Source organism: Triticum urartu, chromosome 7 (genome assembly GCF_003073215.2).
Source record: "Triticum urartu cultivar G1812 chromosome 7, Tu2.1, whole genome shotgun sequence".
Taxonomy (NCBI): domain Eukaryota; kingdom Viridiplantae; phylum Streptophyta; class Magnoliopsida; order Poales; family Poaceae; genus Triticum; species Triticum urartu.
This window is the reverse complement of record NC_053028.1, coordinates 321369752-321441840: the sequence shown is the minus strand read 5'-3', so window position 1 is coordinate 321441840 and position 72089 is coordinate 321369752. Positions and strand designations below refer to the sequence as shown.

Here is a 72089-nt window from a genome sequence, read left to right as displayed (position 1 = left end):
GGGTTTCTGGCAACGGTTTAGGAGAACACTGGTGGTAAGATCCATATTCCTTGAGGTACACGACTATTTCATATATAAAAGTTTAGTATATATTTGTATTTTTGCTATGAGGAAATCCTTCTCTTTATGGAAAATTCTGCAGACTGTTCGTCTTTGGAATGTCTGCAAAACATGATTACTTCATTAGCAAATTGTAGTGTCTACCTCCAACCATCATATTCAATTGTTAGACAGACAAAAGAGATCACCATTATACAGACTTGAAATCAGAGAAACGCCCCAATTTTACAGATTACTAGTGTTGTTGGAAAATATCGTGTTGTTTCATATCCTACGGTCAGGTCGGCTTATCATGTGCTCACTGATGACGCTGACCAGGAAAGAAACCTGAGAGTGGCTTGTGCTGCTTGCTCAACTGACACCAAAGTGGTAAATTACCTGAATGGAAGAAGGTGTGGAAGTTAAAAAGTGCACAGAAAGTTTGCAATTTCTGGTGGAGAGCTCTGCATAATTTCAAGGAGGGGATGGAAGGCTGCTGACGAGCAGGAGATGGAGCAGAGAAGTTCTTCTAGGCAGACTGGCACGCCTTTGGCTCACATTTGAAAAGGGCATGGCAACTCTTTCTCATTTCTACATTGGACTACAGTGCCCAATTCTCTTCACTTACCACGGCTCAGTTTCTCGTGTAGGAACGGCTCGTGCTCAACTCAACCAGCTGATGGTACCATTGGATCTGGTAAGGGTAGCACGCAGAGATCAGGCAGCAATTTGAGATGGTTGTTCCATGGCTGGTACAGATCATCCTCTTTCCTTATCTTCTCTTTGATATTCTCATCTTCACGTTTCTGTTTGTTTGCTGGTTTATTTTATTTTGAAAAAATCCGGTGGTCCACGGCAGGTTTGGGCTCAATCATGAAGAGTTGAATACCAATCCTTCAAGTGCGGATTTATTTTTCTGCTGAAGATTACGGCCATGTTGATGGATCATATAGAAGGTTCAGTGTGCAGTTTTTAAATTTGTTCAGCACAAGGGTGCATCCATGCACACACATACATACTCCCTCTGTACCAAGCTTAATGCTCACGGATCTTACATTTTGGTACAGAGGGACTGTTGCTCATATGAATTACATTTCTAGTTTTTATGGTTGCTCCGTCAGAATACTAATTCCCGTTTTTCATCTAAAATCAGGTGACTGAAGGTCAGAGGTCAGTAAGCGAAGCTCTGGGCTCTGGCTCAATGAAGATGGAACATCGATATCTCTCGCTCGCTCAATGTTGAGGGTGCGTATATTGTTGAGAGTACCTTCATCACTGGGAGATCCTCAACATTGCAGGTGCAGATCATGCCCAAGGCTGACGATCCCTTCTCCTGGAGGTGGACTGAGTCCGGGAGTGTTACACGACCAGAACGCTGTACAACGCCCTCTTCTCCAGTATGGTTCAGGCACCCCCACCCCACCCCTCTGGCAGCAAAAGCTACACTGCTATCTGCGGCCAACAGGTGCTGCTCGCTGGACTGCAGATTGCTTGGCTCGCTCGACATGGCCTACAGCACCCTGACCCTGGTGCTTCCTCCTTGTCCGAACAGTCTGACGAGTCTATTGTTCACCTGCCGTACATCATCATCCAAGGGATCAAGGTGTGGTTCAAGGTGCTAATCGTGTTTGGGGTTTAGTCAATCATGCTGCAAGCGCGTGTGGGGTCACGCAGGGCAGGCAGGAAGGTCCCTCAGAACTCAGAATATGTTGTTTGCATATGACAGAAGGAGTCCTTTTCTTGAATTCAGAGACTGGTCTTCACTGACCCAGGCATTGTTCTTCATTCCTACCTTGTCATTCAATCCCTCGGATCTGTCAATCCATCTACTCCCTCTGTCCCATAATGTAACAAGGTTTTGGTTACCGAACAAAATTTTGAGATTTCCCGTGGTTACCGTGTATTTCAGTGCCCCTCGGTAAATCCCCGTACCGAGCAAAAAATACCAAGTTAGTTGATTTTTTTTAATTTAAGCGCTCGATGTATAGGAAAGCACGTAGGATCTAAGAAACAATATGACAGTTGGTTATGGCTTATTGGTAGTCATGCGTAGACAACGTTCCATTTGGCTGGTAGCACTTTTATGCCAAATACAAGTTCTTGTTCTATCTATACTATTCTTAAAGAATTTGAATTCAAAATTCAACTATAAATTTCATTTGAAATATTTTTGGTATTTCTCGGTAACCGTGGTAACTATGTTTACCGCCCCCCCCCCCCCACCCCCCACCCCCTCGGTAAAAATGCCCCATTCGGTAATCAAAACCTTGTAATGTAAGAAGTTTTTTGACAGCTACCCAATTGTTTTCTATTGATCAACCTGCGAGCATGTTCGTATGCTAATCGTAAAAACCCAGTAACTCATTCCCAAGAAGCAAGTAGGATTTGAGCACTGAGGTTCAATAATGAACTATTATTTTCTAGCCAACCTGTCAAGATAGACTCACATGGAGCGTAGGTATCTTCCCCTTAGCTTTCTCCATGCGCTAAATTCCAATCAGTTATCGCCTTGCACAAGAACTAGCAAGAAATGAAATGGTAAGAAAACCCAAGGAACCTTGCGACGTCTACTTTCATTTGAATAGGGGCATAGGCATCCCCAAGGGGCGAAACGCCGAAACCCTATCCCCCATCTTTCACTTCACCCTTTAGATGAGAAGCCAAAGGGCGCTATCAAATATGGCACCTCGAAGAGCGTAATAACAATGAGCCCGAAGCCTGAAACCTTTAGCCATAGATTGAATACTCAAAGTGGATCCACCTAGTCAATAGATTGAGACACAACCTGGTTACTCGCCTAGGGCCAGTCCAGCTCCACCTACTACTGTTACTTATCCTTCTCACCCATTGTTTAGGCCGGTGACTTTCATTTTTGCTCATTGCAGCCGCCTCCAGGGTTCTTCACGCCTAGGTAGTACCAGGAACCTTGTGCTCCAGACTACACTACCCGACCTATGCCTCAAAACTCAATGAGCCTTGCCATGAGATGTGGACATCCGTCATGTTGCGGCTCCCTTCAGTCTATTCCTGGGTTGGGTTAGGGGAAGATCTGAGCGATTGTCTTCGTGGATCTGAACATGCTCACAAGACGCACAATAAGAATAAGACCAATAGAGACTTCATAAGGGGCCATTTGAGCTGCAGATCGTAGTGCTCCTAGAAAGGCATATTTCGAATAGAGAGGACGATCCCAAAAACCCATGAGAATATCATACACAATTATGAACCGTATGAGCACATCCTTTGTCACCCCCACTGCGCTTACAACTCTATACCCGAACCCAACTTGCTCTGGCCTTGGGTCTTCCTGCAAAAAAAGATCGTGTTGGGTTGAGTGCATTTTTTTGCATGTTGTATACGGGGCTGATTCTAACTCATTGATGAAAATCCATATTTATTCGCTGTTTGCACATTATTGTTATGGATTGGTTTGATAGAAAGATGTGTAGGACCGTACTGTACATGTACCATATATGTTACACATGACAGACCAATATGTTGGTACGTACTCCCTCCGTTCCAAATTACTCGTCGTGGTTTTAGTTCACATGTTAGCATGTTACGTAAAAATCATTTAAATCTCAACCATTATTATTCTAATCAAATGGTGGAAATAATATTAGCATATGTGGACTAATTGGTGGCTTGCTATCTTTTCTAGTATTGTTTTAATCGTATAATCGATCAAAATAAGCTTTTTCAGAGGAAATCTACAAATTTGATTTCAACTATTTCATTATTTGAAAAGGTGATTTAAACTATGTTATAATTCTAAATAGCATCGCCATCCACCAATCCACCCACTACATGCACCAAGTGTCGAAAATTCATCGAGTCTTTGTGGTCGGATGATGATGATCCCAACAAATGAATTGATGGTGATCACCGAGGCACTTGAAGCCATGGAGTTGGAAGAGGAGCGTGTTGGGGTTCTACACCAGGGCATCGAGTTCACAATCAGCGTAGCGTGTTATGCTCCACAAGGACTACTTCGAAGTTGAGCCGAACTTTTATGCTGGCTACTTTCACCGCCGCTAATGGATGCACATGCATTTGTGCTTGCGAGTTGTGGAGGATGTGAAGGCCTCTGATTGTTACTTCAAGCTTAAGAGGGATTGCACTCAACTACTTGGGTACTCTTTTCTCTAGAAATGCACTGGTACTATGAGGATGATTGCATATGGTTTATTCGTGGACGCCATTGTGCATACAACCGAATGAGGAGAGCACATGCCTTGAATAAACACCCATTCTGTTTCAAACTATAATATTTTTTAGAAAGGACACAAGGTGACCCTGCTTTTTCAGGGCAAGACGGGTAGAGAAAATGCCTCGAGCCGAGGTCCGAGTACCAAGCGTTGCAGCGCTGAAGTATGAGCCATGTGGACTAGCGATTGCTTCTCCACGAGGCTCATACCATAAAGTTTATAGAAAATGAAAAACATTTTGTCGAAAAATGTTTCATTAAGATTCCAATCCTATATTTTATTTTTCTGTTTTGACGTTTTGGAAAAACCCATGAATCAAACAGGGTATAAAATGATAAGTTTCCTCCTAATGGAAATCTTCATCCTCACTTTGCAACTACCAATAACATGAAAAATTGTAACTAAACATCATGGATTAAGAAAACTTAATAAACAAACATGTTTAGATAACAATTCTCCATTGTCTTTTTTGTTGAATACGTTGTTTGTGCTTTGAGAACACAACCATTTGACATCTATCTAGAAACATAAATAAAGGAGGAAGAAGAAGCATAAGAGGGGACATGTTTTTATGTGTTTGGGTGGTGAAGAATGTACAATCGATGAGGCAACGAGGTGATGCCAAAAAAAGATCCCAACAAGCCAACCCCACCAGAGGTGAGAGGTCCCTTTCAAATCCATTTTCTTGCTGTGAGATACACCATGGATCTCACTCCTCCATCATGTGTCTGTGTTCCCATGGTTTAGTGAGTACGTCTCTTGGCCATAGTGAGATCAAGATACAAAATAAGGCCAAGTCTCATAAGTCTCACATGCAACTACCCAAAACAACCCCAAAATTAGTTGGGCTAATTCTTTCCCAAATGGCATCAAGACGTTAAAAGGGATTAAAGTGTACCCAGCTAAGCATTCGTAGAATAACTTTCGCCACCCTATAGAAGGACATTGGTCAACACTGGGTCGTCGATAACTGGTGTAGCTGCTCTACATGAGGTAAACCACCTGTGCTAATGATTCAATGACAAACTCCTCGCAAACACCTTATATACTCTATAATTTTTTTATTTACTTATCTAATAATATACTAGAAAAGCCTATCAAGATATTTTTGTTGAACGATATGTTTTATAGACCATAAATGAGATATTTTAGGATATCAACACACACCAAGATATATATTCAATATAGTATTGCAAATTAACACATAAAAGCATGACAAGTATTTTTGCTCACATTTAAATGGCTTCATTAAATGGGATACAACTAACACAATTTTGCTATAAAATATAGTTTTAGCACAACTATATTTTCAATTCTCAGTAATTAACACTAGAAAAATACAATATAAACAACATACCTTAGCATTTTGTAGCACTGTAACTTGGATAAATATGCTAAGTAAGAAAAGAAAAAAATATTACTAAGTCATAAGATGATAATACATTTAAAAATATAAAAGTTTCATATAAATAATACTTGTTTTATCTCATTCCATGGCTAATATAAAAATATAAAAATTATATGAGAGTCTTATCTCGATCATCATAGAAAGTGTATAAGTGTCTGCCTTAAATTATAAAAATATTGTCAAACAAGCTTACTGATTGGATTAGTCAATCAAAGTCTACCAAATGAAGCAGCGTTCAATCTGCAGGAGTAGAGTCGGCAACATCAATAGTAAGTTGTCGCAAATGTTGGAAAAAATGTGATAATTAATTTTATCTGCCTACACATATCGAAGAATCTAACATCAATAATAGCCGAAGCACATAAATAGTAATGTGTAACAAAAGAAGTATCATATATTTAGATTTCACGCTTCCATGTTCAATTTTTTCATTAATTCCTATCTTTCGGCAAATAAGAAAATCTCAATATTGAGGGTTTCAGAGTAAACCAACTATTGTCTTTCTCTAGACACCCACGCATCTCAATTTTGTAATATTGCAAATGCATGTTTCGGTTTCTGCAGTGTCATGAGTGGACATGTTATCATGCATTTCTCCCTTTCTCCCTCTCTCTCCCCTCTCTTTCTCCCTCCCTCTCCCCTCTCTTTCTCTCATAATAACTATCATGTCAAAATTAACGGCTCTACAAACTGAAACACTTATTTCTCTTCAGTGTTAATGTCTCTTTTGGACGCATAGGTATAAAAATGTGGAATGAAAATAATACATGATTAGCATGACACATACATCAATATATGAGTATTTTTTTTCTTTGGAGTCGATATGCTCTATTTTATCGACAAGTTTTCCGGTGTGTACTATCTCTTACTTCTGCACTCACAACATATTTTGATCGGCTTGCACAAAAATTAAATTTCCATCGATGTGCAGATTCTATTGCCAATGACTTACATGCCGTATATTTAGTCTTTGAAAGATTCACATAAACGGCTTCATTCATTATTATACTTGTTGGGGAACGTAGTAATTTCAGAAAAATTCTTACGCACACGCAAGATCATGGTGATGCACAGCAACGAGAGGGGAGAGTGTTGTCTACGTACCCATGCAGACCGACTGCAGAAGCGTTGACACAACGTAGAGGAAGTAGTCGTACGTCTTCCCGATCCGACCGATCCAAGCACCATTACTCCGGCACCTCCGAGTTCTTAGCACACGTACAGCTCGATGACGATCCCCGGGCTCCGATCCAGCAAAGCGTCGGGGAGGAGTTCCGTCAGCACGACAGCGTGGTGACGATCTTGATGTTCTACCGTCGCAGGGCTTCGCCTAAGCACTGCTACAATATGATCGAGATGGAATATGGTGGCAGGGGGCACCGCCCACGGCTAAGGAACGATCTCAATGATCAACTTGTGTGTGCTAGGGTGCCCCCTTGCCTCCGTATATAAAGGAGCCAAGGGGAGGGGTGCGGCCGGCCAAGGAGGGCGCGCCAAGGGAGTCCTACTCCCTCTGGGAGTAGGATTCCCCCCCCCCCCAATCCTAGTTGGAATAGGATTCCTTGAGGGGGGGGGAAGAGAGAGAGGGGGTCGGCCACCTCTCCTTGTCCTAATAGGAATAGGGGAGGGGGGAGGTGTTGGGTTTCGTAGTAATTTCAAAATTTTCCTACGCACACGCAAGATCAAGTGATGCATAGCAACGAGAGGGGAGAGTGCTGTCTCCGTACCCACGCAGACCGACTGCGGAAGCGTTGACGCAATGTAGAGGAAGTAGTCGTACGTCTTCACGATCCAACCGATCAAGTACCGAAACTACGGCACCTCCAAGTTCGAGCACACATTCAGCTCGATGACGATCCCCGGACTTCGATCCAGCAAAGTGTCGGGGAAGAGTTCCGTCAGCACGACGGCGTGGTGACGATCTTGATGCACTACAGCAGCAGGGCTTCGCCTAAACTCCGCTACAGTATTATCGAGGAATATGGTGGCTGGGGGCACCGCACACGGCTAAGGAATAGATCACGTGGATCAACTTGTGTGTTTCTGGGGTGCCTCTGCCTCGGTATATAAAGGACTAGAGGGGGAGGCTGGCCGGCCATAGGAGGCGCGCCAGGAGAGTCCTACTCCCTCTGGGAGTAGGATCCCCCCCCCAATCCTAGTTGGAATAGGATTCGCGGAGGGGCGGAAGAGAGAGAGGGGGCCGGCCACCTCTCCTAGTCCTAATAGGACTAGGGGAAGGGGGGAGGCGCACAGCCACCTTGGGCTGCCCCTTTCTCCTTTCCACTAAAGCCCACTAAGGCCCATATAGCTCCCGGGGGGTTCCGGTAACCTCCCAGTACTCCGGTAAAATCCCGATTTCACCTGGAACACTTCCGATATCCAAACATAGGCTTCCAATATATCAATCTTTATGTCTCGACCATTTCGAGACTCCTCGTCATGTCTGTGATCATATCCGGGACTCCGAACAACCTTCGGTACATCAAAATGCATAAACTCATAATATAACTGTCATCGTAACCTTAAGCGTGCGGACCCTACGGGTTTGAGAACAATGTAGACATGACCGAGACACGTCTCCGGTCAATAACCAATAGCGGGACCTGGATGCCCATATTGGCTCCTACATATTCTACGAACATCTTTATCGGTCAGACCGCATAACAACATACGTTGTTCCCTTTGTCATCGGTATGTTACTTGCCCGAGATTCGATCGTCGGTATTCCAATACCTAGTTCAATCTCGTTACCGGCAAGTCTCTTTACTCGTTCTGTAATACGTCATCCCGCAACTAACTCATTTAGTTGCAATGCTTGCAAGGCTTAAGTGATGTGCATTACCGAGAGGGCCCAGAGATACCTCTCCGACAATCGGAGTGACAAATCCTAATCTCGAAATACACCAACCCAACATCTACCTTTGGAGACACCTGTAATGCTCCTTTATAATCACCCAGTTACGTTGTGACGTTTGGTAGCACCCAAGGTGTTCCTCCGGTAAACGGGAGTTGCATAATCTCATAGTCATAGGAACATGTATAAGTCATGAAGAAAGCAATAGCAACATACTAAACGATCGGGTGCTAAGCAAATGGAATGGGTCATGTCAATCAGATCATTCTCTTAATGATGTGATCCCGTTAATCAAATAACAACTTATTGTTCATGGTTAGGAAACATAACCATCTTTGATTTAACGAGCTAGTCAAGTAGAGGCATACTAGTGACACTTTGTTTGTCTATGTATTCACACATGTATTATGTTTCCGGTTAATACAATTCTAGCATGAATAATAAACATTTATCATGATTATAAGGAAATAAATAATAACTTTATTATTGCCTCTAGGGCATATTTCCTTCAGTCTCCCACTTGCACTAGAATCAATAATCTAGTTCACATCGCCATGTGATTTAACAGCAATAGTTCACATCGATATGTGATCAACACCCAAAGGGTTTTACTAGAGTCAGTAATCTAGTTCACATCGCTATGTGATTAACACCCAAAGAGTACTAAGGTGTGATCATGTTTTGCCTGTGAGATAATTTTAGTCAATGGGTCTGTCACATTCAGATCCGTAAGTATTTTGCAAATATTTATGTCAACAATGCTCTGCATAGAGCTACTCTAGCTAATTGCTCCCACTTTGAATATGTATCTAGATCGAGACTAAGAGTCATCCAGATCTGTGTCAAAACTTGCATCGACGTAACCTTTTACGACGAACCTTTTTGTTCACCTCCATAATTGAGAAATATTTCCTTATTCCACTAAGGATAATTTTGACCGCTGTCCAGTGATCTACTCTTAGATCACTATTGTACTCCCTTGCTTAAAACAGTGTAGGGTATACAATAGATCTGGTACACAGCATGGCATACTTTATAGAACCTATGGCTGAGGCATAGGGAATGACTTTCATTCTCTTTCTATCTTCTGCCGTGGTCGGGCTTTGAGTCTTACTCAACTTCACACCTTGTAATACAGGCAAGAACTCTTTCTCTGACTGCTCCATTTTTGAACTACTTCAAAATCTTGTCAAGGTATGTACTTATTGAAAAAACTTATCAAGCGTCTTGATCTATCTCTATAGATCTTGATGCTCAATATGTAAGCAGCTTCACCGAAGTCTTTCTTTGAAAAACTCCTTTCAAACATTCCTTTATGCTTTACAGAATAATTCTACATTATTTCTGATCAACAATATGTCATACACATATACTTATCAGAAATGCTGTAGTGCTCCCACTCACTTTCTTGTAAATACAGGCTTCACCGCAAGTCTGTATAAAACTATATGCTTTGATCAACTTATCAAAACGTATATTCCAACTCCGAGATGCTTGCACCAGTCCATAGATGGATCGCTGGAGCTTGCATATTTTGTTAGCACCTTTGGGATTGACAAAACCTTCTGGTTGTATCATATACAACTCTTCTTTAATAAATCCATTAAGGAATGCAGTTTTGTTTATCCATTTGCCAGATTTCATAAAATGCGGCAATTGCTAACATGATTCGGACAGACTTAAGCATAGATACGAGTGAGAAAATCTCATCGTAGTCAATACCTTGAACTTGTCGAAAGACCTTTTGCGACAATTCTAGCTTTGTAGATAGTAACACTACTATCAGCGTCCGTCTTCCTCTTGAAGATCCATTTATTTTCTATGGCTTGCCGATCATTGGGCAAATCCATCAAAGTCCATACTTTGTTCTCATACATGGATCATATCTCAGATTTCATGGCCTCAAGCCATTTTGCGGAATCTGGGCTCATCATCGCTTCCTCATAGTTCGCAAGTTCGTCATGGTCTAGTAACATGACTTCCAGAACAGGATTACCGTACCACTCTGGTGCGGATCTCACTCTGGTTTACCTGCGAGATTCGGTAGTAACTTGATCTGAAGTTACATGATCATCATCATTAGCTTCCTCACTAATTGGTGTAGTAGTCACAGGAACAGATTTCTGTGATGAACTACTTTCCAATAAGGGAGAAGGTACAATTACCTTATCAAGTTTTTACTTTCCTCCCACTCACTTCTTTCGAGAGAAACTCCTTCTCTAGAAAGTTTCCGAATTTAGCAACAAAAGTCTTGCCTTCGGATCTGTGATAGAAGGTGTATTCAATAGTTTCCTTTGGATATCCTATGAAGATTTACTTCTCCGATTTGGGTTCGAGCTTATCATGTTGAAACTTTTTCACATAAGCATCGCAGTCCCAAACTTTAAGAAACGACAACTTTGGTTTCTTGCCAAACCACAGTTCAGATTGTGTCGTCCCAACGGACTTAGATGGTGCCCTACTTAATGTGAATGCAGCTGTCTCTAATGCATAACCCCAAAACGATAGTGGTAGATCGGTAAGAGACATCATAAATCGCACCATATCTAATAAAGTACGGTTATGACGTTCGGACACACCATTACATTGTGGTGTTCCAGGTGGTGTGAGTAGTGAAACTATTTCACATTGTTATTAACTGAAGGCCAAACTCGTAACTCAAATACTCTTCTCTACGATCAGATCGTAGAAATTTTATTTTCTTGTTACGATGATTTTTCACTTCACTCTGAATTTTTTTGAACTTTTCAAATGTTTCAGACTTATGTTTCATCAAGTAGATATACTCATATCTGCTCAAATCATCTGTGAAGATCAGAAAATAATGATACTTGTCGCGAGCCTCAATATTCATCGGACCACATACATCAGTATGTATGATTTCCAACAAATCTGTTGCTCGCTCCATTGTTCCGTAGAACAGAGTCTTAGTCATCTTGCCCATGAGGCATGGTTCGCACGCATCAACTGATTCATAATCAAGTGATTCCAAAAGCCCATCAGCATGGAGTTTCTTCATGCGCTTTACACCAATATGACCTAAACGGCAGTGCTACAAATAAGTTGCACTATCATTATTAACTTTGCATCTTTTTGGTTTCAATATTATGATTATGTGTATCACTACGATCGAGATCCAACGAACTATTTTCATTGGGTGTGAACCATATAAGGTTTTATTCATATAAACAGAACAACAATTTATTCTCTTACACAAATGAATAACCGTATTACAATAAACATGATCAAATCATATTCATGCTCAACGCAAACACCAAATAACACTTATTTAGGTTCAACACTAATCTCGAAATTATAGGGAGTGTGCGATGATGATCATATCAATCTTGGAACCACTTCCAACACACATCGTCACTTCACCCTTAACTAGTCTCTGTTTATTCTGCAACTCCCGTTTCGAGTTACTAATCATAGCAACTGAACTAGTATCAAATACTGAGGGTTTGCTATAAACACTAGTAAAGTACACATCAATAACATGTATATCAAATATACTTATGTTCACTTTGCCATCCTTCTTATCCGCCAATCACTTGGGGTAGTTCCGCTTCCAGTGACCAGTCCCTTTGCAGTAGAAGCACTTAGTCTCACGCTTAGGACTAGACTTGGGCTTCTTCACTTGAGTAGCAACTTGCTTGCTGTTTTTCTTGAAGCTCCCCTTCTTCCCTCTTCCCTTTTCTTGAAACTGGTGATCTTGTCAACCATCAACACTTGATGTTTTTCTTGATTTCTACCTTCGTTGATTTCAGCATCACGAAGAGCTTGGGAGTTGTTTCCGTTATCCCTTGCATATTATAGTTCATCACGAAGTTCTACTAACTTGGTGATGGTGACTAGAGAATTCTGTCAATCACTATCTTATCTGGAAGATAAACTCCCACTTGATTCAAGCGATTGTAGTACCCAGACAATCTGAGCACATGCTCACTAGTTGAGCGATTCTCCTCCATCTTTTAGGTATAGAACTTGTTGGAGACTTCATATCTCTCAACTCGGGTATTTGCTTGAAATATTAACTTCAACTCCTGGAACATCTCATATGGTCCATGACGTTCAAAACGTCTTTGAAGTCCCGATTCTAAGCCATTAAGCATGGTGCACTTAAAATATCAAGTAGTCATCATATTGAGCTAGCCAAACGTTCATAACGTCTGCATCTGCTCCTGCAATAGGTCTGTCACCTAGCGGTGCATCAAGGACATAATCCTTCTGTGCAGCAATGAGGATAAACCTCAGATCACGGATTCAATCCGCATCATTTCTACTAACATATTTCAACACAATTTTCTCTAGGAACATATCAAAATAAACATATGAAAGCAACAACGCGAGCTATTGATCTACAACATAGATATGCTAATACTACCAGCACCAAGTTCATGATAAATTTAAGTTCAATTAATCATATTACTTAAGAACTCCCACTTAGATAGACATCCCTCTAATCTTCTAAGTGATCACGTGATCCAAATCAACTAAACCATAACCGATCATCACGTGAGATGGAGTAGTTTTCAATGGTGAACATCGTTATGTTGATCATATCTACTATATGATTCACGCTCGACCTTTCGGTCTCCATGTTCCGAGGCCATATCTGCATATGCTAGGCTCGTCAAGTTTAACCCGAGTATTCTGCGTGTGCAAAACTGGCTTGCACCCGTTGTAGATGGACGTAGAGCTTATCACACCCGATCATCACGTGGTGTCTGGGCACGACGAACTTTGGCAACGGTGCATACTCAGGGAGAACACTTCTTGATAATTTAGTGAGAGATCATCTTATAATGCTACCGTCAATCAAAGCAAGATAAGATGCATAAAAGGATAAACATCTCATGCAATCAATATAAGTGATATGATATGGCCATCATCATCTTGTGCTTGTGATCTCCATCTCCGAAGCACCGTTATGATCACCATCGTCACCGGTGCGACACCTTGATCTCCATCGTAGCATCGTTGTCGTCTCGCCAATCTTATGCTTCCACGACTATCACTACCGTTTAGTAATAAAGTAAAGCATTACATCGCGATTGCATTGCATACAATAAAGCGACAACCATATGGCTCCTGCCAGTTGCCGATAACTCGGTTACAAAACATGATCATCTCATACAATAAAATTCAGCATCATGCCTTGACCATATCACATCACAACATGCCCTGCAAAAACAAGTTAGATGTCCTCTACTTTGTTGTTGCAAGTTTTATGTGGCTGCTACGGGCTTAAGCAAGAACCAATCTCACCTACGCATCAAAACCACAACGATAGTTTGTCAAATAGACTCCATTTTAACCTTCGCAAGGACCGGGCGTAGCCACACTTGGTTCAACTAAAGTTGGAGAGACAGTCGCCCGCAAGCCACCTATGTGCGAAGCACGTCGGGAGAACCGGTCTCGCGTAAGCGTACGCATAATGTTGGTCCGGGTCGTCTCAACCAAGAATGCCGCCGAACCAAAGTATGACATGCTGGTAGGCAGTATGACTTATATCGCCCACAACTCACTTGTGTTCTACTCGTGCATATAACATCAACATAAATAACCTAGGCTCGGATGCCACTGATGGGTTTCGTAGTAATTTCAAAAAAATTCCTACGCTCACGCAAGATCATGTGATGTATAGCAACGAGAGGGGAGAGTGTTGTCTACGTACCCACGCAGACCGACTGTGGAAGCGTTGACGCAACGTAGAGGAAGTAGTCGTACGTCTTCCTGATCCGACCGATCCAAGCACCGTTACTCCGGCACCTCCGAGTTCTTAGCACACGTACAGCTCGATGACGATCCCCGGGCTCCGATCCAGCAAAGCGTCGGGGAGGAGTTCCGTCAGCACAACGACGTGGTGACGATCTTGATGTTCTACCGTCGCAGGGCTTCGCCTAAGCACTGCTACAATATGATCGAGGTGGAATATGGTGGCAGGGGGCACCGCACACGGCTAAGGAACGATCTCAATGATCAACTTGTGTGTGCTAGGGTGCCCCCTTGCCTCCGTATATGAAGGAGCCAAGGGGAGGGGTGCGGCCGGCCAAGGAGGGCGCGCCAAGGGAGTCCTACTCCCTCTGGGAGTAGGATTCCCCCCCCCCCCCAATCCTAGTTGGAATAGGATTCCTTGAGGGGGGAAAGAGAGAGAGGGGGCCGGCCACCTCTCCTTGTCCTAATAGGACTAGGGGAGGGGGAGGCGCGTGGCCCACCTTGGGCTGCCCCTTTCTCCTTTCCACTAAAGCCCACTAAGGCCCATATAGCTCCCGGGGGGTTCCGATAACCTCCCGGTACTCCGGTAAAATCCCGATTTCACCCGGAACACTTCCGATATCCAAACATAGGCTTCCAATATATCAATCTTTATGTCTCGACCATTTCGAGACTCCTCGTCATGTCCATGATCACATCTGGGACTCCGAACAATCTTCGGTACATCAAAATGCATAAACTCATAATAACTGTCATCGTAACGTTAAGCGTGCGGACCCTACGGTTCGAGAACAATGTAGACATGACCGAGACACGTCTCCGGTCAATAACCAATAGCGGGACCTGGATGCCCATATTGGCTCCTACATATTCTACGAAGATATTTATCGGTCAGACCGCATAACAACATACGTTGTTCCCTTTGTCATCGGTATGTTACTTGCCCGAGATTCGATCGTCGGTATCCAATACCTAGTTCAATCTCGTTACCGGCAAGTCTCTTTAATCGTTCCGTAATACATCATCTTGTAACTAAATCATTAGTTGTAATGCCTGCAAGGCTTTAAGTGATGTGCATTACCGAGAGGGCCCAGAGATACCTCTCCGACAATCGGAGTGACAAATCCTATTCTCGAAATACGCCAACCCAACATCTACCTTTGGAGACACCTGTAGATCTCCTTTATAATCACCCAGTTACGTTGTGACGTTTGATAGCACACAAAGTGTTCCTCCGGCAAACGGGAGTTGCATAATCTCATAGTCATAGGAACATGTATAAGTCATGAAGAAAGCAATAGCAACATACTAAACGATCGGGTGCTAAGCTAATGGAATGGGTCATGTCAATAAGATCATTCAACTAATGATGTGATCCCGTTAATCAAATAACAACTCTTTGTCCATGGTTAGGAAACATAACCATCTTTGATTAATGAGCTAATCAAGTAGAGGCATACTAGTGACACTCTGTTTGTCTATGTATTCACACATGTATTATGTTTCCAGTTAATACTGTTGGGCAACGTAGTAATTTCAAAAAAACTCCTATGCACACGCAAGATCATGGTGATGCACAGCAACGAGAGGGGAGAGTGTTGTCTACGTACCCACGCAGACCGACTGCGGAAACGTTGACACAACGTAGAGGAAGTAGTCGTACGTCTTCCCGATCCGACCGATCCAAGCACCGTTACTCTGGCACCTCCGAGTTCTTAGCACACGTACAGCTCGATGACGATCCCTGGGCTCCGATCCAGCAAAGCATCGGGGAGGAGTTCCGTCAGCATGACGGCGTGGTGACGATCTTGATGTTCTACCGTCGCAGGGCTTCGCCTAAGCACTACTACAATATGATCGAGGTGGAATATGGTGGCAGGGGGCACCGCACACGGCTAAGGAATGATATCAGTGATCAACTTGTGTGTCTAGGGGTGCCCCTTGCCTCCGTATATAAAGGAGCCAAGGGGAGGGGGCCGGCCGGCCAAGGAGGGCGCGCCAAGGGAGTCCTACTCCCTCTGGGAGTAGGATTCCTCCCCCAATCCTAGTTGGAGTAGGATTCGCTGAGGGGGAAAGAGAGAGAGGGGGGCCGGCCACCTCTCCTCGTCCTAATAGTACTAGGGGAGGGGGGAGGCGCGCGGCCCATCTGGGCTGCTCCTTCTCCTTTCCACTAAAGCCCATTAAGGCCCATACAGCTCCCGGGGGGTTCCGGTAACCTCCCGGTACTCCGGTAAAATACCGATTTCACCCGGAACACTTCCGATATCCAAACATAGGCTTCCAATATATCAATCTTTATGTCTTGACCATTTCGAGACTCCTCGTCATGTCCATGATCACATCCGGGACTCCGAACAATCTTCGGTACATCAAAATGCATAAACTCATAATAACTGTCATCGTAACGTTAAGCGTGCGGACCCTACGGTTCGAGAACAATGTAGACATGATCGAGACACGTCTACGGTCAATAACCAATAGCGGGACCTGGATGCCCATATTGGCTCCTACATATTCTACGAAGATCTGTATCGGTCAGACCGCATAACAACATACATTGTTCCCTTTGTCATCGAAATGTTACTTGCCCGAGATTCGATCGTCGGTATCCAATACCTAGTTCAATCTCGTTACCGGCAAGTCTCTTTACTCGTTCCGTAATACATCATCTTGTAACTAACTCATTAGTTGTAATGCTTGCAAGGCTTTAAGTGATGTGCATTACCGAGAGGGCCCAGAGATACCTCTCCGACAATCGGAGTGACAAATCCTATTCTCGAAATACGCCAACCCAACATCTACCTTTGGAAACACCTGTAGATCTCCTTTATAATCACCTAGTTACGTTGTGACATTTGGTAGCACACAAAGTGTTCCTCCGGCAAACAAGAGTTGCATAATCTCATAGTCATAGGAACATGTATAATTCATGAAGAAAGCAATAGCAACATACTAAACGATCGGGTGCTAAGCTAATGGAATGGGTCATGTCAATCAGATCATTCAACTAATGATGTGATCCCGTTAATCAAATAACAACTCTTTGTCCATGGTTAGGAAACATAACCACCTTTGATTAACGAGCTAGTCAAGTAGAGGCATACTAGTGACACTCGTTTGTCTATGTATTCACACATGTATTATGTTTCCGGTTAATACAATTCTAGCATGAATAATAAACATTTATCATGATATAAGGAAATAAATAATAACTTTATTATTGCCTCTAGGGCATATTTCCTTCAGTCTCCCACTTGCACTAGAGTCAATAATCTAGTTCACATCGCCATGTGATTTAACAGCAATAGTTCACATCACCATGTGATTAACACCCATAGTTCACATCGTCATGTGACCAACACTCAAAGGGTTTACTAGAGTCAGTAATCTAGTTCACATATCTATGTGATTAACACCCAAAGAGTACTAAGGTGTGATCATGTTTTGCTTGTGAGATAATTTTAGTCAACGGGTCTGTCACATTCAGATCCGTAAGTATTTTGCAAGTTCTATGTCTACAATGCTCTACACGGAGCTACTCTAGCTAATTGCTCCCACTTTCAATATGTATCCAGATTGAGACTTAGAATCATCTGGATCAGTGTCAAAAACTTGCATCGACGTAACCCTTTACGACGAACCTTTTTGTCACGTCCATAATCGAGAAACATATCCTTATTTCACTAAGGATAATTCTGACCATGTCCAGTGATCTACTCCTAGATCACTATTGTACTCCCTTGCCAAATCAATGCAGGGTATACAATAGATCTGGTACACAGCATGACATACTTCATAGAACCTATGGCCAAGGCATAGGGAATGACTTTCATTCTCTTTCTATCTTCTGCCGTGGTTGGGATTTGAGTCTTACTCAACTTCATACCTTGTAATACAGGCAAGAACTCTTTCTTTGACTGCTCCATTTTGAACTACTTCAAAATCTTGTCAAGGTATGTACTCATTGAAAAAACTTATCAAGCGTCTTGATCTATCTCTATAGATCTTGGAGCTCAATATGTAAGCAGCTTCACCGAAGTCTTTCTTTGAAAAACTCCTTTCAAACACTCCTTTATGCTTTACAGAATAATTCTACATTATTTCCGATCAACAATATGTCATTTACATATACTTATCAGAAATGCTGTAGTGCTCCCACTCACTTTCTTGTAAATACAGGCTTCACCGCAAATCTGTATAAAACTATATGCTTTGATCAACTCATCAAATCGTATATTCCAACTCCGAGATGCTTGCACCAGTCCACAGATGGATCGCTGGAGCTTGCACATTTGGTTAGCACCTTTCGGATTGACAAAACCTTCTAGTTGCATAGTATACAACTCTTCTTTAATAAATCCATTAAGGAATTCGGTTTTGTTTATCCGTTTGCCAGATTTCATAAAATGCGGCAATTGCTAACATGATTCGGACAGACTTAAGCATAGACACGAGTGAGAATCTCTCATCGTAGTTAACACCTTGAACTTGTCGAAAACCTTTTGTGACAATTCTAGCTTTGTAGATAATAACACTACTATCATCGTCCGTCTTCCTCTTGAAGATCCATTTATTTTTTTATGGCTTGCCGATCATCGGGCAAATCCATCAAAGTCCATACTTTGTTCTCATACATGGATCATATCTCAGATTTCATGGCCTCAAACCATTTCACGGAATCTGGGATCATCTTGGCTTCCTCATAGTTCGCAAGTTCGTCATGGTCTAGTAACATGACTTCCAGAACAGGATTACCGTACCACTCTGGTGCGGATCTTACTCTGGTTTACCTACGGTATTCGGTAGTAACTTGATCTGAAGTTACATGATCATCATCATTAGCTTCCTCACTAATTGGTGTAGTAGTCACAAGAACAGATTTCTGTGACGAACTACTTTCCAATAAGGGAGAAGGTACAATTACCTTATCAAGTTTTCTACTTTCCTCCCACTCACTTCTTTCGAGAGAAACTCCTTCTCTAGAAAGTTTCCGAATTTAGCAACAAAAGTCTTGCCTTCGGATCTGTGATAGAAGGTGTATCCAATAGTTTCCTTTGGATATCCTATGAAGACACATTTCTCCGATTTGGGTTTGAGCTTATTAGGTTGAAACTTTTTTACATAAGCATTGCAACCTCAAACTTTAAGAAACGACAGCTTAGGTTTCTTGCCAAACCATAGTTCATACGGTGTCGTCTCAACGGATTTAGATGGTGCCCTATTTAACGTGAATGCAGCTGTCTCTAATGCATAACCCCAAAATGATAGTGGTAGATCGGTAAGAGACATCATAGATCGCACCATATCTAATAAAGTACGGTTATGACGTTCGGACACACCATTACATTGTGGTGTTCCAGGTGGCGTGAGTAGTGAAACTATTTCACATTGTTTTTAACTGAAGGCCAAACTCGTAACTCAAATACTCTTCTCTACGATCAGATCGTAGAAACTTTATTTTCTTGTTATGATGATTTTTTCACTTCACTCTGAAATTCTTTGAACTTTTCAAATGTTTCAGACTTATGTTTCATCAAGTAGATATACTCATATCTGCTCAAATCATCTGTGAAGATCAGAAAATAATGATACATGTCGCGAGCCTCGATATTCATTGGACCACATACATCAGTATGTATGATTTCCAACAAATCTTTTGCTCGCTCCATTGTTCCGAAGAACGGAGTATTAGTCATCTTGCCCATGAGGCATGGTTCGCAAGCATCAACTGATTCATAATCAAGTGATTCCAAAAGCCCATCAGCATGGAGTTTCTTCATGCGCTTTACACCAATAGGACCTAAACGGCAGTGCCACAAATAAGTTGCACTATCATTATTAACTTTGCATCTTTTGGTTTCAATATTATGATTATGTGTATCACTATGATCAAGATCCAACGAACTATTTTCATTGGGTGTGTAACCATATAAGGTTTTATTCATGTAAACAGAACAACAATTTATTCTCTTACTTAAATGAATAACCGTATTACAATAAACATGATCAAATCATATTCATGCTGAACGCAAACACCAAATAACACTTATTTAGGTTCAACACTAATCCCGAAAGTATAGGGAGTGTGCGATGATGATCATATCAATCTTGGAACCATTTCCAACACTCATCATCACTTCACCCTTAACTAGTCTCTGTTTATTCTGCAACTCCCGTTTCGAGTTACTAATCTTAGCAACTGAACTTAGTATCAAATACTGAGGGGTTGCTATAAAAACTAGTAAAGTACACATCAATAAGATGTATATCAAATATACTTATGTTCACTTTGCCATCCTTCTTATCCGCCAATCACTTGGGGTAGTTCTGCTTCTCGTGACCAGTCCCTTTGCAGTAGGAGCACTTAGTCTTAGGCTTAGGACCAGACTTGGGCTTCTTCACTTGAGCAGCAACTTGCTTGCCGTTCTTCTTGAAGTTCCCCTTCTTCCCTTTGCCCTTTTCTTGAAACTAGTGGTCTTGTTTTTCTTGATTTCTACCTTCGTCGATTTCAGCATCACGAAGAGCTTGGGAATTACTTTTGTCATCGCTTGCATATTATAGTTCATCACGAAGTTCTACTAACTTGGTGATGGTGACTAGAGAATTCTGTCAATCACTATTTTATCTGGAAGATTAACTCCCACTTGATTCAAGCGATTGTAGTACCCAGACAATCTGAGCACATGCTCACTAGTTGAGCGATTCTCCTCCATCTTTTAGCTACAGAACATGATGGAGACTTCATATCTCTCAACTCGGGTATTTGCTTGAAATATTAACTTCAACTCCCGGAACATCTCATATGGTCTATGACGTTCAAAACGTCTTTGAAGTCCCGATTCTAAGCCATTAAGCATGGTGCACTAAACTATCAAGTAGTCATCATATTGAGCTAGCCAAACGTTCATAACGTCTGCATCTGCTCCTGCAATATGTCTGTCACCTAGCGGTGCATCAAGGACATAATTCCTCTGTGCAGCAATGAGGATAAACCTCAGATCACGGATCCAATCCGCATCATTGCTACTAACATCTTTCAACACAATTTTCTCTAAGAACATATCAAAATAAACACAGGGAAGCAACAACGCGAGCTATTAATCTACAACATAATTTGCAAAATACTACCAGGACTAAGTTCATGATAAGTTTAAGTTCAATTAATCAAATTACTTAAGAACTCCCACTTAGATAGACATCCCTCTAATCCTCAAATTGATCACGTGATCCAAATCAACTAAACCATAACCGATCATCACGTGAGATGGAGTAGTTTTCAATGGTGAACATCGTTATGTTGATCATATCTACTATATGATTCACGCTCGACCTTTCGGTCTCCGTGTTCCGAGGCCATATCTGCATATGCTAGGCTCGTCAAGTTTAACCTGAGTATTCTGCGTGTGCGAAAACTGGCTTGCACCCGTTGTAGATGGACGTAGAGCTTATCACACCCGATCATCACGTGGTGTCTGGGCACGACGAACTTTGGCAACGGTGCATACTCAGGGAGAACACTTCTTGATAATTTAGTGAGAGATCATCTTATAATGCTACCGTCAATCAAAGCAAGATAAGATGCATAAAAAGATAAACATCACATGCAATCAATATAAGTGATATGATATGGCCATCATCATCTTGTGCTTGTGATCTCCATCTCCGAAGCACCGTCATGATCACCATCGTCACCGGCGCGACACCTTGATCTCCATCGTAGCATCGTTGTCGTCTCGCCAATCTTATGCTTCCATGACTATCGCTACCGCTTAGTGATAAAGTAAAGCATTACATCATGATTGCATTGCATACAATAAAGCGACAACCATATGGCTCCTGCCAGTTGCCGATAACTCGGTTACAAAACATGATCATCTCATACAATAAAATTTAGCATCATGTCTTGGCCATATCACATCACAACATGCCTTGCAAAAACAAGTTAGACATCCTCTACTTTGTTGTTGCAAGTTTTACGTGGCTGCTACGGGCTTAAGCAAGAACCAATCTCACCTACGCATCAAAACCACAATGATAGTTTGTCAAATAGACTCCGTTTTAACCTTCGCAAGGACCGGGCATAGCCACACTTGGTTCAACTAAAGTTGGAGAGACAGTCGCCCGCAAGCCACCTATGTGCAAAGCACGTCGGGGGAACCGGTCTCGCGTAAGCGTACGCGTAATGTTGGTCCGGGTCGTCTCGTCCAACAATACCGCCGAACCAAAGTATGACATGCTGGTAGGCAGTATGACTTATATCGCCCACAACTCACTTGTGTTCTACTCGTGCATATAACATCAAACCATAAAATCTAGGCTCGGATGCCACTGTTGGGCAACGTAGTAATTTCAAAAAAATTCCTACGCACACGCAAGATCATGGTGATGCACAGCAACAAGAGGGGAGAGTGTTGTCTACGTACCCACGCAGACCGACTGCGGAAGCGTTGACACAACGTAGAGGAAGTAGTCGTACGTCTTCCCGATCCGACCGATCCAAGCACCGTTACTCCGGCACCTCCGAGTTCTTAGCACATGTACAGCTCAATGACGATCCCCGGGCTCCAATCCAGCAAAGCGTCGGGGAGGAGTTCCGTCAGCATGACGGCATGGTGACGATCTTGATGTTCTACCGTCGCAGGGCTTCGCCTAAGCACTACTACAATATGATCGAGGTGGAATATGGTGGCAGGGGGCACCGCACACGGCTAAGGAACGATATCAATGATCAACTTGTGTGTCTAGGGGTGCCCCCTGCCTCCGTATATAAAGGAGCCAAGGGGAGGGGGCCGGCCAGCCAAGGAGGGTGCGCCAAGGGAGTCCTACTCCCTCTGGGAGTAGGATTCCTCCCCCAATCCTAGTTGGAGTAGGATTCGCTGAGGGGGAAAGAGAGAGAGGGGGCCCGGCCACCTCTCCTTGTCCTAATAGGACTAGGGGAGGGGGGAGGCGCGCGGACCATCTTGGGCTGCCCCTTCTCCTTTTCACTAAAGCCCATTAAGGCCCATACAGCTCCCGGGGGGTTCCGGTAACCTCCCGGTACTCCGGTAAAATACCGATTTCATCCGGAACACTTCCGATATCCAAACATAGGCTTCCAATATATCAATCTTTATGTCTCGACCATTTCGAGACTCCTCGTCATGTCCGTGATCACATCCGGGACTCCGAACAATCTTCGGTACATCAAAATGCATAAACTCATAATAACTGTCATCGTAACGTTAAGCGTGCGGACCCTACGGTTCGAGAATAATGCAGACATGACTGAGACACATCTCCGGTCAATAACCAATAGCGGGACCTGGATGCCCATATTGGCTCCTACATATTCTACGAAGATCTTTATCGGTCAGACCGCATAACAACATATGTTGTTCCCTTTGTCATCGGTATGTTACTTGCCCGAGATTCGATCGTCGGTATCCAATACCTAGTTCAATCTCGTTACCGGCAAGTCTCTTTACTCGTTCCGTAATACATCATCTCGCAACTAACTCATTGGCTGCAATGCTTGCAAGGCTTATGTGATGTGCATTACCGAGAGGGCCCAGAGATACCTCTCCGACAATCGGAGTGACAAATCCTAATCTCGAAATACGCCAACCCAACATCTACCTTTGGAGACACCTGTAGAGCTCCTTTATAATCACCCAGTTACATTGTGACGTTTGGTAGCACACAAAGTGTTCCTCCGGTAAACGGGAGTTGCATAATCTCATAGTCTTAGGAACATGTATAAGTCATGAAGAAAGCAATAGCAACATACTAAACGATCGGGTGCTAAGCTAATGGAATGGGTCATGTCAATCAGATCATTCAACTAATGATGTGATCCCATTAATCAAATAACAACTCTTTGTCCATGGTTAGGAAACATAACCATCTTTGATTAACGAGCTAGTCAAGTAGAGGCATACTAGTGACACTCTGTTTGTCTATGTATTCACACATGTATTATGTTTCCGGTTAATACAATTCTAGCATGAATAATAAACATTTATCATGATATAAGGAAATAAATAATAACTTTATTATTGCCTCTAGGGCATATTTCCTTCAAATACAATTCTAGCATGAATAATAAACATTTATCATGATATAAGGAAATAAATAATAACTTTATTATTGCCTCTAGGGCATATTTCCTTCAATACTTAAGTCAATCTATGTGCACACGACAAACGTTATCAACATAATTACCTCGTATGCGCTGCACCCGGACGGGAACATAATTAAGTCAATCTATGTGCACATGACAAACGTTATCAACATAATTACCTCGTATGCGCTGCACCCGGACGGGAACACCATATTCATGTCAGCACACGACCTATGTTATCAATATGTTCCAAAGGTACCTTCTCATTCGACACCAAGCATTCTGAGTGGAGGTGGCAAGGGGAATGGGCGCTGCCTTTCCAAGGACAAGGCTACTACGACAGCGAGCTAGACACATGGATTGGGCTCCGTAAAGACGGGTACATTTGTTCATGTGAAGTTGCCTCCCGTAGCACCGAAAGTGATGTGCAGCCATGTTGGAAGATTATGAAGGAGAAGTTGTTCCTCAAAGTCCCGGAGCGGCGACTGGCAGCAAAAGGGCCACTCTCGCGTACATGGGCAACAACAACTTTTGCCTTGTCGAATGCGTGCAACGCGAGGGAGTGGAGTCTACATGCATACCATTGTTAGATTGTGGAACTGATGAGGACATCAATACCATTGTTACACCCACAGCCCCTACTGTTACATATACTGGACCAATTACTAGAGCTCGCGCACGCCAATTAAATTACCAGGTACTTTCGTTTCTTGGTAATGATTCTAATGTTCATGAGATTATGATGCTGCCTAAATTGGATACATTTGTTTTGCTTACAAATGAAGGGCCTAGCTTGGAGAAGGATGAACATTGGAGCAAGAACATGCATGGAGTTGATGGCATGCGCAAGGGGATCAAGAACGGAGTTACAAGTGATGATTTCAGGACTTTGAAGCCGCCATAAGTAGTGCATGAAGCCTTGGACGAAATATACAAGATGCCACTTCATAATATTCGTCCATAGGCTATTCTAGGTGCTGCGTCACCTTATTAATGGGCCAGGCCCATGTAATTTCGAAATACTGAAGTATAGGCTATTTTTAGAGTCCGTATGTGTGGGGAAACAAGAGTTAGGGTTGGTTTCGGACCCCACCCTCAAGGGCCACGAAATTCCCCCCCTCTTCCTCCATATATACAGCCCTTAGGGCGTCGTTTAGACTTTGGGTTTTGTTTAGATTAAAAGTTCGCCATAGCTGCAACTTCACGTACTTCGTTTGTGTCCAACGACCAGACCAAGACGTCACAGAACCCCACCTTGATCAATAAAGCTTTCATCTTATATTCGCAATATCCCGATTGCCATCTCAGTTTCTTGCTTGTTCTTCGTTTGCTCGCAGGAAACAGACCCTCGTGGTCAGGTTGATCGTGCTCCGGCGTGGTCAATAACCCTCGGAAGTTGGTTTAGCGATTGCTAAGGCGCGACGTCTCGCACGTTCGTAGTCGGATCGTCAAGGTCGACTCCCACAGAAAACGATAGCCACCATCTCATCGAAACATCGGGACACCTTTGCCTCTATCAGGAACAAAATGAAGCTTTCTCAGGGCACTTGCACTCTGGACCGTCCGATTGCCTGTCCAAACGAATCCCGGCCGTCGGATCTTCATATGAAACAATCTGGACCATTTGATCAAGTCTGATGTGACTAGCAATGAATAGTCCCATAAATTTTATCCCGTCAAACTACCCTCACTCTCTATTACAGGAAGGACTAGTCGGAGTGGGCCACTGATGTCAGCGACAGTGGAAGTAGGCCTGACCGATGCTGGTTCTAACCGGCGTGGGTAGCATGCCACCGCCTGTAAATTTGGAGGGCCACCTAGGGTAGTGTCGGGATTTCACGTGTTGTCCCTTGCGTGTCATCATGTGTATGGCTCAACTGCGCGTTAGGCCGAGGAGAGCGACCGACTGGGTGAACCCTTTAGCCGCTGCTCTCCCTCTCCCCGTGCTCTCTCCTCTCTTCCTCGCCTCCCCTCGCGCCACAGCCGCTGCTCCTCGGTCGGCACGCGCACCGCACTAGGGTTTCTAGCCCCTAGAGCCTGCTCGAGGTCGGCTTCGCGTGAGCGGTGTGCAGGGGCCGGTGGTCACCGCGGGAGGAGCAGGAGGAAGACGGGATGTCGTGCGTCAAGGCTTGCCACGGCCCTTCTCCGCACCGGCGACGCGTGCAGCAGAGAATGGCAGGCGCGTGTTCTGTCGGCATCTGACCCAGATGCGGACGCAGTCCGCCGGCGCCATAGGAGGAGGAGACACGGCTAAGGAGGAGCACGAGCCACCCCCGCCACCTACCCGACGGCGTTGTCAAGGATTTCGTCGTTGTGACCTACAACTCCGTCTCTCCTTCGCGTTCCTCTTCTTCCTTCCCGTCTGGCTGCCAGCTCGAGACCCGACTCCTCCTGCGTTCCCCTGTACTCTCGTCTCTCAGTCAATAGGCCCTGCCATTAGGAGATAGAGAGAGGGATTTGGAAGGAGACGGGAGCAAGATGAGAAGAGGAATGAGCAGCCATGCCACCTCCGTCCCCTGCCATTAGGAGATAGAGAGAGGGATTTGGAAGTAAATGAATAAACTTTTGGGAGATGCACAAAAGTTTAAGGTCTATACGCATGTTGTTAATCAGTGTAAGATAGTTTTTTTTTGAGGCAAGCCAAAAGCTAATGGCTTTAGACAGGGTTACATTCACATAGAGACAGATCAACTAATTGACTTGGGACACCGACAATGACTCTGCATCCGCCGTTCTTCCTTGCCCAAGCAGCCAGCGAATGTGCTAGCTGATTACCCTCTCGTTTGGTCGCCGACCAGGAGACGGATTCAAAGAGCCCCATCTGATCCCTGATGTCTTGGACAATGTGGTGTAATTGTGATTTGTCCACTCCTTCCGCTTTCAGTCGATTCACCATGGTTAGGCAGTCAGATTCAATGATTAATTTGCCTTGGTACAAGCTTGACAGCTCGCTCATCCCCAACTTGATTGCCTCCGCTTCTGCTTCTTCAGGGCCTGCACTTGCCTTGATCTTCCTGCAGACTGACAAGACCACATCTCCCCTGTGATCTCTGACTACCGTTCCAAGACAGGTATCCTCTGATTTGCCGACGAACGACGCATCTGTATTTAGTTTCCAAACTCCGACAGGGGGGGGTTCCATTTGCAGATCGTCTTCGGAGTCTGGGTGGGAGTGTTTAATTTTTCAGGGAGCAGACTACCTTTCCCTCGGTCATCTGTTAGTTCGCACATTGACTGGTGGATCTCTTCCTTGTACCTCTCCAAGAAGTGAACCGATATAGAAACTCTTGCTTTTCCTTCTCCATGAACGCAGTCATCGCATAGCAACCAAGCTCTCCAGAATAGTAACATTAGCTTCTCCCTTGTGTCTTCATCGCACTTCGCTAAGAGGCATTGGAGCCAGTCCCTCCCTGTGTACCTGAATTCTTTCTCTGTGGGTAAAGCCCAAACTTTTCTCATCTCACTCCTGAGAGCTTTAGCTTTTGTGCACGCCACCACTGCGTGGAACTCATCTTCATCCTCCTGACCGCAGATGGTACAAGTTGCAATCTTCCCCAAGGTGCGCCTGACTTTAATTTTGATGGTGGCCAGAGAATTTGTTGCAATTCTCCAAGCATTTATCTTTATTTTCTGGGGTATTTTGGACTTCCAAATAAGGTCCCAGCTGCTCCTATTATTTGCTGAGCCTGAAGAGCTAGATGCCTGGGCCTTATCCCTCACTTTGATTTCCTCGGCCAGTTTATACGCACTTCTTACAGAGAAAATACCTGTATTTTCATGATGCCAAGCAATGATGTCCGTAGACCTCCTGGTGGGCAGTTTTATCCTATAGATTGCCTCTGCATCGTAAACAGGGAAGATTTGGTGAATGAGTTATGAATTCCATTCATTGTTGTCCGGTTTGATGAGCTGATTCACCCAACGAAGGCGTGAATTCCTTATAAATGTGGCCGCCTTTAATCCATTAAGCCTGGGGATCCAATTGTCTCTCTGTATCCTAATTTTCTGGCCATCACCGATCCTCCAAATGACTCCTTCTTTCAGGAGTTCCAGCCCAAATTCAATGCCTCTCCATACCGGCGATGCGTCAGTCGCAAAGACTGTATCTAGTAACTCCCCATTCGGGTAATATTTGGACTTTAGAACCCTAGCACACAGGCTGTTTGGATACTGGAGTAATCTCCATCCTTGCCTCGCAAGCAAAGCCTGGTTAAAGGACAGCATATCACGGAAACCAATTCCACCTCCCCGCTTCGGTTTCACCATTTGTTCCCATGACATCCAGTGCACCTTCCTGTGTCCCTCTTCATCACCCCACCAAAAGTCCCTAATAAGTTTCTCATACTTTTCACAGAAACTTTTGTTCATCTTGAAAATTCTCATTGGGTAGGTGGGTAATGCTTGAGCAACCGAGATTACGTGGACCTCTTTTGCTGCGTGAGACATGTACCTTTCATTCCAATCCGAGCATCTCTTCACAAACCTCTCCATAATAGGTTGAAACTTTTCACCCTTCATCCTACCCTCCGGGGTTGGGAGGCCCAGGTACTTGCTCTCAAAGGATGATGCCACTACCCCTAGTGTATCCTTAATACTTTCCTGGACATGCACTGGACAGTGTTCACTAAACAGTAAGGAACACTTCGCTTGACTCAGTAGCTGCCCCGTGCCTCATTGGAACTTTTCGAGAACCTCCTTTATCACTAAAGCCTCCCCATGTGAAGCTTTAAAAAATAGCAAACTGTCATCAGCAAACAACAAGTTGGAAATCCCTGGGCTTCCCCTAGCCACCTTTATGGGAGTTATTCTTTTAGCTGCAATCTCCTTACGGAGGGCGCTAACTAGTCCATCTGCTACCAGCAGAAACAAATATGGGCTTAGGGGATCACCCTGCCGAAGCCCTCTTGTGGGTATAAAGGATTCAAGGAGTTGGCCATTCCACTTGACAGCATATGACACCGATTTGACACAGCTCATTATCCACCCAATCCATGTTTGGCAGAAGCCCAGTTTGTGCATTGCTCCCTCAAGAAACCTCCAGTCACATCTGTCGTAAGCTTTGGCAAGATCCATTTTGTACGCACAGTGAGTATTCGATCCATTCTTGCTATGTTGGATCTTATGGAAGCACTCGAAGGCAATGGTCGCATTATCGGTAATCATCCTGCCGGGAATGAAGGCGCTCTGCGTCTCTGAGATGATCTCATCCGAAAAAGGCCTTAGTCTGTTTACCAGACATTTTGACACCACCTTGTAAAGTACATTGCATAGGCTGATCGGTCTATAAACCTTCAGACCTTGTGGATCACTCCCCTTGGGGATGAGACAGATAACCGTATCATTTGTACCTGGTGGCATAATCCTTGACTTAAAGAATTCTTTCACAGCTTGTATAACATCTTCTTGCACTAACTCCCAGTTCCTCTGAAAAAAGCAAGTGAGCTCAATAGGATGGGTCGAGAGCTGTTCTAAAGAAGGCAGGCTATTGGCTACTAAACCAAAAGGAATTGTTGAAAAACTGATTTCTCAAGAAAACACAATGACACCACCAGCTAAGAAGTCCCCTGTAAGGTATGGGATTGAAAGTGCGTTATATCGACTAGAGGAGGGGTGAATAGGCGATTTTTATGAAAGTCTTCAAAACTTGGGAGTTATGAAGACAAACAGTGAAGATTATGCCTATTACTATGCAGCGGAAGTTAGATTACACTAGGCCAGCCATGGTCATGTATTCAATAGAGTGAAAGCACAGTGACAAACAGCTTCAGTGTAATAAGGATCAAGTAGGAAGAAGTTATGAAGCCAAACAGATCATGCATTCACGTTGTGAAGACAAATGATAAAGCAAGCACGCAATGACTTCACAATGAGTAACAACAAGAGAAGGAAGTGAAGATGAAACCAGTGACTTGTTGAAGACAATGATATGTTGGACCAGTTCCAGTTGCTGTGACAACTGTACGTCTGGTTGGAGCGGCTAGGTATTTAAACCTTAGGACACACAGTCCCGGACACCCAGTCCTGAACACACAGTTCAGGACACCAAGTCCTCACCGTAATCTCCTTGAGCTAAGGTCACATAGTCCTCGCCCAATCACTCTGGTAAGTCTTCAAGGTAGACTCCCAAACCTTCACAGACTTCGTTCACTGGCAATCCACAATGTCTCTTGGATGCTCTGAACGCGACGCCTAACCGTCTGGAGGATTCACAGTCCTCAAGTGTAATAAGTCTTCAGATCACACAGACAAGAAGACTTAAGTGATGCCCAATTTACTCTGGCTCTGGGTGGTTAGGGCTTTTCTCCTCACTAGGAATTTTCTCTCAAAGGCTTCGAGGTGGGTTGCTCTCAAACGACAAAAGCCGTGCACTGAAATCTGAGCAGCCAACCGTTTATGGTTGTGGGGGTGGGCTATTTATAGCCACTTGGCAACCCGACCTGATTTGTCCGAAATGACCCTGGGTCACTAAGGAACTGACACGTGTCTCAACGGTCAGATTTCGAACTCTCATGGCAACTTTACTTGGGCTACAAGCAAAGCTGACTTGTCCGGCTCTGGACAAGATTTGCTCTCATTGTCTTCACTCAAAGACATAGGTTTTTGATTTAGGCATCACTTAAGTCATTCTGACTTGTTCTCCTGGACCCCACTTAACAGTACGGTGGTTCCTATGACTCAACAAAAATAAAAAGAACTACAAAAGATCTAAGTCTTCGAGTTCCATAGGGTCATAACGTGTCTTCTGTTGTCATAGTCTTCAATGTGAATATCTTCATATACCACCTTTGACTTCAATGTCTTCATTCATTTTTAGGGGTCATCTCTGGTAGTAAACCGAATCAATGAGGGACTTCTACCTGTGTTTTCCTGCAATTCTCACAAACACATTAGTCCCTCAACTAGGTTTGTCGTCAATACTCCAAAACCAACTAGGGGTGGCACTAGATGCACTTACAATCTCCCCCTTTTTGGTGAGTGATGACAAACTAGTTGAAGTTTTCAACGGGGAATATAAAGTGTGAAGTCTGTAAAGGAATTGTCATCATAAGTTGCAAGTTCTCCCCATGAAGATGTGCATATAAGTTAATTTGCTTTTGGAATGCAAATGCACATGGCAGGTTGTACTTGTGGAGATCAGCTTCAGCTTATGATGACAATCTACTATGCATGTGAAAGTATATGAAGATAATAACATGCATAATGGAAAATGGACGTCTGCAGAATGAGATGAGTGCGGAAATTATCGTCGCACATGCGGAATTTATCTTCGCAAAAGGAGTGGTAAAACAAGTAGCAGAGACCATCGAGTTTTAGTGTTTACAACTCAAAAGAACCAAATGAAGCAAAACAAGAGTTGCAAACACGAAGCAAGTATAACAAAACAAGGCACCCGCCCATATTGACCCGCTTGAAGACTATAAACATCATATGCTTCTCCCCCTTTTGTCAGGAATGACCAAAAAGGTTTGAAGACATAGAGTTTTCTACGCGTTCCCAGGCGCAGCAGGGTCGGTGGAGTTGTTTGGCGGTGCTGAGCTTTGAGGTGCTGAAGCGGGTGGTGGTGAAGTAGCATCATCATCTTCATCAATGATCCTCGCAGTGACGGTGGCAGCAGATGAGGAATACTCAGAGTCTTCAAGTGACGGTGTGTTGCGCATCACAGCCCTCCTAGGAGGTATGGTGTCAAATTTGAAGCGCTCTGTGAAGCCATCCTCTTCAAGTTCAGCTCCAGTGCAAATCATTGAGAGCCCTTTCCACGTACGACGGCAAGTCTCATGCGTAACAAAGGCATTCTTGGTGGCCAGGTTTCGAAGACGATTGACATCCACCAAGAGGCTCTTCATCTGACGTTTCAGCCAGTCGTGATGCCTATCTTGCTTTTGGTGAAGGGCCACAAGAAGCTCTCGGTCAGTGAGGACACGAGCACGCTTCTTGGGTCTTGGAGCGTTTGTGCTATCTGTGGCTTCAGTTGATGCTGGTGCACGTGTAGTGCCAGCCATAGGATAGACCCTGGACATGGCTTCAACACCTTCAACATTCTGCGTGAAGCTCTGGTGTTCGGCATTCTGAAGACTTATTGGTTGCTTGGCAGGCTCAGGGTATATTGCTTCAGCAGAGATATCCACATCTGGCAGGAAGATGCGATGGTTTCGGGCTGAGGGCTGATACGAAATTGTAGAGTGCAGTTTGATCAGCCTCATCACCCAAGGGGCATAGAGTTTTAGACTAAATAAGTCCGAGCCTGACGCAGCAAGTTGTCGTATGAAAAGATCCTGTGCATTGAAGCATTTGCCATGCATGATATAGAATATGAGAGTCTTCATTGCACCCTCAATCTTGGCATGTGGAGAGTGTCCCTTAATGGGCCAGAGAGTCCGTCGGATAATATGATATATGGTCCTGGGCAGGTACTCTAGGTCTTCAACGAAGAACTCAGTTGGATAGGGTGCATCTTGAGGCAATGGCTTCATCATTGAGAGCATCTGACTCATATTGGGTTCAGGTCTCTGAAATATGCTCTCAATGGCTTCAGAATGAAGTTGACACCCTTCCTCGAAGAATTCGCCTGGAGTGGGCAGGCCAGTGAGCTCAATGATATTGAATGCATTGGCTTCATGATGGACATTTCCGGTCATCCACTCCAGGATCCAAGTCTTAGGATCTCTGTTGTAGCCTTTGATGTGGAGAGTGGCATAAAACTGAAGCAGAAGCTCTTCGTTCCAGTGCTCTTCATCAGTCACGAACGGCAGCAAACTCACTTGCCTGAAGCAGTCCAAAGCTTCCTCAAGACATGGCAGACCAGCAATAGCTTCAACCTCAAGGCGCTTGTGTGGGAAGATGCGACCTTGGTTGTATAAGATGCAAGAATAATAGCTGCGCTGTGAATAGCTCCAGAACCTGTCTGATACAATCCTTTCCCTTGAATAGGGGTTCTTGGAGCTATCGAAAAATGAGTTGTCTGCCTTGAAGCTGTTTACATCAAAGGAGCCAGGTGCTGATGCAGGACCTGGGAACCTTGGAAGCCTTGGGACTGGCTTCTGGACATGAGGCCTGTGCTCTATGTGGTAGTCAAATTGTGGACCTGCAGCAGACTCAGGAACTGAAGTGTCTGGCTCAGTGGCTTCGTTGTTCGCTGAAGCATTTGGTGGGGCGGGCTCCACATTGGCTTCAGTGTTAGTAGTTTGAGAGACATCTTCAGGCACGTTCTCTTGGGGAACTGCATCTTGATGGAGCGAGGGAGTGAGTTCTGGAGGTGCTTCTTGATTGTCTTCGGCTGATGCAGCCGGAATTTCTTGAGACTGGACTTGAGGCCGTGGACCTTTGCGAAGCCTACGGAACACAGACGACGCTTGTGGTGTCGGAGTGAGCTGGGCCTGAATGTCTTCTTCCTCCTGAGGGCGATCCGCCCATGACTCATCTTGTGCCATTGGCGTCAGAGGACGACCAATGCTGATGGGTTCACTTGTTTCAAGCTGAGGAAGGGCTGCATCACCTTGCACATTGTCCTGATGACCAATGTCTTCAGCAGCTAGTGGGTCGGTTGCTGGAATATCTTCAGCGTCAGGTGCCTCTGTGGGAGCAGGCTCATGAACTGTTAGTCTTCTTTCTGCATTGGGGTGAATGACAGAAAGGGGTTCAACCATCAAGGGCTCTGTGGGAGAAGCCCTAGATTTCTTAGTTTGCGCTTCTTTTTACTGGGGGCAGAAGGAGAGGCTTCAGAGCTCTTCCTTTTTCTGGCTTCAGCTTCTGCAGCTCTTGTCTTCTTTAGCTCTGAAGCTGTTGACCGGCTCTTTGGCTTCGAGCCAGTCGTGGCGGTTGGGAAGATAATGGAAGTGGCTGCTTGTCTTGATGCCTCTGGTTCACTCACAGCAGGCTGCTTCTTCTTCTTTGCGGCCATCTTGGGGTCGATGCCTGGATGCCCAAGTGCCTTGCGCTTTTCAGCCTCGTTGTAGGCTTGAACACATTTGTCAGCCAATGACTTCATCCTTTCACGCGAGCTTTGAGCTTCAGCACGCTTCTTCAGAAAGTTTTCTTTGAGATCATGCAGCATGATTTTGAAGCTTCTCACTTCCTGCACGCTGAGACTGGCCATGTGCTTCTTGAACTGAGCTTTTTCGTGATCAATTTTCTGCTTCAGCTCAACAATGCGCTGAGCAATGGCCAGTTCTGAAGCAATTGCGCCTTGGAAGGCGACGCTGAGTCCAACAGGCAGCTACAGATCATTGAAGCTTATATCTGGTGTGTCAAACCATTCATCGATGAAGCTGTGGATGATGGCGACATCAAAGAGAGGCAGATTGTTGAAGATTTCCGCTTCCTCCTTGCTTTTGATGAGCTGTTCTAGTGCGTCATCGCCCAGATCTTCATCACTTGATAGATCAATGGCTTCACTGCGCAGAATGGCAGCAGCAGTGAGCTCTTTACCTGTGTGTTGCTGGGGCTCCTTATCCTTCAGGGGCTTGGAGATGCGGGATACATCTTCAGACTGCACACTGACTTCAGGAGGTGCAGTTTTCAATAGCTTCGCCCTTGAGATTTTTGAGGCAGGGGCCGGCTTCGAAGCTTTTGGTTTCTTTGTCTGCTTTGGCTTCGGCACAGCAGGAGCTTCATCAGACTCAGAATCAGCTGGAGGGTCATTCACAGCAGTCCCTTGGACTAAGATGTGGGTGATCAGGCCCTCAAGATTGGCAAACGGACCGATGATATTGGGTTCCGCGTCGCGCGTGCCATCTGTCCTTGGTGAGGAGGGACCAGGATTGAAGTCAAGCCCAAATTTCTTCTTGTTTAGCTTCGCAGACTGTTGAGCAAACTGAAAGTTGCGTTTGAAGAGATTGTCGTCACGACACCAGAGAAGTGACGACGGATGTGCATCATCAGGCTGTGGTCCTCGGACCATGCATGGGTAGAAGCCTTGAGCAATGGCTTCATCTCTGGTTCTGGGTACAAGGTTCTTGTATAAGATATCCCCCCATGGACTCTTGATTGCATTCTTTTCAGCATACTCCTGGGTGACGAAGCGGTATTTGAACCACTGTTCTGCCCAATAGCGTCGAATCCATTGGATTCGGATTTTGCGCTGCCCATAGCTCTCTTCTGGATCTGTTTTGTACATTTCTGCCAAGTCTTCAGGCAGATCCTTGGAAGTTCCCTCACGTCTCTGTCTGCCCCCCTTTCTTGCTGCTGCAACTGAAGCCATAAACTTTAACTTGAAAGGCTTCAAAACTTTCAAAGGCTTCAAAGGCTTTCTTTTTCTGGACAAACAGGAACTGGCTTCAGGAGAGTTTATGTGATGCTGTAGGAATTCTGCAAATGAATGCAGACTATGAGAACCGAAGGATTCTCCCACGGACATGTACCTGTGACAGCATTAAGGTGCGAGGGAAGGGGAAGAGGTCATATGCATTCTCAGAAGGTTTTGAAGATTAATCAGTTTAGAAGACATTGACCTCATTGTGCGAAGACATTCACTTTTAGATAAGAAGTTGGTTCCACATTTGTACGAACCCATAGATCAGTACAAGTGAGGAATCTAACTACTTTATGAAGCACAAGTGAATATACTAGGCATGTTATGAGATGCAGCGAGAGATCTAACTGGTGTGAAGAGAAACTTCTTATGGTTGAAAGTGACAGAACCAAGAGATCAAAAGAGGCTGTAAAAAGGAGTTTTATTTACCACACTGGAACTGCTAGACGGAATGAAGTTGATGCCGAGCAGTTCAGTCCTCCGTGCCCTAACTTGGCGACGGAAAACACCTACGGCGACGGCGGAGAGGACGATGTCCGCGGTCGGCATGAGGACGGCGTTGGAGAGGTTGCGGCAGCGAAGCGCTTCGTCTCCAGCGTCGTCGAGTGCTAGCGGTGGCGCTAGGGTTCGTGCGAGGATGGAAGAAGGAGATAATGACTGCGGTAAGTGTGAATTTATAGACTCAGAGGCGGCACTGTGCTATTACGCAGGTGCCCCTGGCGGTTCGCATTTGAGGCACGCATGGCCAGTAAGCGGAAGTTTGGGGTTTGTTCCACGTCCCACGCACGCCTAAATTGTCGGGCGGTCGTTCCTGCTTCTCCGGATCTTATGTGGAGGAATGAGCATTAAAAATGGACTTTTATGGTTGTCTCTATGTCTTCAGCTGACAAGGACACAGTGAAGACATTCGACAGTTTCAACAGAATGCATATGACTTGGAGAGATAGAGTTTGAGATAGAAAGCATAGAGAGGTTAGGGTCCGATCACATTCACTTAGTTCAAAAGATTCAACTAAGAAGACATAGCTATAAGTGAATGTTGTAGAGGACAGAACACTTAGAGCATATATATATATAATCATCGTAGTGAAGATAATCATGAAGACATGTTAAGTTCGAAGCCAAACCAATGTGAAGATATTGCAAGGTAACGCCATGAGTTAAACACTTCAAAATGGAACGTTTGGTGGTGGCGTTACCCACCGTATAGGAAGTATTAGACCCAGACACGGCGCACAATTATTGTGGCGCTCCGAAGTCAAATTCCACATTAATGTATTCACACTTAGAATGTATGTCTTCATTGATTGAAGATATACTTTACTTTGTGCGTTGCACATCTAAGTCATCAATATGCATAAGTGTTAGGATGTGTGCCTGATCACAGGACATTTGAGGATTCCAAGATATTTAGCTCACACTGTAAATTGCAAAACCTCTTCTCATCCAAGGGCTTGGTGAAGATATCTGTCAATTGCTCTTCAGTGTTGACGTGTATGATATCAATGTCTTCCTTCACAACATGATCTCTGAGAAAGTGATGGCGAATTTCAATGTGCTTTGTCTTCGAGTGCTGAACTGGGTTGTTGGCAATCTTGATGGCGCTTTCGTTGTCGCAGTAAAGTGGCACTTGCTTCAGATGAATGCCATAATCCTTGAGTGTTTGCTTCATCCACAGAAGCTGAGCGCAGCAAGATCCAATAGCAATGTATTCAGATTCAGCAGTGGAGAGAGATACACAGTTCTGCTTCTTTGAAGACCAACATACAAGTGATCGTCCTAGAAAGTGACATGTGCCTGATGTAGACTTGCGATCAACTTTGTCACCAGCATAATCAGCATCCGAAAATCCAACCAAATCAAACTCTGAGCCCTTTGGATACCATAATCCTAGAGTTGGGGTGTGAGCCAAATATCGAAGAATTCGCTTCACAGCTAAGTGATGCGACTCCTTTGGTGCCGCTTGAAATCGAGCACACATGCAAACACTAAGCATGATATCTGGCCTAGATGCACATAAATAAAGCAAAGACCCAATCATGGAGCGGTATACCTTTTGATCGAACTCTTTACCATTGTCGTCAGGACCTAGATGATGTTTGGCTGGCATTGGTGTTGTGAAGCCTTTGCAGTCTTGCATACCGAACTTCTTCAGGCAATCTTTGAGATACTTCTCTTGAGATATGAAGATGCCATTGCACTGTTGTCGGATTTGAAGACCAAGAAAGAACTTCAGCTCCCCCATCATGGACATCTGATATTGCTCTTGCATCATATATCCAAACTCTTCACTGTACTTCCGATTGGTGCAGCCGAAGACAATGTCATCCACATATATTTGGCACACAAATAGTTCACCATCGTATGTCTTCATGAAAAGAGTGGGATCCAGGGAACCAGGTATGAAGCCTTTGCTCTTCAGAAAGTACTTGAGTGTATCATACCAGGCCCTAGGGGCTTGTTTGAGGCCATACAGTGCCTTGTTGAGCTTGTATACCATATCAGGATGTTTTGGATTTTCAAAACCAGGTGGTTGTGCAACATACACTTCTTCTTCAATCTTGCCATTGAGAAAGGCACTTTTCACATCCATTTGATATAGAAGTATGTTATGATGATTTGCATAGGCCAGCAGTATGCGTATGGCTTCAAGCCTAGCCACAGGAGCAAAAGTTTCATCGAAGTCAATGCCCTCTACTTGAGTATATCCTTGAGCAACGAGACGAGCTTTATTTCTGACAACTTGACCATGCTCATCTTGCTTGTTGCGGTATATCCATTTGGTGCCTATTATGTTGTGCTTTCGTGGATCGGGACGCTTAACCAGTTCCCATACATTATTCAGCTCAAACTGTTGAAGCTCTTCTTGCATAGCTTGAATCCATTCAGGTTCCATGAAGGCTTCTTCAACTTTCTTGGGTTCTGATATTGAGACGAATGCGAAATGCCCACAGAAGTTTGCTAGCTGAGTTGCCCTTGAACGAGTGAGTGGACCAGGTGCATTGATGCTGTCAAGTATTCTGTCAATCTGCACTTCATTTGCAACACGAGGATGTATAGGGCGAAGACTTTGCTCTTGCTGATCTGCGTTGTTGTTTGGAGGAATGTCTTCATGCTGAGCATTGTCTTCATGTTGATCAGGTGCTGAGATGATGAATTCCTCTTCAGGATGAGCTTCAGAAGGCATAATCTCTCCAGTTCCCATAAGCTTGATTGATTCACTAGCTGGGACTTCATCTAGCACATTTGGCAGTTGCTCTCTTTGTGAACCATTTGTTTCATCAAACCGCACATCCACTGTTTCGACCACTTTGTAATGGAAGAGATTGAAGACTCTGTAGGAGTGTGAATCCTTTCCATATCCAAGCATAAAGCCCTCATGTGCTTTTGGTGCAAACTTTGAGGTGTGATGTGGGTCCTTGATCCAGCACTTTGCGCCAAATACTCTGAAGTAACTGACATTTGGCTTCTTGCCAGTTAGGAGTTCATAAGATGTCTTGTTCAGAAGCTTGTGAAGATAAACACGATTGATTGTATGGCATGCAGTATCAATGGCTTCAGTCCAGAATTTTCTTGGAGTCTTGTATTCATCTAGCATTGTTCTGGCCATTTCAATGAGTGTTCTGTTCTTGCGTTTGACGACGCCATTCTGCTGTGGCGTGTACGGAGCTGAGAATTCATGTGTGATGCCCAAGGTATCAAGATATGTATCAAGGCCAGTGTTCTTGAATTCAGTGCCATTGTCACTTCTAATGTGCTTTATCTTGGCGCCAAAATTGTTCATAGCTCGATTGGCGAAGCGTCTGAAGACATCCTGCACTTCAGTCTTGTAAAGGATTATGTGTACCCAAGTATATCTAGAGTAATCATCAACAATGACGAAGCCATAGAGGCAAGCAGTAGTAGTAAAAGTTGAGTAGTGAGTGGGACCGAAAAGATCCATGTGGAGCAGTTCGAAGGGTTGTGTAGTAGTCATGATTGTCTTCGAAGGATGTTTTGCCCTTGTCATCTTCCCTGCTTCACAGGCACCGCATAAATGATCTTTCTTGAACTTGACGCCCTCGATGCCTATGACATGCTTCTTCTTCGCAAGGGTGTGGAGGTTCCTCATGCCAGCATGCCCAAGCCTCCGATGCCAAAGCCAGCATTCTGAAGCTTTTGCAAGAAGGCATACCGCAAGTTGTGGTCCTGCTGAGAAATCTACCACATACAAATCACCTTTCCGATACCCTTCAAACACTAGAGATTTGTCAGATTCCATTAGCACCAGGCAGCGATATTTTCCAAACATTACAATCATATTCAGATCGCAAAGCATTGAGACAGACATTAAGTTGAAGCCAAGGGATTCAACAAGCATGACTTTATCCATGTGTTCATCCTTTGAGATTGCAACTCTACCTAGACCCAATACCTTATTTTACCAGTGTCAGCAAATGTGATGTGGCTCTTGTCGGATGGACGTAATGTTGAGTCCATAAGAAGGCTTCTTCTGCCAGTCATGTGATTTGTACACCCACTGTCAATAATCCATTCTGAAGATTTTGAAGTCGCTGGTGTCGTACCCTACAGTACAGTTAGGGGGATAGGCTTCACGAAGAGAATTGTGAAGCATAAACATTTGACGAACCAGTGGGTTATGAAAACTTAAATCCAGATTAGGACTAATAGGGAGAGTAGCATGTGATTCAGGAACGAAGTACATATTGATCCCATTCGGGCATTTTATCTTGCGCCCTACAAGATTTTTAAGGTCTCCAGCAATAGCATCAGAAGATTTTGTTTTTCTGCTGGAGACCTTTCCCTGCAAAAGAGAGTTAAGCTTTCTTAACCACCCACATCTTCAAGGGTGGCTTAGAAGCAATAAGTCTAAGTGCAGCATCTGAGAATTTTGGCTTTGAAGCCTTAGCAAACAGTCTAGCAGGTGGACAATAATACTCATAGGAATAAGCAGAATAATTTTTGGTCACATGAAAACGGTTTGATGAACCGCTCTCATACTCATGTGCCTGAGTATGGTTTCCCTGCAAAACATTTGTGTTAGTGTGACTCAGGTGAGTCCTCTGTTTGTATGAAGCCATTGGACCGTATGAAGCCTTTGGTCTGAGATTTGTCTTCTTCAAGTGAGGTGTCATGAAGACATTCACAAGAAGATTTTCCAGACACCTTTTGGAAACCCAGATCTTCTTCATAGGCGGTCCATTCCTGCAGTTAGTACCAATGTACCTGGCAAACACTTCACCATTCTGATTCTTAAACAGTTTATAGTTTGCATCAAAGGATTCATCAATGATAATGGGGTTAGCACAAGTGAAGCCAGATAAGTTGGATGGATCTGCTGAAAGTTCCTTTGCAGCAACCCATGTGGTTTTGGGGTACTGCTCAGGTTTCCAGTAAGAGCCATCTGCATTAATTTTCCTCACAAATCCAACACCCTCTTTCCTAGGGTTTCGATTCAGGATCTGCTTCTTGAGGACATCACATAGTGTCTGATGTCCTTTAAGACTTTTGTACATCCCTGTTTCAAGCAATGTCTTCAACATAGCATTCTCATCAGCAATAGCGGTGGTATCCTCAGCAGAGGGGTTAGTTACCACGTCAACAGTTGAAGATATTGCAACAGCAGTAGAAGTGGAACATTCAGCAACAGAATTAGCATTATCACGCTCAATGCATTTAAGACATGGTGGTTCAAATCCTTCCTGAGCGGGACTGATCTGTTCGGAGCGAAGTGACTCGTTTTCCTTTTGAAGATCTTCATGAGCCACCCTCAATTTCTCAAGTTCTTGCTTCCTTTGAAGATAATCATAGGAAAGCTTTTCATGAGTTGTTGAGAGAGTATCATGACGATCTTCAAGTTCCTGATACTTAACGTGAAGGTTTTTTATGTCTTCAATTAAGGATTCAGATCGAGTCATTTCAGCACCCAACAGATCATCGCTTCTGTCTAACAGTTTTTGAATATGTTCCATAGCTTTCTGTTGTTCAGTTGCAATTTTAGCAAGTGTTTTGTAGCTAGGTTTTGAATCACATTCAGAGTCATCGTCACTAGATGTTTCATAGCGAGTAGTGCGTGTGTTTACCTTGGCACCGCGTGCCATGAAGCAGTAGGTAGGAGTGGAGTCGTTCTTGTCATTTGCGTTGGTGTCGGTGATGCAGTCATTGTCTTCAGTGTTGAAGATGGACTTGGCGACGTATGCTGTAGCCAGACTCGCAATGCCAGAATCAGACTCCTCCTCAGACTCCACCTATGCCTCCTCAGATGCAGACTCCTCCTCTGAATCCATCTCCTTTCCAACAAACGCACGTGCCTTGCCAGATGAGCTCTTCTTGTGTGATGAAGACTTTGATGAAGACTTGGAAGAAGACTTTGAGTATTTCTTCTTCTTCTTGTCGTCAGAATCATATTCCTTGCTCTTCTTCTTCCTTCTGTTCTCATTGTCCCACTGTGGACACTCAGAGATGAAGTGTCCAGTTTTCTTGCACTTGTGACTTGTTTTCTTCTTGTAGTCATGAGCAGAAGCTTCATCATTCCTTGAGCTTGATCGTGAAGATTTTTTGAAGCCGTTCTTCTTGGTGAATTTTTGGAACTTCTTCACTAGCATTGCAAGTTCTCTTCCAATGTCTTCAGGATCATCAGAACTGCAGTCAGATTCTTCTTCAGATGAGGAGACAGCTTTTTCCTTCAAGGCGCGAGTTCGCCCATAGTTTGGACCGTAGATATCTCTTTTCTCAGAAAGCTGAAACTCGTGTGTGTGTTGAGCCTCTCAAGTATGTCAGACGGATCGAGTGTCTTGAAATCAGGACGTTCTTGAATCATCAGGGCCAGGATGTCAAACGAACTATCAAGTGATCTCAGCAGCGTTTTGACGATTTCATGTTTGGTGATTTCAGTGGCGCCGAGGGCTTGAAGCTCATTTGTGATGTCAGTGAGTATCAAATGTGTGCTGGACATTCTCATTGTCATTTCGCTTGAAGCGGTTGAAGAGATTGCGAAGGACACTGATTCGTTGATCTCTCTGGGTTGAGATGCCTTCATTGACCTTGGAGAGCCAGTCCCAGACCAGTTTGGATGTCTTCAAGGCACTCACACGGCCATACTGTCCTTTGGTCAGATGACCACAGATGATGTTCTTGGCAGTAGAGTCTAGTTGAACGAATTTCTTGACATCAGCAGCAGTGACACCTTCTCCAGCCTTGGGAATGCCGTTCTCAACGACATACCATAGGTCGACGTCAATGGCTTCAAGATGCATGCGCATCTTATTCTTCCAGTAGGGATATTCAGTTCCATCGAAGACGGGGCACGCAGCGGAGACTTTGATTATCCCTGCAGTCGACATAGCTAAAACTCCAGGTGGTTAAACCGAATCACACAGAACAAGGGAGCACCGAGCTCTGATACCAATTGAAAGTGCGTTATATCGACTAGAGGGGGGGTGAATAGGCGATTTTTATGAAAGTCTTCAAAACTTGGGAGTTATGAAGACAAACAGTGAAGATTATGCCTATTACTATGCAGCGGAAGTTAGATTACACTAGGCCAGCCATGGTCATGTATTCAATAGAGTGAAAGCACAGTGACAAACAGCTTCAGTGTAATAAGGATCAAGTAGGAAGAAGTTATGAAGCCAAACAGATCATGCATTCACGTTGTGAAGACAAATGATAAAGCAAGCACGCAATGACTTCACAATGAGTAACAGCAAGTGAAGGAGGTGAAGATGAAACCAGTGACTCATTGAAGACAATGATATGTTGGACCAGTTCCAGTTGCTGTGACAACTGTACGTCTGGTTGGAGCGGCTAGGTATTTAAACCTTAGGACACACAGTCCCGGACACCCAGTCCTGAACACACAGTTCAGGACACCAAGTCCTCACCGTAATCTCCTTGAGCTAAGGTCACTTAGTCCTCGCCCAATCACTCTGGTAAGTCTTCAAGGTAGACTCCCAAACCTTCACAGACTTCATTCACTGGCAATCCACAATGTCTCTTGGATGCTCTGAACGCGACGCCTAACCGTCTGGAGGATTCACAGTCCTCAAGTGTAATAAGTCTTCAGATCACACAGACAAGAAGACTTAAGTGATGCCCAATTTACTCTGGCTCTGGGTGGTTAGGGCTTTTCTCCTCACTAGGAATTTTCTCTCAAAGGCTTCGAGGTGGGTTTCTCTCAAACGACAAAAGCCGTGCACTGAAATCTGAGCAGCCAACCGTTTATGGTTGTGGGGGTGGGCTATTTATAGCCACTTGGCAACCCGACCTGATTTGTCCGAAATGACCCTGGGTCACTAAGGAACTGACACGTGTCTCAACGGTCAGATTTCGAACTCTCATGGCAACTTTACTTGGGCTACAAGCAAAGCTGACTTGTCCGGCTCTGGACAAGATTTGCTCTCATTGTCTTCACTCAAAGACATAGGTTTTTGATTTAGGCATCACTTAAGTCATTCTGACTTGTTCTCCTGGACCCCACTTAACAGTACGGTGGTTCCTATGACTTAACAAAAATAAAAAGAACTACGAAAGATCTAAGTCTTCGAGTTCCATAGGCTTCATAACGTGTCTTCTGTTGTCATAGTCTTCAATGTGAATATCTTCATATACCACCTTTGACTTCAATGTCTTCATTCATTTTTAGGGGTCATCTCTGGTAGTAAACCGAATCAATGAGGGACTTCTACCTGTGTTTTCCTGCAATTCTCACAAACACATTAGTCCCTCAACTAGGTTTGTCGTCAATACTCCAAAACCAACTAGGGGTGGAACTAGATGCACTTACAGGTATGCCTTACCTTACATTTTTATTCATTACATTATTGTGGTCATGCATTTTATTAGCACATATGAAAGCACCTCGAAAGGACTCTACTCAATCTTTATCACTGTTACAGGAACTGCAAGTCAACGGGCTCTAAAGTCCTGAAGTGTAGTGCTAGGAACAAGCTAGGAGTTCCAAGGAGGCTGAATTTTGATGCTCATCACAGGTACCTCAGGTGTGCGGTAGAGATCGAAGACACAGAGAGTTTGTATGATTATTCTTTGAGGTACAAGATGCACGAGTACTGTGAGCTCCCTGGATGTAGAGATGTCCTGAGCTGCGAAGAGGTTGCTGAGATAATGATACCGACCACTCTAAAGTTATCTATGCTTCGTAGCAGAGTGAACTTGATGCGTTCATTTAACAAAGTTGTCAAGCTCCATCATGAACACTTTGCTCTTGCTAGAAACTTTTCCTCGAAGAACTTCCAAATCTATCAAGATGACTCCATCAAGCTTGATGGTCTGGCTGAGGGCGCGATAGTGGAGTACCGTGAGGCTGTTGGGGACCTTGACTACCGCCAATTTGTTCATATGGTTAACGAGGAGGTATTTCATGGTCAGAAGCTACCATTTGATCTGACCGAGTGGCTAAGGATCATATCCCAGGGAGTGAACGCGTGTGATGGCAGCCTACTCTGTAGTCATATTGACCTGATGGAGCCTTATCAAGGATATGGAAACTTTGTCTCATTGTTTCAGCTGTTCTGGAAAGTCAAAGATACCGCTGGTGGAGAAGATCTTCTGAACTCCTTGGGACATTACAAAGGATGGAAATCTGAAGGCCTGCGTTGTTCGTTTCTTCGTGATACACTGAACTACGAGGACGATGATGGCCATAGATTTGAATATGAAGATGACATAAGAGGCCTTCTGAGGTTGTTGATGAACTCCTTCCGTCACTCAGCAAAAAGCCACTGCAGGCTCGCTATCTACCTGATTATGAATGAGTTCCGCAGGTTGCTATCTGATCTTCAAAGGGCATTGCACTAGGGTGGCTACCTCAGTCACCTCTCTGTGAATTACAGCGTCTGAAAGCATCCTACATTGTACTTTTGCACACAGTAAGATTCCGTCATCTGATAGAAGGCCCTCGCAAACTCTGTACATCCACTTGTGTATGACCGCACATGATTCAAGCCATGCTGTAAATCTCAATAGCATTGTTGAGGAAATCGTTAACTGGTAGCTGCTCGATTGGCTAGCGAGTAGGGGATTAATCGGCTAATCGGCAAGTTAATCGGCCTTTAATCAATTAATCGGACGATTTTTCGGTTTATCGGCTACTCGGTGACCCTATGAGTAGGGATTAATCGGCAAGTTAACTGGTTAATCGGATGAATTCTTGAACAGGGCTCAATAGCAGCCTTAGCTCTTCTGCGCCGAGAATGTGCGCTGCAGCAGCAGGTCCTCATCCTTCCATTTCATCATGGACAGGTACAATGCAATGAAAGCTGAAGGCTGGAGACCTGGTGCTCTGTTTGAACACAGCTTGTAACTAGAAAACGGATAGCGATTTGATATTCTTCTTTTCTTTTTGGGCTGTATAGTAGAAATCTTGCCCTTCTTTGAGATGTCCTTGTGGTGGACACTCTACATTTGTGTGTGATGACTGGTGTATGTCATTTACGCTCTTTGGTATGCGGTGGAACATCACCTGAAATCAATATATTATTTCTTTCTGGTGGTTTTGTTGTGAACTTGTTCCTAATGCCATGATAGTGCTTTGTGATGCTGGCGCGGTGGAGCTTTATACCCTCTTGACATGTATGCATTTTATTCTGCACTGGAATATCACCTGAAGTGTATTTCCTTTTTCTGTCTGTATTATTTATAATGCCATGATATACCTTTTTGTCTTGATGATTGATTCATGTCAGTTATGCACCGGAGTGTACAACTGCAAAATCACATCCTGTCCTTTGCAGCAGAATAAAGAATAAATTATCTTTTCGATAGATCATCTCTCTCCCTCTCTCTCTCTTAGCTTTGTTGTGTAAATGGAAAATATATGAAAATTTTCCTTCAGTTAGTGAATTGATTCTCAAAACACAAAAGGGGAGTCAAGACCTGAGGTCAGCTTTAGTTTGACACCAAATGAAGCTGAAAGACTAAGATTCAGATCGATAATGTGGAGCATGTCTCCTTTCGGGCTGCGGTCAGACGTGGGTAGGAGCCCTCGGAGATTTCTGCTTCTCTGTTACGTTTGGCGTAAAGGAGAAAAGATCACGGTCAGTGAGGGCATCCTCAATGGCAAGTGGATGAGAGGAGTCCAGCGTATCTCCTCTCCTCTTAGGATCACATGGATATCTTCATCACAGTTTCTTTGGTCAGCCTATGATGCTCATTTCTTTCTTTGGTCAGATTCAGAACACCAACAGCCGCAACATTTGGCCCTTCCGAACTGAAGGTAAGATCAGGTTTTCTCTCTGGCTCCTTCAGAACAGACTGTGGACTGCTTAAGTTGGGTTTCAGTCTGCACAGATTTTCCTTCTCCTTTAATGCTTAAGTAGAACTTCTGATATTCCCCGTAAAAAAGTTAAAACCACTATGGTGGCTTCAGCAGAGATTCAGTCTGCACACATAGCTTAAGTTTCTCTTGCGTGAAGACTAAGGTTGGTTTTCATCCTTCTGAAGTCAAGTTTATCTGCACTTGCACATATTCAGAATCTTCAGTAGATTCAGAGATCTACCAGTTTAATCATTTTCTTTACTGAATCTGAAAGTCGATTCATATCAATCGGACAATCAAGACTCAATAATGTACAACTTGAGGCATGGACGAGCTTTCCTCGTTTCTCTCTTCAACGCGCGCACCAAGCCACTCGACTAGAGAATAGAGATCGTGCCCTTGGATGCCAGTGCCGTGCCTCCCCATGTGCGAGGTGGTGTAGTTTCGTTTGTTTTTCTTCCGGTTTTGCTTATACTGGTTCATAATAGATAAACATTTTTCAAAAGAGGATCAATTATGAAAAATCATGACCATTTTTAAAATTGCAATTTAAAGTATTCACGAGCATTTCTTAAATATTTAATTTTGAAAGAACCATGTACTTTAAACAAATGGTGTACCTCTTTTTTATAACGTAGGAATGTATTATTATTATTATTATTATTATTATTTGAATATATTTAAATTCAAATCATTTTAAAAATAAACTTTATAAAATCATGAAAGCTATTTAGAATGCATGAACATTGTTTTAATCCATGAACTCTTAAAAAATTCATGAAAATTTTATAAATTTTGGGTAACATTTTTAATATGTATTTTCTTGGTGGCTTCGGCTGGTAATATGTAGTCCCTCCCTAAAGAAATATAATAGCGTTTAGATCACTATTTTTACAGAGGAATTATTTGTTTTAGCGAAGTATATTTAAAGAAAATTTTATCTTTTTTGAGGATCTTTTAGAGAATTTATCTTATTTTTTAGCAAATTTAGAGATTTTTTTGAGAATTTATATTTTTTGAGAACTTTATTTTTTTAGGATCTTTTAGAGAATTTATCTTATTTTTTGAGATTTACAATGGAGGCGTCTGAAGAAAGAATAGCAGACGCGCAAAGTAGCCCTCAAAAGAAAAAAAAAGCAGACGCGCAGAGAAAGGAGGGGAAGCAGAGGAGGGCCGGAGCGCCGCTGGCCACATCAACATTCCGGCGACCCCGGGCGCGGCGGCAACGACTCCGGCGACGACGGCGCGGTAACTCCGGTAACTCCTGGCTGTCCTGTAGGGGGTTCCCATTGCCGGGAGTTGGATTAGTCATTTCGTGCTTCTGCTCCGACTCGGGGTCTAGGTCGGGAGTTCTATCTGCAATCCGAGCGCGGCCGGGAGTTAGATTAGTCACTCCAATCTGAGGCCCCGCTTCATAAATAAGGGGAGGGGTTCCAAGACCTATAAGTAACACACCATTGCCAGGTTAGATAGATAGATCTGGATCCCCATTGTCGTCTCCTTGCCCTTCCGGCTCGTTTCTTCTCCTGTACTGGCGACCTTGTAACCACCAGAACAAAAAAATCAATCTTTAGGGCCGGAAGATCCATTGCAGAAGCATGCCTAAGCGTCAGCACTCGCACCTCGACGGCGACCGCACCGGAAAAAGGCCGCGGCGTGCGCCGAAGAAGCACCTCTACCTGGTGCTGGATGATTGGGACACGGGCTTCAGCATCTACAAGGTTGATGCCGACACTTTGCAAGATACCTGCACCAGCGACGTGCAGTTAGGGTTCCCTGGCCCTCCCATCCTCTGGTTTCCTGTGCCAGTATGCCATCTTGGCATGAGCTTCACGGCCTTTGGTAACAGCATCTTCATCGCCACCAACCCACACTGTCCACAGACTCCCATCCTCGTATATGATACCGAGATAGCAGGAATCACCATCGGGCCAAGCCTACCACGTTCACTGCTTGGCGGCATTGACATCTCTGTGGCCGCCGGTGATAAGTTGTGTGCATTGACATCTCGCCATGACGGCGAGCAGCACTCTTTTGAGGCCATGTCTTGGGCAGCCACGGGAAGCGATGAGCTTGAGGATCCACGGCCAGCCATGGATTGGTCCTAGAAAAGGGTGCCATCGCCACCGCCATTTGCCATGGATGATACAATTTCCTCTTACGCGCTGCACCCGGATGGGCACACCATATTCATGTCTGCACACGATAGTCTTTATCAACATGTTCCAAAGGGTACCTTCTCATTTGACACCAAGCGTTCTGAGTGGAGGTGGCATGGGGAATGGGCACTACCTTTCCAAGGACAAGGCTACTACGACAGCGAGCTAGACGCATGGGTTGGGCTCCGTAAAGACGGGTACATTTGTGCCTGTGAAGTCGCCTCCCGCAGCCGCGAAAGTGCTGTGCAGCCATATTGTAAGATTGCGAAGGAGAAGTTGTTCCTCAAAGTCCCGGAGCGGCGGCTGGCAGCAATAAGGGCCACTCTCGCGTACATGGGCAACAGCAACTTTTGCCTTGTCGATTGTGTGCAGCGCGACGGAGTGGAGCCTACATGCATCGTCGATTGTTGCGTGCTCCATATGAGCACGTTTGGGCTTAAGTATGATCACAGGGGAGAGCTGCAAACCACGCGCCACTGCTCTAGCTCTTGTGTAGTGTCCAAGCATATCCTGTCCTTTTCTCCTGTAGTGTTCTAGATGTAATTAAGAAGTGTTTTGCTTGTTTTATGCAAGACCTGCTGTGTAATCTTGATGTAAACTGCTGTGATATGTGGCACTACTATGAAGAGAAATAAAAAGAAGTTGGTTCCCTTTTGCAATTTTCTTGAACCTGAGCCCAGAGATGGTCACATGTTTCAAGAACTAAAAGCGTTGTACTTTTGTGCTTGCGATATCACAATTGACAGGGATTAGAAAAGGTGGTGCAACTAAAGTAGTGTTTATTCATTTTTTTCCTCCAAAGATTAGATGATCCTGTATCTAACTGCCATGATCATTCTTTCGCAACTAAGAGTTATAAGATCCCCATGTCTGGTCACTACATCTTATTTCAGGATTAGTGGCAGGGAAGTGTCTAGTCATCTCTCCTGAGGTATAGTCATCAGAAAAACAATGGCAGGAAAGCAGGATTAATGGCATGGATAGATTGGTAGAATAAAACCTTGAACGCAGTACCTCTGTTATACGTGACTAACATGTTTTCTCAAGATCCTTATGTACTACTACCTTATATGTTCATGCATAAGGAGTTAGGATTGGATGGAACCCAAGCTTTCCAATGTTGTTGCAGTTCTCTTTTCAGTATAAAGCCCGAAATTGCCAGCGGATGGCCAGTGAGATAAAAAGCGAAAGAATGGGTCATACGCACTCCTCTTATAGATAGGACGAACAAAGAACAGAAAGCAGTTTGAAACAGCATAGTGTCGGCTGTCAAGTTGTTTGCATGACATAGCAGATTGATTTAAATGCAGTAACAACTTAACAATGGCCTTGGACATAAGTTATTTCCGAGGAACAGTTGACCAGGAAGCATCCTTTCTTGCAAGTTGCAACCCTTTTAGTGTTTGTTGTTCACCCTCTGGAACAATTCATGCCCCAACTAGGAGACCGATGGTTATAGTTTCATCTGAAATTGTTCGAGTTGTACAATCCAAAGAATGGTGGAGTCAAGATTAAATGGTATGCAACCCTCTTTTCTTTTTTGCAGGGTAAATGATATGCAACTACCGTTGCTTTTGACATTGTGGCCACATTGAGATCAAATATATTAAATATTTGGGTACATGAGATGAAATATTTCGGGCTACAAATTAGGAGAACACTGGTGGTAAGATCCATATTCCTTGAGGTACACAAGTATTTCAAATATATAAAATAGTGAGTATATTTTTGTATTTTTGCTATGAGGAAATCCTTCCTCTTTCTTCCACCCAGTATGATGGAAAATTCTGCAGACTGTTAGTCTTTGGAATGTCTGCAGAACATGATTACTTCATTAGCAAACTGTAGTTTCTACCTCCAACCATCATATTCAACTGTTTATACCTATTACTGTTAGACGGACAAGCTCGATCACCTTGAAAAATCAAAATCAGAGAAACATCCCTATTTTACAGATCACTGGTGTTGTTGGAAAATTTCATGTTGTTTCATATCCTATGGTGATTCCTGGTTGTCTGCTGGATGAAGATGGGATTGCTTGGGTTTTGAGAAACATCTACTCCGTCAGGTTGGCTTATCATGTGCTCACTAATGATGCTGGCCAGGAAAGAAACCTGAGAGTGGCTTGTGCAGCTTGCTCAACTGGCACTAAAGTGGTAAATTACCTGGATGGAAGAAGGTGTGGAAGATAAAAGTGCACAAAGCTTGCAATTTCTGGTGGAGAGCTCTGCATAATTTCAAGTAGGGGATGGAAGGCCGCTCACCAGCAGGAGTTTGGGCTCAATCATGAAGAGTTGAAGGTCAATCCTTCCGGTGCGGATTTATCTTTCTGATGAAGCTTACAGCCGTGTTGATGGATCATATAGAAGGTTCAGGAGCGTACAGTTTTTAAATTTGTTCAGCACACACATACATACTCCCTCTGTAAATGTAAGCATTTTGGTATAGAGGGAGTAGTTGATAGCGTTTTTTATACTGGGAGATTCCCAAAGCACATATGTTCATGGACCGTTGCTCATATGAGTTACTCCCTCCGTTCACTTTTGTAAGTCATTTCAGACAATTCAAAATATGTTGTTTTGCACATTGTCTGAAATGTCTTCAAGGTCTTATAAAAGTGAACAGAGGGAGTAGTACATTTCTAGCTTTTATGATCGCTCCGTCAGAATACTAATTTCTGTTTCTTTTATGGAACATTGATATCTCTCGCTTGCTCGCTCAATGTTGAGGCCAGGGTGCGTATATTGTTGAGTAGCTTCATCTCTGCGAGATCCTCAGCATTGCAGGTGCAGATCATGCCCAAGGCTGACGATGCCTTCTCCTGGAGGTGGACCACGTCCCGCCACCGCTGGGGCTGTCCACTTGTTGCCGGTTAATATCGGCATCATCGGCGCGTTCCAGAACGTCGGCTTCGACATTGCCGGCTCTGCTGGCGGCGGCGACGACCTCTCGATGTACTGCCTGGAGCAGAGCACCTCCTGCACGAAACAGAGCAATCAATAGAACACTTGGGTTCCAAGAACAGAGCAAACATTAACAGGCAGTCAAGCAGATGGATGATGCTCTTGATCACGTCTCTCCGCAGAAGAGTTTCCAGCACCATGAACACATTGTGCACTCGTGCTTGCTAAACTTTGTTATAAGGGGAAAATATCAAGTGCTACGATGTATGGGGCCCCAAAAGTAGCACATTTTTGCAAAACTTGCGAGAGAAACTCGAGATTGCAGAGCGTTGATCGGCAGGCCCAGAAAATTTGGCCTTGTTCGGCCAATACACGCATCACCATAGTACACTTGGGGGAGGCATATCGAGCTCCAACCGCTGCAACTGGGGCACATGCACCTTGACTTGTACCGCTACATGCTGCCGGTAGGCGATTGGACATGCGGCACGGCTGGTACATGTGCCGTGTCATCTCTCTCCAGCGGCTCGGAGTCGGAGGGGAGCGATTCCCCCAGTGACATACATACAGTCCTTCAAGCAAACAAGTGAAATCAGGAAATCAAACACCAGAAAGAAAACAAATCAGGAAATAAATAAAACACCAAAAAGTGGCATAGACGCAACAACGGCGTGGGTTCTCCGGCGACGCGGCAGGCTTCGGCAGCCGTGGGGAGAGGTCTGTCTCGGCTCCCATGCATGGTAGGGTTTGATTGGATCCGAGTGACTGATTTGGTGCACGATTGGGGCTAACCAGGATAGATGGGGGCATGCACCATGGTGGCCAGTGGCGGCGGGACAACCGTGATGGATTATGGATGGTGTTGAGGACCCACTCATGGCAGCTTATAGGCGCGAGGTGGATATTGTAGCAGGTCACTTTAAGGGTTATCAGGTGGAGCACATTGACCGGCGCAAGAATGAAGCAGCAGATGCTCTAAGCCGGCTGGGATCTCAGCGTAAACCGGTACCACCAAATACCTTTCTAGATATCTTGCATAACCCGTCTATAAAGTTGCCTACAGAGGAGGATTTAGCTGTTCCTGATCCGCAGGCCCAATTGGTAGCCGCTTTACATGCCACTCCGGATTGGACGGTTCCATATTTGGCGTATCTGAACCGGGGTGAGTTACCAGATGATGAGCTTTTCGCTAGACAGATAATCCGTCGGTCCAAGTCTATGGTTGTTCACAATGGCGAGTTACACCGTTCTAACGTTTTAGGCATATTCCAACGTTGTGTTTCTCCTGAAGAAGGACAAGAGATTCTATGTGAAATCCATGAAGGGGATTGCGGTCACCATGCCGGTTCAAAATCCTTGGTGGCTAAAGCTTTCCGACATGGGTTCTACTGGTTGACAGCTCATTCTGATGCGGAGGATCTGGTAAAGCGGTGTGACGCTTGTCAGAAATTTTCACGTCGAGCTCATGTTCCGGCTCAAGAGTTACGCATGATTCCCATCACTTGGTCGTTTGCTACTTGGGGGCTTGATATGGTTGGACCCTTTAAGCGATCCAAGGACAAGAAGACCCACCTGTTGGTGGCGGTTGACAAGTTCACTAAATGGGTTGAAGCGGAGCCCATCAGTAAATGTGATGCAGCCACGGCGGTTCAATTTCTCAAAAAAATTATTTTCCGTTTTGGTTTTCCACACAGCATCATCACAGATAATGGTACGAACCTTTCTAAAGGTGAAATGGAGGAGTTTTGCAAACGAGAGCACATCCGACTTGATGTAGCGTCCGTGGCTCACCCCCAGTCTAATGGTCAAGCTGAGAGGGCGAATCAAGAGATCCTGAAGGGTATCAAGACTCGGCTTATGGTCCCTTTGAAGCGGACGCCGGGTTGTTGGGTGGAAGAATTACCATCTGTGTTATGGAGTATAAATACCACCCCAAACCGATCTACGGGTTATACACCTTTTTTCATGGTTTATGGGGCTGAGGCCGTCCTCCCAAGTGATATTCGTCACGACTCGCCCCGGGTTGCGAATTATATTGAAGCGGACAACGAGCAAGCACGCCAAGAGGCGCTGGACCTGTTAGATGAGAAACGGGACATGGCTTTGGCTCGGTCGGCGGTTTATCAACAAGACCTACGGCATTATCACAGCCGCCGGGTTAAGACAAGAACCTTTCAAGAAGGCGATTTGGTGCTCCGGCTCATTCAAGACCAGACCGATATGCATAAGTTATCCCCACCTTGGGAAGGGCCCTTTGTGGTCAGTAAAGATCTGCACAACGGATCATACTACCTCATTGACGTTCGAGAAGACTCACGCAGCTCTGAGGAGGAGACCCGGCGGCCATGGAACATAGCTCTCCTACGGCCTTATTACACTTGAAGCCACAGGCTTTTCTTATGTACATATTTCAACAATGTCTATATTATGACCAATATAATAAACCGGCATCCTTGCTATTAAGCAGGGTCTCCGTCGTTTTCTTCAAATATCTGTTTTGCTTGGGGGCTTCAACTAATAAAGCGAAGTACTACCTGTTAAACCGGCTATCATGCCACCACCTAGCTTGGGAGCTTCACACCCAAGGGGCCAAAGAGAGTTTGGTTACTCAAAGCATGACTCAAACATAGGCACCCATTGAGCACAGCTCACAAAGTTACTTGGGGGCTCTTTGTGTCAAATACCAAAGAGTTTGAAAGGACCCTTGTAGCCGGGTATCGACCCACGGCTTGGAAGCTTGGTGTATTCACCTAAAACCCCGGGTTAACCTGCCTTCATCAAGTAAGCCACTCCTATCCAGGTAATCCTGGCATGACCCGTCGAACGTTTGACAGTTACTCTCATTGAGACCCTAAACTTGTCGAAGTTAAAACGATGATTGGTTAGTTGGAGGCCCATCTTAAAAGGCTTTGTCAAAATGGTTTAACTCAGTGGCCTGGCAGCCCATGAAAAGCCTCGATTTGGGCCTGGCAGCCCTTGAAAAGCCTTGACCATGGTTTTTTTTGCTTCTTGCCAAGTTTTTTGTTCTTTCATAATATTTATGTTAACCCGGTGTTTCTTAACCCGGTATGGCTTACGGATCTTTTCTGTTAAAGCATACAATTAAAGGTAACCCGACATCCTTCAAACCGGTCTGGCTCTGACACCTTGTCTCCAGCAATCATCCGGCATTCATCACAACCCGGTTTTATATCATATATACCAGCATTGCATGGTGGAAGTTGGGTTTTCACCCTTACTAAAGTAAAAATTGGTAAAACAACAGCATAGTTTCATATCACAGATTTTCTCTTATGCAGACACAGGGATTGCATAATATTGTGAAAGTACATAAGCCAGTACTGAAATTATCATGACGGATCAAGGCAAAAGTATATCCCGGTGCACGATGGCAACATATCAAAGTATTTTCGCTAGCCTATTACAAGGCGCTTTAAGGCCCAAAATATGGTGTTGTTTCCAACTGAACAAAGTTTATGGAGCATCAATCAGATTGCCGGATCAAGCCTCATTACCATGTTGATGTGAAGTTGATGGGTCATTTGGCGTCGGATCAGCCTCCTTCTCCTCACCTAGTGGCTGGAAGTCCGCGGTGGTCCAGTCAATCTGGGTTAAAGCCTGAAAGACAACTTCTTCACTGATAAGTTCCGATGGATCAACGTCAGGGGCATAAGTGTGCTTACGGATTGGCGGAATAAGATTTTGCACTTCCGGCATGACAGCGTTAATCCGTTTGTTGTTGGCATCATAATAAGACCGGTGAACAGTCAAGTTAGCATCTTCTGCCAGCTAACTCGCCAGAGGACGCATTTCCCTTGTCACATTTTAAAGGGCTTCGTCATCAAAATCTGCCCCGTTTTCTTGTGTGCTTGGAAAGCCTTTGGCGAGGTCAACCGGATCCAGGTCGGCTATCCACGCTTTGGCTCGGGTGAGTGCCAACAAAGCGCCAGCCCTGGCAGCAGATCGCTTCACCTCTTCTATCTGTGCTGGTGCCATGGATAGCCTTGCCAGAGTGTCCTTGATCAGTGTTGGGGCCGGATTATCGTAGGATGCTGCGCAGATAACCCGTTGGGCACCAGCATACAGTTGTTCAATCAGAGTATATGCTACTTTTAGTTTCATCCATACATCCGAGCCCAGATGAGTAATGCGGCTACCTACAACGGTTTAAGGATTTCATATTTCAACCGGCACCTTACAAGATGGCTATTTCAGATGCCTTGGTAGGAGTACTTACCAAATACTGTAGAGGTCATGGCATTAACTTGATGCTTCAATCCAGAAAGCTCCTCTGCCACCGGTTTAAGAGCTGACTCGGCGTCTTCAGCCCGTTTCCGCAATGCATCCTTCTCAGTGTCCCAATTGGCACGTTCAGTCTTGAATCCTTCTTTAAGTTATTCCAGAGAAGTAAAAACGGATCTTAGCTCATCTTTGGCCTTGGAAGATTCTTCTTGATGGGATTTGATACTTTCTTGAAGATCGGCAATTTGAGTGCGTTGATGGTTTATATCAGCCTGCCACAATCAAAGGAGCATATCAATATTTTATCAAAGTCCCAAGTATACAACTAGTTATACACTTGGCACTTGGGGGCTAATGCGGATTGCTTCTTTACTACTGCTTGTTCAAAGTCTCGAGGATTAATACAAGTTTCAATCCTGGCACTTGGGGGCTAATGTATATTTGCTCAAGAACATAAGCAAGGAAAAGTCAACAATGTGCAGTATGGAAGATCGAAAGTCCCGGTTTATCTTTGCAAGTTAAACCGGCCCTTGGGGGCTAAAAGATACAAGGCAGTGAGGATACAAGATAAGGACGAAAATTATCACCTCATAGTGTTCCTTCATCAGATTTACCAAATCGGCTTCATAATCTCGGCTTGCATAAAGCCGGTTCAAGAATCCGGAATGAAGATCCTGGGCAGAAAGATTAGCATATTGTGACAAGTCAGCCTCCATCTTCCCCTTGCCCATAGAAACAAACTCGTCCTTGGCGGTATGTTTTGCCAAGATAACTGGATTGCCCGGGGCGGTATAAGCAGTGCCAGTAACAACAACGTCATCATCTTTGGCTGGGTTTGGAGTGGTAGAAGGGTTTGGCGGATTAGTAGTTGAGTTCAGTGGATCAACAACTGGACTTGCAGGTGTAGCATGTGGACTTGATGTGCCCTCATGTGTAGCCGGATCAGCTTCCGGCGGATCAGCATTGGTAGCTGGCTCCGGCGGGACAGAATCATCCATGATATTATCAAGATTTTCATCAGCATTTTCAGGAGTCTCCTCCGGTTCAACTTCGCCAGTAGGGGCACTAGTCTTATCCTTCTTGCTCAGACGAGCTTTGGCACTAATATTAAAACAAGGATTAGCATGATTAACCGAATTATGAAGGAAAAATGGAGGGCTGCATACTTACCCAGGGACGGTTTTCAGTGGAGGCAGCTGAGTAGTGGATGAACCGCTAGACGAATTAGAAGACACCTAGTAATTTGAATGGATTGGGAGGGCATCGGAAAAACCCCTTCAAAGGATAAAGTTTTTCAGGAGAACAAGCAACCTCTGGACGACGTTTCCGGTTTGGTGTATGAGGTAAACCGGAAGAAGTGACCTGTTGACCGTTGTGCCGGGTTGTGCGACGCCCTTCAGTTTGCTGTGTCTTCAAAGAAAGTTTTTGACCCAAATAAGCAAGAGGGTGAGAGCATTTCACTTTCCGAACTACACGGCGAAATCTTTGAACCGGCACAAGTTCTGAGTCAGAAAGGCAAATTACCTCAACATGATCTGCACGGTTGGCCTCCGCATCATCCTGGGAGTAATCATTATCAATAAGGTGTATGAAATAGAAGCCAAGGGAGTCAAGTTTTACCTCTTCAGCCGAGTCACTGACATCTTCTGGCGGTTCAGAAGACTCAGCAGTTTTCTTCTTGACAGTTCTCTTGGTGGCCTTGCTCTTGACACGAGGAGCCTTGGCCGGTTTTTCTTGCGGTTTCCTTTTCCAGAAGGAGCTATTGGCCTGCGGGATTGCACAAAGGGTTATTATAGAAGTGTTAAAGCGGAGAAGGATCAGGAAGGTACAAGGTTAAAGTTTTTACCGCCGGCAGTTTGTTGGAGGCATAATAAGGGCGCAGACCGGTTTGAGTGCATACGGCGAGCGGTTCGTCAAGTATTTTCTTTACACTCTCAGTAACTTCATCATCAGTCAGTTCTATTTCATTAAACCGTTGTGGGTCATTGGTCTTGCCGGTATATTCACACATCAATCCGGGCCGGTGGCTTAAAGGTAGAATACACCATGAAACCCAACAGCGGACGAGATCCACACCAGTTAAACCATTGGCAAGGAAAGCCCGGAGTTTGGCGAGTTGAGGTGCGTAGGCTTGTCATTCTTTGGCAGACAATCGTTGAGGTAAAGGGTGGCTATTGCTAAGCCGGTGCGGACGGTAGCCCGGCAAAGGATTTTCTTCAGCAGGGGCAGTGTTCTGACAATAGAACCAAGTTTGGTTCCAGTCTTTTGGATGGCTGTGAAGTTTAGCGTGAGGAAATTCAACCTCTTTCCTCTTTTGAATCGACACGCCACCAAGTTCAGTATTGGGACCGTCAGAAAATTCGGTCCGGCGGTTTAAGTGGAAGAGGTCTCGAAAGAGATCAACGGTTGGTTCTTCTTGCAGGTAAACCTTGCAGAATACTTGGAAATCGCATATGTTGGACACAGAATTTTGTCCAATGTCTTGAGGATGGAGCTGGAAGCTGGCAAGTACATCCCGGAAAAAATTTGATCCGGGGGGACTAAACCCTCGAGCTAAATGTTGCATAAACATAATCACTTCTCCATCTTGAGGCTCAGGAGGGCACTCAGGGCCCGGAACTCGCCAACGAAGGACATTTTTTGGAGCTAAAGCACCCGTGATGACATATCCATTGATTTGCGTCTCTGTGATCCGAGATGGAACCCAATTGCAAGCAGCAAATTGCTTCGCCATCTCACAAGGTCTGTAAAAAGGAAAATGGACGGTTTACGATTAACAGTTCATGTGTATTTATCAAATGTTAAACCGGCAATTTAATCAAAGTGTGCATACGAAGTGAACCGGGCATTGCCATTCAAGTCTAGATGGCGGTTTAAGTGAGGGCTAATGGCATATGATGGATTATCAACTACTAAAGGTTAAACCGCCCTTGGGAGGCAGAACCCAATCTGAAAATCTGCTAAGTGTTGCAGAAACAAGTTTCACAAGATGGTGATATAATTTTGGATCTACCGTCGTTCAATAAAGAAATTTTTCTGAGCCCTACAATGGTGAGAAGCAAAACAGGGAAGGTTCAGATAAGGATCTATCCAGGAACAGTAAGATGCTGTAGTACGGCAGAGTAAAGCTACAGATCCAGCCGCAAAGAGAAACTATCAGGCCTAGCTAGATTCAATAAGATGCTCAAGGAAAAGCAGATAAACACTGATGAACGCTGATGAACACTGATGAACACCGAAGAAACTTCGAACCCTTAATGTAGATCTAATAAGAAAAGGAGTATTTACCAGGGCCACGCAGCGGCGGAGTATCACATGAGATCTGGTACGAACAGGGTGATGCAGCGGCCTAGTTGGTGCAGACTTGAAGATCGACGACTGTGGTGGCGGCGATGCTTGAGGTCTTCGGGTCGCGAGGAGGAAGACGACGCGAAGAGGAAAGGGGGAAAATGGAAGGAGCCCTGGTCTTATTTATAAAGGAAGAGGGATAAAACGGCAGGTGCGAAAATTGAGGAGTCTAAGCGGCAAAAGAGGATGCAGCTGTCGCCTCGATCTTCGGGAATTAATTAAAGAGAAGGGGATCTTCATAAATCTTTTTATACCGGGATGACATCACAAGGATTTACTGTAGTGACAGAAGATGACGTCATGGCGGTTCACCAAAATTCACAGGGAGAAGAAAAGTATGGCGGTTTACGAGAGTTGTTAGAAATTCCAGTAGTTTTTCTAAGGATTGAAGATTGACATAAACAGGTTCAAATCAATCCGGGGCCTAATGTTGAGGATATAACTACTAAGGGTAAACCGCCCAGGAGGGGCCGGTTCACCTTCCGCTATACTGAAACCCAAGAAGACCCAGAAGATGGCGCTTTACGAATGAAGCTTAGAGGCCCAGAGCCCACGGGCGATTTAGGGCCCATGATAGTAAACCGCCATGATTGTATAAACTTATATTGTAAGATAGAAAAGAGGAGACCGAGGCAGACACTTGTATGAGCCAGCCCCGGGACTCTATAGACCGGCCGGGGTCCTCCTGAGTATATAAAGGGGTGACCCGGCGGCAGTTCAGGGCAGAGAGACAACAACTCGAGACTCAGGCAAAGCGTATTCGCTCCCTGGTCATCGAAACCCAAGCAATTCCATCACAACTAGACGTAGGCTTTTACCTTCATCGAAGGGGCCGAACTAGTATAAACTCCCGTGTCCTTTGTCTGATTTAACCCCTTCAAGCTAACCCGTAGCGATGGCTCCACGACTAAGTCCTTTCAAGAGGACATCTGACATGTTAATTCCACGACAGATGGGCTTAGGCCCATGTAAGACAATAATCCCTAGTTAAGCTCTAAGGCCCATACATGTGTACGGCAAGTGGTGGGAAGTGTGAAAAGTTTAGTCCCATACTGCTACGGTAAGAAGAGTGAGACATCTTTATAAGGGCTGCTCTACCAATTGCTATTGGGAGCTTGGGAATATGAGATGTACACGCGCGCTCCTCCTCCTCCGCCGTCCGCCTCGTCACGGCGCACGCGCCGCGAGTTGCGGGAATGAGCCGAGCCAAAGCTTTGGCCTGGCCAACCGGAGGGTACGACTCGTTCATCCCCTATTTGCTCATTCATGTGTTTGCCGTATAAATGATGTTCATAGATGTTCCGGTTCTATGTACTATACGGCCTTTATTTTAGGCAGAACGTGTTCTGGGTTGGTGGTGTGTCTCCCACGGTAACGATTGCTTCTGAACAGGAGAATGCGTTTAGGGAGGCAACTACCATCTTTGTGGGAGCCGTTCTCACTGTGATCGGAGACAAGCTAGTCGACGCATATCTCCATATGCGCGTTGCCAATAATTTGTGGGATGTGCTCGAAGCTGTTGGGGAACGTAGTAATTTCAAAAAAATTCCTACGCACACGCAAGATCATGGTGATGCATAGCAATGAGAGGGGAGAGTGTTGTCTACGTACCCTCGTAGACCGAAGCGGAAGCGTTGACGCAACGTAGAGGAAGTAGTCGTACGTCTTTCCGGTCCAACCGATCCAAGCACCGTTACTCCGGCACCTCCGAGTTCTTGGCACACGTTCAGCTCGATGACGCTCCCCGGGCTCCAGATCTAGCAAAGCTTCGGGGAGGAGTTCCGCCAGCACGACGGCGTGGTGACGATCTTGATGTTCAACAGTCGCAGGGCTTCGCCTAAGCACCGCTACAATATGACCGAGGTGGAATATGGTGGAGGGGGGCACCGCACACGGCTAAGGAACGATCACGAAGATCAACTTGTGTGTCTATGGGGTGCCCCCTGCCCCCGTATATAAAGGAGTGGAGGAGGGGAGGGCCGGCCCTCTCTATGGCGCGCCCTAGGGGAGTCCTACTCCCACCGGGAGTAGGATTCCCCCTTTCCTAGTCCAACTAGGAGTCCTTCCATGTAGTAGGAGTAGGAGACAAGGAAGGGGAAGGGAGAAGGGAAGGAAGGAGGGGGCGCAGCCCCTCCCCCTAGTCCAATTCGGACTAGACCTTGGGGGGGTGCGCGGCCTGCCCTAGGCAGCCCCTCTTTCTTTCCCGTATGGCCCAATAAGGCCCAATACTTCTCCCGGCGAATTCCCTTAACTCTCCGGTACTCCAAAAAATACCCGAATCACTCGGAACCTTTCCGATGTCCGAATATAGTCGTCCAATATATCGATCTTTACGTCTCGACCATTTCGAGACTCCTCGTCATGTCCCCGATCTCATACGGGACTCCGAACTCCTTCGGTACATCAAAACATATAAACTCATAATATAACTGTCATCGAAACATTAAGCGTGCGGGCCATAAGGGTTCGAGAACTATGTAGACATGACCGAGACACGTCTCCGGTCAACAACCAATAGCGGAACCTGGATGCTCATATTGGTTCCCACATATTCTACAAAGATCTTTATCGGTCAGACCGCATAACAACATACGTTGTTCCCTTTGTCATCGGTATGTTACTTGCCCGAGATTCGATCGTCGGTATCTCAATACCTAGTTATACCTAGTTCAATCTCGTTACCGGCAAGTCTCTTTACTCGTTCCGTAATACATCATCTCACAACTAACTCATTAGTTGCAATGCTCGCAAGGCTTATGTGATGTGCATTACCGAGAGGGCCCAGAGATACCTCTCCGACATTCGGAGTGACAAATCCTAATCTCGAAATACGCCAACCCAACAAGTACCTTCGGAGACACCTGTAGAGCACCTTTATGATCACCCAGTTACGTTGTGACGTTTGGTAGCACACGAAGTGTTCCTCCGGTAAACGGGAGTTGCATAATCTCATAGTCATAGGAACATGTATAAGTCATGAAGAAAGCAATAGCAACATACTAAACGATCGGGTGCTAAGCTAACAGAATGGGTCATGTCAATCAGATCATTCAACTAATGATGTGATCCCGTTAATCAAATAACAACTCTTTGTCCATGGTTAGGAAACATAACCATCTTTGATTAACGAGCTAGTCAAGTAGAGGCATACTAGTGACACTCTGTTTGTCTATGTATTCACACATGTTTTATGTTTCCGGTTAATACAATTCTAGCATGAATAATAAACATTTATCATGATATAAGGAAATAAATAATAACTTTATTATTGCCTCTAGGGCATATTTCCTTCAGTCTCCCACTTGCACTAGAGTCAATAATTTAGATCACATCGCCATGTGATTTAACATCAATAGTTCACATCTTTATGTGATTGGTTCACATCTCCATGTGACTAACACCCAAAAGGGTTTACTAGATTCAATAATCTAGTTCACATCGCTATGTGATTAAGACCCAAAGAGTGATCATGTTTTGCTTGTGAGAGAAGTTTAGTCAACGGGTCTGCCACATTCAGATCCGTATGTATTTTGCAAATTTCTATGTCAACAATACTCTGCTCGGAGCTACTCTAGCTAATTGCTCCCACTTTCAATATGTATCTAGATTGAGACTTAGAGTCATCTAGATTGGTGTCAAAACTTGCATCAACGTAACCCTTTACGACGAACCTTTTTGTCACCTCCATAATCGAGAAACATATCCTTATTCCACTAAGGATAATTTTTGACCGCTGTCCAGTGATCTACTCCTAGATCACTATTGTACTCCCTCGCCAAACTCAGTGGTAGGGTATACAATAGATCTGGTACACAACATGGCATACTTTATAGAACCTATGGCCAAGGCATAGGGAATGACTTTCATTCTCTCTCTATCTTCTGCCGTGGTCGGGCTTTGAGTCTTACTCAATTTCTCACCTTGTAACACATGCAAGAACTCTTTCTTTGACTGTTCCATTTTGAACTACTTCAAAATCTTGTCAAGGTATGCACTCATTGAAAAAACTTATCAAGCGTCTTGATCTATCTCTATAGATTTTGATGCTCAATATGTAAGCAGCTTCACCGAGGTCCTTCTTCGAAAAACTCCTTTCAAATACTCCTTTATGCTTTGCAGAATAATTCTACATTATTTCCGATCAACAATATGTCATTTACATATACTTATCAGAAATGCTGTAGTGCTCCCACTCACTTTCTTGTAAATACAGGCTTCACCGCAAGTCTGTATAAAACTATATGCTTTGATCAACTCATCAAAGCGTATATTCCAACTCCAAGATGCTTTCACCAGTCCATAGATGGATCGCTGGAGCTTGCACATTTTGTTAACACTTTTAGGATCGACAAAACCTTCTGGTTGCATCATATACAACTCTTCTTAAATAAATCCATTAAGGAATGCAGTTTTGTTTATCCATTTGCCAGATTTCATAAAATGCGGCAATTGCTAACATGATTCGGATAGACTTAAGCATAGATACGAGTGAGAAACTCTCATCGTAGTCAACACCTTGAACTTGTTGAAAACCTTTTGCGACAATTCTAGCTTTGTAGATAGTGACACTACTATCAGCGTCTGTCTTCCTCTTGAAGATCCATTTATTTTCTATGGCTTGTCGGTCATCGGGTAAGTCAACCAAAGTCCACACTTTGTTCTCATACATGGATCCCATCTCAGATTTCATGGCCTCAAGCCATTTCGCGGAATCTGGGCTCACCATCGCTTCTTCATAGTTCGTAGGTTCGTCATGGTCTAGTAACATAACCTCCAGAACAGGATTACGTACCACTCCGGTGCGGATCTCACTCTGGTTTACCTACGAGATTCGGTAGTAACTTGATCTAAAGTTACATGATCATCATCATTAGCTTCCTCACTAATTGGTGTAGTAGTCACAAGAACAGATTTCTGTGATGAACTACTTTCCAATAAGGAGCAGGTACAGTTACCTCATCAAGTTCTACTTTCCTCCCACTCACTTCTTTCGAGAAAAATTTCTTCTCTAGAAAGTATCCATTCTCAGCAACGAATGTCTTGCCTTTGGATCTGTGATAGAAGGTGTACCCAACTGTCTCCTTTGGGTATCCTATGAAGACACATTTCTCCGATTTGGTTTTGAGCTTATCATGATGAAACCTTTTCTTATAAGCATCGCAACCCCAAACTTTAAGAAACGACAACTTTGGTTTCTTGCCAAACCATAGTTCATATTGTGCCGTCTCAACGGAGTTAGATGGTGCCCCTTTTTAACGTGAATGCAGTTGTCTCTAATGCATGATCCCAAAATGATATTGGTAAATCGGTAAGAAACATCATAGATTGTACTATATCCAATGTATGGTTATGACGTTCGGACACACCATTACACTGTGGTGTTCCAGGTGGCATAAGTAGTGAAACTATTTCACATTGTTTTAACTGAAGGCCAAACTCGCAACTCAAATATTTTACCTCTGCGATCATATCGTAGAAACTTTTATTTTCTTGTTACGATGATTCTCCACTTCACTCTGAAATTCTTTGAACTTTTCAAATGTTTCAGACTTGTGTTTCATCAAGTAGATATACCCATATCTGCTCAAATCATCTATGAAGGTCAAAAAATAATGATACCTGCTGCAAGCCTTAATATTCATCGGACCACATACATCAGTATGTATGATTTCCAAAAAATCTGTTGCTTGCTTCATTGTTCCGGAGAACGGCGTTTTAGTCATCTTGCCCATGAGGCATGGTTCGCAAGCATCAAGTGATTCATAATCAAGTGATTCCAAAAGCCCATCAGCATGGAGTTTCTTCATGCGCTTTACACCAATATGACCTAAATGGCAGTGCCACAAATTGCACTATCATTATTAACTTCGCATCTTTTGGTTTCAATATTATGAATATGTGTATCACTATGATCGAGATCCAATGAACCATTTTCATTGGGTGTGTAACCATATAAGGTTTTATTCATGTAAACAGAACAACAATTTATTCTCTTACTTACTAAATGAATAACCGTATTGCAATAAACATGATCAAATCATATTCATGCTCAACACCAAATAACACTTATTTAGGTTCCATACTAATCCCGAAAGTATAGGGAGTGTGCGATGATGATCATATCAATCTTGGAACCACTTCCAACACACATCATTACTTCACCCTTGACTAATCTCTGTTTATTCTGCAACTCCCGTTTCGAGTTACTAATCTTAGCAACTGAACTAGTATCAAATACTGAGGGGTTGCTATAAACACTAGTAAAGTACACATCAATAACATGTATATCAAATATACTTATGTTCACTTTGCCATCCTTCTTATCCGCCAATCACTTGGGGTAGTTCCGCTTCCAGTGACCAGTTCCTTTACAGTAGAAGCACTCAGTCTCAGGCTTAGGTCCAGACTTGGGCTTCTTCACTTGAGCAGCAACTTGCTTGCTGTTCTTCTTGAAGTTCCCCCTTTTCCCTTTGCCCTTTTCTTGAAACTAGTGGTCTTTTCTACCATCAACACTTGATATTTTTCTTGATTTCTACCTTCGTCGATTTTAGCATCACGAAGAGCTTGGGAATTGTATCCGTTGTCCCTTGCATTTTATAGTTCATCACGGAGTTCTACTAACTTGGTGATGGTGACTAGAGAATTCTGTCAATCACTATCTTATCTGGAAGATTAACTCCCACTTGATTCAAGCGATTGTAGTACCCCAGACAATCTGAGCACATGCTCACTGCTTGAGCGATTCTCCTCCATCTTTTAGCTATAGAACTTGTTAGAGACTTCATATCTCTCAACTCGGGTATTTGCTTGAAATATTAACTTCAACTCCTGGAACATCTCATATGGTCCATGACGTCCAAAACGTCTTTGAAGTCCCGATTCTAAGCTGTTAAGCATGGTGCACTAAACTATCAAGTAGTCATCATATTGAGCTAGCCAAACGTTCATAACGTCTGCATCTGCTCCTGCAATAGGTCTGTCACCTAGCGGTGCACCAAGGACATAATTCTTCTGTGTAGCAATGAGGATAATCCTCAGATCACGGATCCAATCCGCATCATTGCTACTAACATCTTTCAACATAGTTTTCTCTAGGAACATATCAAAATAAACATATGAAAGCAACAACACGAGCTATTGATCTACAACATAATTTGCAAAATACTATCAGGACTAAGTTCATGATAAATTAAATTTCAATTAATCATATTACTTAAGAACTCCCACTTAGATAGACATCCCTCTAATCCTCTAAGTGATCATGTGATCCAAATCAACTAAACCATAACCGATCATCACGTGAAATGGAGTAGTTTTTAATGGTGAACATCACTATGTTGATCATATCTACTATATGATTCACGCTCGACCTTTCGGTCTCCGTGTTCCGAGGCCATATCTGCATATGCTAGGCTCGTCAAGTTTAACCCGAGTATTCTGCGTGTGCAAAACTGGCTTGCACCCGTTGTAGATGGACGTAGAGCTTATCACACCCGATCATCACATGGTGTCTGGGCACGACGAACTTTGGCAACGGTGCATACTTAGGGAGAACACTTCTTGATAATTAGTGAGAGATCATCTTAAAATGCTGCCGTCAATCAAAGCAAGATAAGATGCATAAAAGATAAACATCACATGCAATCAATATAAGTGATATGATATGGCCATCATCATCTTGTGCTTGTGATCTCCATCTCCGAAGCACCTTCATGATTGCCATCGTCACCGGCGCGACACCTTGATCTCCATCGTAGCATCGTTGTTGTCTTGCCAATCTTATGCTTCTACGACTATCGCTACCGCTTAGTGATAAAGTAAAGCATTACAGGGCGATTGCATTGCATACAATAAAGCGACAACTATATGGCTCCTGCCAGTTGCCGATAACTTGGTTATAAAACATGATCATCTCATACAATAAAATTTAGCATCATGTCTTGACCATATCACATCACAACATGCCCTGCAAAAACAAGTTAGACGTCCTCTACTTTGTTGTTGCAAGTTTTACGTGGCTGCTACGGGCTTAAGCAAGAACCAATCTCACCTACGCATCAAAACCACAACGATAGTTTGTCAAGTTGGTGTTGTTTTAACCTTCGCAAGGACCGGGCGTAGCCACACTCGGTTCAACTAAAGTTGGAGAAACTGACACCCGCCAACCACCTGTGTGCAAAGCACGTCGGTAGAACCAGTCTCGCGTAAGCGTACGCGTAATGTCGGTCCAGGCCGCTTCATCCAACAATACCGCCGAACCAAAGTATGACATGCTGGTAAGCAGTATGACTTATATTGCCCACAACTCACTTGTGTTCTACTCGTGCATATAACATCAAACCATAAAAACCTAGGCTCGGATGCCACTGTTGGGGAACGTAGTAATTTCAAAAAAATTCCTACGCACACGCAAGATCATGGTGATGCATAGCAATGAGAGGGGAGAGTGTTGTCTACGTACCCTCGTGGACCGAAGCGGAAGCGTTGACGCAACGTAGAGGAAGTAGTCGTACGTCTTTCCGGTCCAACCGATCCAAGCACCGTTACTCCAGCACCTCCGAGTTCTTGGCACACGTTCAGCTCGATGACGCTCCCCGGGCTCCGATCCAGCAAAGCTTCGGGGAGGAGTTCCGTCAGCACGACGGCGTGGTGACGATCTTGATGTTCAACCGTCGCAGGGCTTCGCCTAAGCACCGCTACAATATGACCGAGGTGTAATATCGTGGAGGGGGGCACCGCACACGGCTAAGGAACGATCACGAAGATCAACTTGTGTGTCTATGGGGTGCCCCCTGCCCCCGTATATAAAGGAGTGGAGGAGGGGAGGGCCGGCCCTCTCTATGGCGCGCCCTAGGGGAGTCCTACTCCCACCGGGAGTAGGATTCCCCCTTTCCTAGTCCAACTAGGAGTCCTTCCAAGTATTAGGAGTAGGAGACAAGGAAGGGGAAGGGAGAAGGGAAGGAAGGAGGGGGCGCAGCCCCTCCCCCTAGTCCAATTCGGACTAGACCTTGGGGGGGGGGGCGCGGCCTGCCCTAGGCAGCCCCTCTTTCTTTCCCGTATGGCCCAATAAGGCCCAATACTTCTCCCGGCGAATTCCCGTAACTCTCCGGTACTCCGAAAAATACCCGAATCACTCGGAACCTTTCCGATGTCCGAATATAGTCGTCCAATATATCGATCTTTACGTCTCGACCATTTCGAGACTCCTCGTCATGTCCCCGATCTCATACGGGACTCCAAACTCCTTCGGTACATCAAAACTCATAAACTCATAATATAACTGTCATCGAAACCTTAAGCGTGCGGACCCTACAGTTCGAGAACAATGTAGACATGACCGAGACACGTCTCCGGTCAATAACCAATAGCGGGACCTGGATGCCCATATTGGCTCCTACATATTCTACAAAGATCTTTATCGGTCAGACCGCATAACAACATACGTTGTTCCCTTTGTCAACGGTATGTTACTTGCCCGAGATTCGATCGTCGGTATCTCAATACCTAGTTCAATCTCGTTACCGGCAAGTCTCTTTACTCGTTCCGTAATACATCATCTCACAACTAACTCATTAGTTGCAATGCTCGCAAGGCTTATGTGATGTGCATTACCGAGAGGGCCCAGAGATACCTCTCCGACATTCGGAGTGACAAATCCTAATCTCGAAATACGCCAACCCAACAAGTACCTTCGGAGACACCTGTAGAGCACCTTTATGATCACCCAGTTACGTTGTGACGTTTGGTAGCACACAAAGTGTTTCTCCGGTAAACGGGAGTTGCATAATCTCATAGTCATAGGAACATGTATAAGTCATGAAGAAAGCAATAGCAACATACTAAATGATCGGGTGCTAAGCTAACGGAATGGGTCGTGTCAATCAGATCATTCAACTAATGATGTGATCCCGTTAATCAAATAACAACTCTTTGTCCATGGTTAGGAAACATAACCATCTTTGATTAACGAGCTAGTCAAGTAGAGGCATACTAGTGACACTCTGTTTGTCTATGTATTCACACATGTATTATATTTCCGGTTAATACAATTCTAGCATGAATAATAAACATTTATCATGATATAAGGAAATAAATAATAACTTTATTATTGCCTCTAGGGCATATTTCCTTCAGCTGTATGCTATGGAGCAGTTCCATGATTACAAAATGGTTGATAACCGTTCTGTATTGGAAATGTGATATGGCAGCCAGCGGCACGGCTGGTACATGTGCCATGTCATCTCTCTCCAGCGGCTTAAAGAGGAGTGGCCCGAACGACACCGATTCCCCCAATGACATACAATCCTTAAAGCAAACAAGTGAAATCAGGAAATCAAACATAAGAAAACAAACAAAATAAGGAAATAAAACACCAAAAAGCGGCACAGATGCAACAACGGAGAAGGCGTTGCCTCTTACCCAACACTCGTTGCGTGGGTTCTCCGGCGACGCGACAGGCTTCGGCGGCCGTGGGGAGAGGTCTGTCTCGGCTCCCATGGTAGGGTTTGGATCAGATCCGAGCGACTGATTTGGCACGCACGCGTGCATGATTGGGGCTAACCAGGATAGATGGATGGGGGCATGCACCATGGTGGCCAGTGGCGGCGGGACAAGCCCCATCAAAGAAGGTGACAGGACGGATGGATATGCACTTGCAGCTCCATTACAGAAATAAGCTAGGGTGTATTGTGTATATTTTCCAAAGGGAAGGTTGACTACTCAATCCTGTTCATCCGGTTCAGATCCAATGGCCCACATGGTCCTGGATCATGGGATCACATCATGTACGCAGTCGCTTGTTAAGCTTAATGAGTAAAAAGTAATATTTGGCTCGGCTCATTTAAAGCTCGCGAGCACAGGTGGACGCTTGTTAACATATACATTACCATAAACATCCTAGGTATTCAAATCATTCAACAATTTGTCTCTCAGAATTAAATGTTGGAATTTGAAAGTACATATTGACGGAATAAGTGAGTAAGGCCGCCACAAATTGTTGTCAATTGTTGTCACTTACGATAAAAATATTTAACGAGCATCACGAGTTGCTTGTTAAATTCATTATGCTTTAGCAAGCTCAAATTAATGATTAGTTTGGTTCATTAAAAAGTTTTCCGGAAAAGGTGGTTCATTAAAAAGTGACTTACGAAACTTAGCGAGTCGAGCTATCGAGCGCTCGTTAAAGTCCACGAGCTAAGCTTTTTGTCCAGCCGTACCACATTGCTGTTACCGCCAGCATAGCTACTTCTTGGAGTTTTCCATCATCTTTTTATTCCATGATGATATTATTGGTGGGTCTATCATGTCAACAAGGCTGTCTTTTGAAAGAATTTAAAGAATTCCTTATTTAAAACAGTTTTAAATGTGGCTTTACTATTTGGCATTGGAACTTGATTTCTTTATATAATACTAAGTTTAGATTTTTTTTTCATTTATGACACTTTCGTCCGTTTTGACTACTCCCTCCGTCACGATTTAGAAGGCGCGCTTGGAAGTTCTCTGGAATCTAGGTGGTTATCTATTGGTTGTGAGATGGGCTAAAAAATAGCATTCACACTACGCATGCATATAGAAATAGTATATCGGAGTACTAATTAGCTATTAGAAATAAATGCAATGCGCCCTAAACCTTGTCTATTGTGGAAACGCACGCAAATTTAATTGTACCTTCTAAACTGTGACGGAGGGAGTACTAAAGGTGTTAAAATAACACCTGAAAAGTCAATTTTGTCCCTAGTGCAGAATGTGACCCAAAATAACGCTGAATTGTGCTGGAATTGTTCATTTATACAATAATGTCACGTGCCTACACACCAAATGGTGTATTTATGACATTTTTTTCTTTTGAGTTGATGTGTATACACCAAATCCCATGTAATTATTTTTTATTCACACAAGAGCTTCCATGGGTGGCTGGGAGCACCGAGCATCACGTACTCCCCGACACATGTGCAGGTGACCTTGGCGCCGCCGGTCGCTACGAGGCGCGCATCCACGAGGAAGTGGCGCTGTGCTGCACCGCGCCACGACAGAGCGCTGCCACCGCCGGTCACCCTGCTGGCCACCGTGCGACGCTCCCGGACGTCATACGCGCTGCTTCGGATCACCGCATGCTTCCGCGTGTGTCGGCTCCGCGCGCCTCGCCTTGCCCCAGCTCTGCCAGCCGCCTGCCACCCGCTGCGCTCACCTTCGCGAGCCCCACGATGCCGGCCACACGAGCACGAGGACGCCGACCCTAACCACCCTCTGCCGCTGCGCCTTGGCCGCTCCGCCTTGAGGAATTTGTGCAGCATCAGCTCGCGCAGATCGAGGTCACAGCTAGCCGCCTCCTTGAGACCCATTAGGCAGACGACGCTGTTTGGCAAAGTCCACCGCAGCACACGCTCATGCGGCATGCCTGCAAGGAAGGCATACAGCGGCTGGTGCTCCGGAGTGAGGAAGACGACCATGGCGTGGCTGATTGGAGGGTTCAGCCGTAGATTCATTCGTCAAGAATGTTAAAGATGATGAGGAGAAGCTTCTAGACATGGTGGCTGGGCTCGAATAGGCCTCTGTCCGCATGTGCTATGTCTATGACGCCGACGG

The 72089-nt window shown here is 44.4% G+C and overlaps 1 protein-coding gene and 1 pseudogene across 1 annotated transcript; both read left to right on the top strand.

Moving 5' to 3' along the window:
• Positions 1-29765: 29765 nt before the first annotated feature.
• Positions 29766-45553, top strand: LOC125524465. Its single transcript, XM_048689518.1, has 2 exons — positions 29766-29900; positions 44475-45553. Exons 1-2 carry the CDS (start codon positions 29869-29871, stop codon positions 45391-45393), a joined length of 951 nt encoding a protein of 316 aa, XP_048545475.1. The 5' UTR covers positions 29766-29868; the 3' UTR covers positions 45394-45553.
• Positions 45554-48450: 2897 nt separating this feature from the next.
• On the top strand, positions 48451-49548 carry LOC125525499 (annotated as a pseudogene).
• The last annotated feature ends 22541 nt before the right edge of the window (positions 49549-72089 follow it).

What these genes read in the sequence shown, in the direction of transcription:
- LOC125524465 (XM_048689518.1), top strand. Translation starts at nt 29,869, where the DNA reads ATGACACCACCAGCTAAGAAGTCCCCTGTAAG. An exon ending in GCTAAGAAGTCCCCTGTAAG is followed by an intron (nt 29,901 to 44,474) that starts GTATGGGATTGA and finishes TCACTGTTACAG; the next exon opens with GAACTGCAAGTCAACGGGCT.